Source organism: Mustela nigripes, chromosome 5, assembly GCF_022355385.1.
Source record: "Mustela nigripes isolate SB6536 chromosome 5, MUSNIG.SB6536, whole genome shotgun sequence".
NCBI classification, from domain to species: domain Eukaryota; kingdom Metazoa; phylum Chordata; class Mammalia; order Carnivora; family Mustelidae; genus Mustela; species Mustela nigripes.
Genome location: NC_081561.1, coordinates 16346883 through 16418971, shown reverse-complemented (window position 1 = coordinate 16418971; position 72089 = coordinate 16346883). Strand labels below are relative to the sequence as shown.

The window sequence follows — 72089 nt, the reverse complement described above, 5'->3', positions numbered from 1 at the left end:
AACGAGGGCACATTCTGAGGTTCTGGTTGGCCGTGGATGGGCTGTGGGACACTATTCAGCCGCTGCACAGGTGTTGCAAGAGTGGGGGTGGGGGCACCTCGGTGGTGCTGGAAAGGAGATGGAATGAGCAGCAAAGTTAAGTCTTTTTTCTAGAACTGACCCTTCCTCTCTTCTCTTGTCAGGTGAGACTCGGCCTCTCCTTGCAGAAAATCTGGCCCGAGGGGGCAGAAGGTGCCTCTGCAGATGCCACCCTACGGTGTGGCGCTCTCTCCCGCCCCTCCGACCTGCTGTCCAGCTGGAGACAGCCTGCCCCTTCTCCCCTGCCTGTTGGCTCCTCCCTACAGAGGGACCCAATTCTACCGGAGACAGCATCACAGGGATGGGGTTTACAGGGTCTCAAATGCAATAGACTGGTGTTTGAGAGTTTTGTCCAGAAAAGAAACGACTAGTGGCCTTCACTCCTGCCAATGTCAGTCTCCACTTGCCTAAGTGCTTTTGTTAGTTATTAACACGACTCGAACCTGATTAGATCCCCGCAACCTCTCCACTGAGCACTATTTAAAAACGCCATCTCTACAGACAAGGGCTCCGTCTCCCAGCTTCCTCGATGCAGCGTCTTTTTAGGCAGTGTGCAAGCCCAAGGGTGAAGTGTTGGATTCTTATTAGCATTTTCCAACAGCCAAGCGGGTGTTCCTATGCAGATGGGCCGAATGCTTTCCTTTTATGTAAATGTCTGATGCACTACAGAGCTGTCCTCTGATTCCTTGCATCCTGCTCAGATCTCACCGGGCCCTTTTAAGGTAGCAACCATTTGGCAGCTCTAATCAAAGAAGCTGGCCTCTTTCTATCAAGAAGTTAAAATTCTGACATAGCCCTAAAATTTCTCGAGACAAAAAGTTCATCTATTTTCAGTTTGATGGTACGTTAGTCGTGTGTTGTTTTTCTTTCTTTCTTTCTTTTTTTTTCCTTGCCTATGGTAAAAGATCCATTCAAACTAGCTGAAAGCACAAAAAGGGATTTAATAGGATCCTGGGGTTTCTTACATAATCAGAGGAAACCAATAGCCAGACGGGGAAAGGGGGTTCGACTCCAGGAAGGAGCAGGAGAGCCTTGAGCCACCACAAGGATTCGTGCTGGGTCTCTGCTTCTGTCTCCTGGTCGACCTCATAATCCCCACACGAGGGCCCACATCTGACATCCTGCTGAGGTCCCAGCCGGAGCAGGACTGACTCACCCTCGTGGTCTCACAGTTAAATAAAATGCCAAGGCAGGGCTGGGACTGGACCAGCCTGGGCAAGACCATCACTCCCGGATCCAAGGGCCACAGGTGTCTGGAAAGCCCCTTCCTCTGGACAGTTCATGAACCCATACTGAGGTCATCGAAGCTAAGTCACCTCTTCTTTTAGGTAATGCAATTCACGATGGCCTTGCTGTGCACGTGTCTCTTGTTGAAGAAATGATGCTTGGAATCCTATGTTGTTGATTTCCTTTGACGGAACCTTTCTGGAACAGGTGAAAACATCTATTCTGGCAAAAAATTCGGCTATGCCAAGTTTATTAAAATGGGTCAGATATTGTTTAAAACTCTGTGTTAAGTGCTATGGTGTGAAGAGTATTTAGTGCTGTGGATATTAGGTTTAACAAACACCGTGATCTTGTGTCTAGTGAGAAAAACTCTTCTCCATTTCATTTGTTGAGGAACTAAAGCTGAGACCTAAAAGGGGCAGTTGAGGGATGCCTGGGTGACTCAGTCGGTTAAGCGTCTGCCTTCGGCTCAGGTCATGATCCCAGGGTCCTGGGATCAAGTCCTGCATCAGGTTCACTGCTTAATGATAAGCCTGCTTCTCCCTCTCTCCCTCCCCCCACTCATGCTCTCTCTCTCTCTGTCTCTCTCTCTCAAATAAATACATAAAATCTTAAAAAAAAATTAAAAGGGCAGTTGATAAAAGCAGCTCTGGGCTATGTCCCCATATTTAAAAAAATAAGAGCATCAGCAGTAGGTGTCACCTTCCTTTAAAAAGACAGGTCTTGGCTGCAACAGAAAAACAGCCCAGATTCTTCCCCTAGGCTCAGCTTCGTTGCACTGAACCATCATGGAATGAAGCAAAATTCTTCCCTTATCCTGTGCATTGCACATTCCTGGTTTCTCGGAGTACCTAGCAAATTCCTCCGGGAATATTCCTTCACCCCCTTTGAAGGAAAAGGACGAAGGCCAGAAGACTAAGCAGAAAGCCCGTCTCTTGCTGGGATACAGCGCAGAGCGCGAGACTTGGGGCAACAGTCTTGGCCCCAGATCTAGACGAAGTGGAATAGAATACTAGACACTTCAAAATTTTGATTTTCTCAGCTCATCGCAGAGTTGAGGTAATTCTACGCAGTGCTGGTTTGAGTATTCAAGGCACGGGATTACTTGGCAAGACTTCTGTTTGGTCCCAAGGGTACCCTGATCTCACCCCCTTTTCTGGGCAGTCCCTGTCTCTCCCCCGGTCCCCTGCGTGCCCCCAGCACAAGGCGGGGAGACGGCCCTTGAGGAAGAGCCGCACTCGTGTCAGCCTTACTGCTAGTGGCATCACTTAAACTAAGTTTCTCTCTCCTGTTTTCCCATGAGCACAAGGTCATTTCCTGTTGGCTGGCCTGACACGGGGAGACACGGCCTCGCACACCACCTGATACGGAGTGTCCTCGGTCCTATGTGTCCCTAAGTGTCCAGACGCCCCATCGGTGGTTCCTCCACCCATACTTCCCTGTGCGCTCATTCCAAGGACCCCTTGTTCTTTGGAGGATGTGTCTTAGAAAGAGGCAGCAGTGTTTGTGTCAAAGCACCAGCGGCAGACTGAGGGACACTTTTTGAAACAAGGGTATTGGCTAATCCTCTCCCACGGCTGGCCCGGTCCCTGGAGGGTGGCGGAACAGAGAGTCAAGTGTCGATCAGAAATAGCGCCCTGTAAGCCCTCAGGCACCAAGATCCTCATCCAAGAAACTGCTCTGAGTGTCAAGTGCGTCACGTCTGCCAAGGCAGGACCGAGGACAGCCAGGCCTGCGGCCACAGCCAGCGGAAGACTGATATATTACCGTTGTCTTCTGGGCTCGGTAATATCCGGTTTTCCAGGGGTAACACTTCTCCCGGTGCTAGAAGGGAGCGACACATGCTTTTGGCCTTCTCTGGCTCGGGATAGGGAGCTTAGTTTTGCAGCAGAAGAGCCCAGACTCATTCCGATGGTCCATCTCTGTCAACACAAATGTCGGAAAGAGAAGCCCGTGAGGCAGCACCTGTGGAAAAATGAGGAAGAACGTGGGATACAGTTTGGCATTTGGGCCTCCTGGGCACTCCGGAATCCTGCCCTTTCCAGAAGAGCTGACAGGAATGGCCGTGGCCGGCTGCCCCCGGAAACTCTGATAACTTCCCGAGTTGTTGCACAACCGCTGAGTGGAGCTCCCGCCGGGCCTGTCTTCTGCTGGATACCGTGTCTTATTCTAGCTGCGGACTCAACCGCCGGCCCACGGCCAAGGACAGTCCTATTTCTATTTCGGGAACGCTTGCCATTTAATTCTGTCTCAGATAACATTCCGATGCTTTACCCCGTAAAAATAAATCCAATTCTTTGAAGTCTGGTGTGTGTTTGGGTCTTCATATAGAGACAATGGGGACCATACGTCATTATTGGCTTTAATAGAAAAACCGGGGACTAAATGTCTGTAAGTTGAAGCCTGTAACATCGTTTTAAAGCCTATAACTGTCTTGATCGTGGGGGGAGGCCGGTAGGGGGGCGGAATGCTCCAGAACTCAATAAAATAACAAGGTAGATTAAAAAAAACTCTAAACAACACTTGGACTGGTAATTATTTTTTTTTTAAAGACTTTATTTACTTATTTGACAGAGAGAGAGAGATCACAAGTAGGCAGAGAGACGGGCAGAGAGAGAGGAGGAAGCAGGCTCCCCGCCGAGCAGAGAGTCCGATGTGGAACTCCATCCCAGGACCGTGGGATCATGATCCGAGCCGAAGGCAGAGGCTTTAACCCACTGAGCCACCCAGGTGCCCCTGGACTGGTAATTATTAATACTGTTCAAGGGAGCCTAACTTTATTTCTCAATTAGCAAAATTAGGTTTTCTTATGAAAACTACTGCGGATTGCTTTATTTTTTTAAAATTAAATTAAATTTAATTTTTTTTTCAGTGTTCCGAAATTCATTATTTAAGCACCACACCCAGGGCTCCATGCACTCCGTGCCCTCCTCAATACCCACCACGAGGCTCCCCCAATCCCCCACCCCGCTCCCCTCCAAAACCCGCAGTTTGTTTCTCGGAGTCCACAGTCTCTCATGCTTTGTCTCCCCTCTGATTTCCCCCAGCTCCCTTCTCCTCTCCGTCTCCCCATGTCCTCCGTGTTACTCCGGATTGCTTTAGACCCAGACCCCAGGAGCTTCTGGGGAGCGCGCAGCTCATGCATTTGTCCAGAGCGCCACCTAGTGGAGATATGGGCGACGCTGCGGAACCCGCAGGGAGGGAGAGCGCAATGGGTTTAAATTTAAGAGCAAGGGAGCAGCCTTTGTTGCCTCATTTTAAAACGATTTTTCTAGTGTGTCCATATATATTTTTTGCCTCGATAAATACAGCCTCGTGAACACAACCAACCATTTATTGGGCAAATCGGAATGATAGCGCTTCGCGATCTTCCTTGGGAAAAATCAGTTCCCTATGTGGAGAATCAATATTTTAAGTTAGCGGCGCAGACAATGAGAGATCGCCACAAAGTGCAGGTCGTTGGACAACTTTAGCCAGAGGGAAGATTCCATGTGCAGAAAAGGCAAAACACAAAGAAAGATATAAGAACAGCAGCAGAAGAAAAACCCAAAGCAGGCTACTGCTCATGTTTGCTAAGTCAAAAGTAGGGCCTGGAAGAGATAATTTTTTAAAAAGCCACTCAGATAATTTTGGTCAGTGGTGAGATTTGAGAACTGGATACCTGGAGATAGCCTTATATCCTATAACCATGAGGTTTCAGAAGAGTCTTTCTAGGGCATTTGGTCCCACTTAAACTCACGCCCCTGGCTTTTGCTCTTTTCCAGGCTGAGCTATTTGGAACAATCTATGCAGCTTCTCCGCCCGCCCTCCACTGCCCCCCGCCCCTGGTTCAGCTTCCAAACTGTTCCTAGGACTCTGCATCTCAAATCTGAATGTGGATCAGAATCAGCCGGATGTCCTGATACAACACAAAGTCCCAAGCCCCCTGGCCAGAAATTCTGAATTCTGACTCAGAATCTGGATTTTTATCCCGTTCCCAGGTGAGGCCGTTGCTGCCTGTGCGGCCCACGCCTTGGGAAGCATTGTACCCCAGCAATAACCCTACAACAGATGGGTGTGCTCGGCCATCGCCGGAAACCTTTCGGCATTTACAGGATAAAACCCAACCGTCAAGCAGGGAACGCAGACACTTTAGATTTTCCGGGACGTCTCTCTCTCTCTACTCGGCTCTCGTTCAGGCACAGCCAACGTTTCCCTCTTCTACCACCACTGTGCCTGGGACTTTCACACTTCCAGATTTTGCATATCCCATCCTCTGCCTGGAGTCCTTCCTTCCTGCTTCTATATTGGGTCAGACTCCCACTCATCCGTCAAGATGCTGCTTAAATGTCACTTTCTCCATGAAGCCATAGCAGAGCCCTTCAGTAACACAATTTCTCTCTTCTCTCCTCTGTGCCCGGATTTGCAATGCATCACATTGCGTTCTGATGATCTGTTGGCACATTTCTCTACTGCCTTGTAAGCCCCTAGAAAAAACAAGCTCAATTTATTCTCTTTATCCTTGTCGTCTACATATCCCTGAGGCCTAGCTCAGTGGTCAGCACAAAATACACACTAAATGAACACTTGCTGCATGAAAGACTAGACAGTCAAGAACAAACGATGGAAGCAAAGAGTTGGTTGACTTTCCCCTTAAGTCCTAAAAACAGTTACAATGAAAAGACAGATTCGCTCATTAGATGGGGGTTGGGCAAATCAGCTAGAGGGGCCTAGAAAACATTTTCAAGCCTGGTCACTATGGAAAGTATGCAGATTTCCAGAAAGAATTCCCTTAGACCATTGTCTGCTCTCCATAGGAATTAATGCCACTTTCCCCAATCCTTCCCGTGCCCCTCCAGAAAGGCCTTAGCATTTTAAATCTGATTGGCGCTAAAGAGAGTTTGGGTGTCGTCTTACGCGGCTGAGCAATTTAACTGCTGTTTAAAATGCCAGAGAAATGACTTGGTAACACTCTTCCCATTTGAAATATAAGAAATGCTGTAATTTGGAAGATAGAGACCCAAGGTTCTCCCTTTTATTAATATTAATGCACATATTTTAGGGATTAAAGATACTGAAGTGGCCACAGAAGAAATTAGTGTCATTAAAAAAAAATTATACTCCTCTATTCTCAGATTTCTAAAACATAGGCTAGGCTGGGGAAACTCTACTTTTATAAATGGTTTTAAGGGTGAGAATTTTTTCTGTCACCGCCTGGTGTTTTATAAAACACGCCATCGTATTCGGCCTTGCAGAATTTATGCCATTAGGAGTTAGACCTTCAGATAGCAGCTAGCTGGAGGAAAGGGAATTGTTGGCAGAGCATAGGCTGGTAAATGATTTGCAAAGACATGTGAGCTGGTTTGCTCTGAGTTTTAATCTCTCCTTTCAGTAAAACCTTGACCAAGGACTTGGAGATCTGCCTGAGCTCGTACTTGGGAAGGGCAAAGTACTATCCATCACGAGTGGTGGCTGTTATTTGTGTGCCCAGAAATATTCTGGGATTCAATCCCTCATGCGAGGCAGAGTCATCTTTCGTTTATCGGTCATTGGACAAGTTGGTATTGTGGGCTGATTCTGGGCCAGGTGCTCGGGTTGGCCCTGGGGATACTCCCAACTCGAAAGTGTATCTGTATGTGTATGGGGTGTGTGTGTAAATCACCATGGAGAAGAAGAAAGGCGGGAACAGGTTAGAGGATCAGTAGAGCTGACAGCCTGTGGTTTTCCGTGAGGGGGTCAGGGAAGAGCTCTTTGGCCCGGAGGCGGTAGAGGCTTGGTCCTGCTGCACTCCTGGGAAGGAGCCTCCCAGGCCAGGATGCGGACACGGACACGCCTGGAGTGCTGGGGAATGGGGAGGTACTAGTGAGGCCGCAGCAGAGTGAGTGGGAAGAGTCCAGAAGATGAGGTCCAGAGAGCGTAGGATGGGGTGGAAGCCTTCTCCTATATGGCCTCGCAGGCCATTGTAATAATTTAGCCTTTTATTGGGTGTGCGATGGGAAGCCTAGAAAAAAGATGGGCTCTCTTTTGTGCTTTAACGGGGTCACTCTGGCTCCTGTCTTCTGTGTAGGCAGGAGGGAGACAGGGCAGAAGCACGAGGATGAATGAGAAGCCCGAGACCAGGATGCCAGGGAGAGGTAGGTGTAGCTTGGACAGGATCGTGGTGCACAGGTGCTGAGACAGGGTCATACTCACCGACAGGGTGTGCGGAAGGACAGGACAGAAGATGGAAGGGAAGGAGAGAAGTCAACCATGACGCCAGGGTTTGGGGTCCAAGCCTTGGAGGTGGAGCGGCCCTTCACTGAGATGGGAAGGGCGGTGAGAGGAGCCTAGAGAGAGCTCGGTTTGGAACATGTGAGTTTGAGATACTGATGGGATGACCTGGTCTTAGGGAAGCTGCTGAGTTGGATATAAAGTCATCAGTCACCCGCATGTAAATGGTGATTTGAAGCCACCAGACCGGAGATCACCACAGGTGATGTAGGTAGGGAAGCAAAGAATCCCAAAGGAAAACCTACATCCTGGGCTGTGTAGCGGGAAGAGATCAGGAATATGAGTAAGTCAAGGAACTGAGAAGTAGAGCTGTGAGGACAGCCACGCAGATATTTGAAATCGCCAACCGTGGAGACAAGAAGAGTGCTGGGAAGTGTAAGAGTGACCCACGAGCTAAGAGAATCGAGGGATAGACTACGCAAAATTTTGGTTATTATGTAACCAAGCAGAATGACTCAAAACGCTGTAAAACCCAGCAGGTGCTTAGTCTGAGATGCGAATTGACTTCGATTAATTATCCTTTAGCGCCACCTGCTGGACACAGGCCAAAACAAGTAACTCTAAGGATGACGCCTCCGGGGACAGTCCTCCGCGGGAGTTTTAATACATTTCATGGCAGGTGGAGAAAAATAGAAAAGTTCTCAGTGCACTGTGAATAAATAGATAATAACTTTGGCATTTCACCGGAGGTAATTAGTTCGCAAATATAGCTTTCTGAAGTAACTAGAGAAGAAGTAGAAGACATAAGAAGGAAGCCCAGTTTGGGGAAGACAAACCAACAGGCACCCAAAGGGTTAAAAGAAAAGGAAGCAGGAATAAGACAGAAGAATTGTCTCTTCTATAATTTGGCTTTTGGAGGAATATACTGTCCATTGCGTTTTTTCATGTCTACATGTATTTCCTTCCACTCCCCCACCCCAGCTCATTAAAATTTTCTGTAATTGGATAGTCCATTTAAGTATTACCAGTGACATGGCCACCCTACCACTGAGCCTAGTACAGGTCCAGGTGAAGAGCAAACATTTAATATTTGCCAAAGATCGGAGTAAGAAGTAGCACTCAACTGTAAAGCTTGTTGTATAACAATGGGCATATATTTAAAATACAAAGGTGTTCGCTCAAAAAATGTTAAGATGGTAAGGTTTAAGTTATGTGTGGGGTTTTTTTTTTTTTTGCCATAATTAAAAATTTTTAAAAAGTTTAAGGACAATATGAAGGATCCTTGGGCCAAATGTAATATCTTGGTTATGATAGTGTATGACAATTTTGCAAGATACCTTGATACATTTCTTTATTGCTTAATTGGTGCTAGTTTGGCTATTTATAACTCTTAGGGGAAAGCATGTTACCTGATAAAATGACTTGTCTAGCGGTTTGCTCCGAGAGTGGCAATGTTGTTTGGTATTGGCAAGGATGCTAGTAGAATTCATTCCATCAATAGGGCCAAGGAGAGAAACAACATATCCATGCTGACATACATTAAAGAAGCATTTGGGAAATTTCAAAATACATTTGTGGGTGAGAGATTCTCTTATCAAAGAATAAGAAAATGAATACAAAAATACGTATCAGCCCTCTCAGAGAATACAGAAGCATTTGGGGAACAGAGCCACCTAAATGTGGCCATTTCTTTCCCTTTATTCCAGCTCCCATCTCTATGGGTCTCCTAAATTAGATCCTGGAGTCTATAGAAAGCTGGAGGAAAGAAAGGTCTTAGGTTTAGTTGGACTCCAGCAGAGAGAATCAGCATACAGCTTTGTCTTACAGCGGGATGATTGCCTGGAGACCAGTTTTAGGGAGCTCAGGTTTGACAATGGTGGATATTAGGAAGAATGTAGCTTTTGGAGTCAAAGGGAGCCGCTGGTGAAAGTCACCATGTGACCTGAGGACGTGTGTCTGGCTACTGGGCTTCCATAAGGCTAAGTAGTTAACAAGGCTAGCTAAGCCCTTTATGCCAGTGAGATTGGTAAAGTCCATGGAGACCAACATCAGGGAACTATCCCCCATGTACATCATTGAGAGCTGGTGGCCTGACTTCTCCTCGTGAACTCCCTGGAATGGAGACTGGTTTGCTTCCCTCTTCCCATCACTACTGCCTCCCCAGGTATTTAAATAATCTTACCTGGATGCTCCAATCAGACATCCAACAACAGCAAATCCCACCTAAGGAAGGTCTGCAGTCGAAGACAGAATGACAAGTTGTAACAAATAGAATACATGCCCAAGGAAATGAAGCTGCTGGAGGAGATAGACAAGAATTTTGTAGAGAAGAAAATAACATTAAATTAAAGGAGTCATCGGCAACAGGGACAAGAATTGCTGACAGTAAGAAATATAATTTACCAATTAAGCAATTACAAAGATAAATGGGAGAAGTTTGCTGTTGAGACCCAAACTAGTAGACTTACAAGTCCAAGAAAATATCTCAGTGACCAAGGTGGAGGTAGGGGAGGAATTATATAAGACTTGGAAAACAGCCTTAAACACCTAATTCTGTAATGGAGCTCTAAATAGAGAGGTAATCCTTTAAAACATAATAAAAGAATATTTTTGAAAGTGAAATAGATATCAGTGCCTATAGATTGAAAGGGCATACTGATTTCCAGACTGCATATATGAGAAAAGACACAGATTTAGGAAAAATACCAATACAAGTCTTGAATTCAAAAATAATAGGGAAAAATCATAAAACCTTCGAGCAAAAAGACCAAATCACTTTCCAAAGAAAAATAATCAGACTGGCCTTGGACCAGTAAAGGGAGAAGATGAAGGACAATAGAGTCAGATCTACAGGCTTCTGAGAGAAAGGGACTATAAGCCATAATCCTATACCCAGCTAAAATATCCCATGTCCCATGTCAAAGAAACTTGAAGGTGGGCGTGAGTTCAAAGACAGTATCTCTTAAGTGTCCCTAAAGGAGGCATTTTCTCAAGGAAATGCCCTGAGAAGACCACAAACCCAAGCAGGCATGAAGATAAAGCAAGAAGATGACGGGAAGCCATCATGGACAATGAAACTTGAGATATTTACAATCTGCATAGAACCACAGCTGCGAACTCCTGAAACCAAAGAGCATTCTGTATGATAATTTAACAATATTAAATAAGTACTAAGTTATCTCAGAAAAAGTGGGAATCGGAGGGAGTAGTAACTAAAATCATTCTGAAACTTTCAGTTTAAGACCAGGGGAAGAAGGGGACCCCTGCATGGCTCAGTGGGTCGAGTGTCTGACTCTTGATTTTGGCTCAGGCTGTGATCTCAAGGTTGTGAGACTGAGCCCCATGTTGGCCTCCATGATGAGCAGGGAGTCTGCCTGCCTCCCTCTCCCTCTGCCCCTCCCCCAACGTGCATGCACACACACACTCGCTCTGTTTCTAAAAAAAAAAAAAAAAAAAAAAAAGACCAGGTGAGGAAAGAGAAAGAAAAAATATATTGAAAAGTATTCATTGATCTTATTGGAGTCACTGGGATGTACTGGAGAGATGGTTAAATGGCGGTCACCTGAGGGAGGGCTCCCCCTGGCTGCCTGTTCAGAGCTTCCGAGGGGCACAGTGAGGGTCCTGGTGTCCCCCACTGAGTTGGGAGCATTGCCTGTGCGGTCCCGCGATGCCCCTTGATCCTATGAAATTATAGGCCTTTATCAGACAGAGTGACACGAGATTGCCGATGACTGGACAGACCATATTGAACCTCCAAGTTGTATATTAGAAAGAGTGACATGTAATGTTTTTTTTTGTTTTTTAAAATTTTTTATAAACGTATAATATATTTTTATCCGCAGGGGTACAGGTCTGTGAATCGCCAGGTTTACACACTTCACCAAAGCACATACCCTCCCCAATGTCCATGACCCCACCAGCCTCTCCCTCCCCCCAGCAACCCTCAGTTTGTTTTGTGAGATTAAGAGTCACTAATGGTTTGTCTCCCTCCCAATCCCATCTTGTTTCATTGATTCTTCTCCTACCAACTTAAGCCCCCATGTTGCATCACCACTTCCTCATATCAGGGAGATCATATGATAGTTGTCTTTCTCTGCTTGACTTATTTCGCTAAGCATGGTACCCTCTAGTTCCATCCACGTCGTTGCAAATGGCAAGATTTCATGAAATGTAATGTTTTTGCCAAGGCAAAACTCCAGGGTGTCACTTCCTTCCTTCTTGCGATCCAGGATGTCTTCCGGGAGAGGTCAGTCTTTCTAGCAACTGATGTGCCGCCAGCGATTGCTCACCTTGGGTTGAGGACTGAAGCCCAGATGAGCTTCTCTACTTCCGCTGCTGGGGCTGATGAGGACTTGTATGTGTTTCCCAGTGTGGACGTGCAGCATTCGAGCAGCACGGATTTCAGCAAGTTTGGAAAGATGAAGGGAGAAGCAGTCCCTCCCTGGAAAATCGCACAAAAGGTCTTAAGCCGTCTGAGCTAATCAAGCAGTCAGTCATTGCCGGGGTATCTGTGGAAACAGCAATTTCCTGCATTGTCAGGTTCTCTGCAATGGTAGACAGAAGAGGCAAAACGAAAATTTCCATTGCATAGAACGAAGGGGATGAAATTGAAGACATCGAAGACTTAGTCTGATAAGCTAGCCCCGGAATGATTTACAATAATGTATGAAACTGACAGATTGAAACTAACCCAAACCTCCCAAAACAGGGATTAATTAAATAAATAACAGCAGTAACTTCCAACTTTTTTTTAGACATGCAAATCCCCTTACATGGTATAAAAAGTATTTTTAGCAATTTTGAGTGGCATGTGAGAGAGAACGGATTTTATGTATTTATTTGGTTTTAGAGATTTTATGTATTTATTTAAGAGAGGGAGCATGCATGTGATTGGGGGAGGGGCAGAAGGAGAGGGAGAGTCTCAAGCAGACTCTGCACTGAGATCAGAGCCGGACACGGGGCTCCCTCTCACAACCCTGAGGTCATGACCTGAGCTGAAACCAAGAGTCGGACACTTAACTGACTGCTGAGCCACTCAGGTGCCCCGAGAGAATTGATTTTAAAAAGAAAATATTTTTATAATTTTGATCTGTATATTAAGGGCTGTGTTATAAAATTCCTTTGAAATATAATGGACAGAATCAAGTCCGGGAGATTATGAGTTAATAAAAAATAGTTAACTGGACAGGAGTCTTAAGAAACAATGTCTATATACCCCAAGTAGTTTACTTAAACTTAAAACCTTTGCCTAAACTTTCATTTGAAGATACTTTGATGTAACACCAAGGCATGGACAGAATTCTTACACAAACCCCATCCATAATGCATTATCCACAACTGAAGTTTTAGTTGTTTCAACTGGAAGGTGAAATCTGTAAATTTTATCAAATGATGTGAGTGTAGAGCCTTCGAAGATTTTTTTTTTAACTGTCTTATCTATTCCCTTACAGCCCACATTCAAAATACAAAAACTATTAAAAATTAAATATAATAGCCAGGACAAATGGCATTCATAGGCTTTAGGAGAAACATAGCTGATTTGGTAGATACTGAATGCAAGCCCCGGGACGGGGGTTCTTGGGTCTCCTGGAAAGTGGCTTCCTTGACGCGAGGGGGCAGCTTCCGTGGAAAGGCTCCCTGTGCCTACAAGGGGAGGGAAACACCTCAGAACTACCTGGCAGATTTGAGCAGACCCAGAACACTGGGCGCCACCATCTGATCCAGAAGATCTGGGGGGGGGGGGGCAAGGACTTGCATTTATTACAAATTTCCAGGGGCGGCTGGTGCTACTGGTTGGGGGGGGTCACCCTTTGAGAATCACAGACACAGGCCAACTCGGGGAGTGGGTAAAAATCTTCCGTGCTGTCTTTCTCCCACTTAACAAGAGAGCATTGCTGTTCATTTTAAGCAAGGAAAAAGCATGAATTGTTGTCATGTGCATTTTAGATGAGAGATTGCATTTACTTGAGGGACTGCGTTGTATTGCACAGAGAGGAAATTTATGTATTAATTACCAGAAATTACTAGGAATTGAATTACTACTTTCCCATCCCTGATGTTCAGAATGATTGCGATCTGTGCTCAAAATAGCCAATCGCTTTATTTTTAGGACGGTAATTTCTTGTTTCTGAATGAGGAGAGAAAAGGTTTCAGACCCTTCCCTGCAAACGTTTTTCTGTCAATAATGCTTTGCAAATGCAGCTCCCGTTTATTCCAGATCCGTGAAAAGCCAGCTCAGAGATAAGATGTGATTGTCACTCTTGTTTTCTCTCTATCGCCTGGGCTTTTGAAGCATGCTTGAGGTCTCCGTGTGCTGAACGGGAACTGTGATAACATGAAGTCAGGAGCAGAGTCTAGAAGTGGGTCCACAAAACTGGCTGCTTCAGACCTCAGGTTCATTTGCATTGGCCATCCTGCACGGAAGGGCAGCGGAACAGAAAGGGCGTGCGGAGAAAGCCGGCACGGTGCTTCTGCCTTCCCAGGTGTGCAGATGGTGCTGGTTTCACCGGGAAGATGTTCAAGTCATTTGACTTACCAGCCTTTTAAAAACAGCAATGGAACCTGCATTCTCACCATCTTTGGCTAGGGGACCCTTTAGAAATGTAATAAGAAAATGAAACAGTGTTACATCATTAAGAAGGATACTGCTCAGGTAGATTTATATGCAGAGAATAGCATGTGGTCCAGTGAAAAAAGCAAGCTGCAAAAGGTTTAAATAGCATGAGTCCATTTTTGCAGGGAAACAGTGTTGAAATACAGCCAGCAAAATGTTCCCAGCAGTGAGCTAGAGGGAAACACATTGGATTCCTGGTGTCTTTTGCTTCTTATGTTTTTCAATGTTTGCTATTCCATCTTACCTACATAACTTAAAAAAAAAAGAGGCAGCTATTATTTTTAAAAAGCAAATACAAGTGATCTGCAGAGAACGTAACTGTCCTCTCCCACAGTTTATGTTAAAATAATTAATGTCGGTTTCCTGACAGGAGATGTTGTACGGGAAAGTGTGGCGTCTACAGGTTATGTGAGTGCAAAGTGATCTATCCACAGATCTTTTTAGTACGACACATCTTTAAAATGCAGTATTTAGCACATAATTACTACTTCAAATACTAGCTGTTTACTGGTAGGAATAACAAGGAAATAGGCACAGTCATAAATTACTGGTAATCACTATAGAAACACTCTAGGATAAATTCTATTTTTGTTCCTGTAATTGCAAAGTTACTTTCCATCTAACATAAGAATCTTACAATTCTGACTCTTTCATATATAGAATATTGCGCATATATTTCACATACATGTGAACTACTTTAAATATACCTTTAAAATATTATTTTAGATATGTTATCCATAAGTATTCCCCCCCCCCAAAATGGAGGATTTACTAAATATCAAAGTAACCTTCTTTTAGACCAGACTGGATCATCTTTCACAAGGAAATCTATATGACCATTTTTCCATTGCCTGTTAAAATGATTTGAGGGACATTTACCTAATCTTGTCTTCCTGACTCATGACTTCCTGAAGGTTGTGACTGGATTTGGGTTGAAATAACTTAGTGGTTGTTTAAAATGTAATTTTTAAAAAAATTTAATTTAATTTTTTCCATATTCCAAGATGCATTGTTTGTGCACTGCACCCAGCTAAAACTTTATGTTTTAAGAATGAGAAAGCGAATTATGTTATTTCAACAGGTAAAGTTAACGTGTCTCGTTCCTGCATTTTAGAAATCTCTTTCTTTCCTATTACTCTTCAGTCTAAAATCATCTTTAAAAAAAAAAACATGGAAAAAGTCCCATTTACATCTGAAGTTAAAAAACTGCATTGCAGGGAGGGGTTGAGGCTCTGGGGCAGCAGGCGTGGGTTCGAATGCCAGGGGGCACCTCAGTGGATGCTGGCGCTCTGGGAAGGGGGAGGAGCTTAGAGACGCTGAGCCATCCCTAAAGCCTTGTTTAGGGGAATAGTAACATCCTTAGAGCTTCAGAGCCGTTTCCTGGGTCCAGATGTCCATTTCCACTTTGCCTCTCTTTCCACCCTTTCATGTGTTTCTCACTAAGGAAATACCCAGGGGAGTGTGACTTGGGCATATCTGACCCTCTGTAAGTAGAGGGGTTTCCAAGCCAGGGTCTCAATGATGATGTCTGCATGTACTCTGCCTAGTTTTAACCCAGCAGACACGTCCCCTGAGTCACTATAAATAGCACAGGAAAGAGCATAAAAGTTCAAGAGAAACTATCACTGGAGTATTTATCAAATTGGGGGGTTTAATTCCTAATAGTTACTAGCCATTTGTATTTGAGGCATGCTTTGGTCATTTAAATTTGATTATTTACAGACATCTGAATGATACCCAAATCCTTTCCTAAGTGGCCTAGTGCGGTCATTTTAGCTACTCTGATATTTTCTAAGATCAGCACAATGTCACCACAAGATAATCTCCAGAGGAAAATCTCAAGACACTAGATTTGGAAAACATCGTGTTGCTGGCAAGGGATTTTATATAAATAATATTCTATAAAGTTATAGCATATTCCAGATGCCATTTTAATGATCTATACTCTTCTTATCTGTATGTTTGGTGTGTCTTTAAAAATTTTTGGGGGGGTCACAGAGGATTAAATGGAGTACTTTTAAACTCATTATTTCATTTGGTACAATTTCATAAAGGTGGTTATCCTGAATTAACATATAAGGTCGTGGAAACACAGAGAGTCCTGGACCAGGGCTCCTCATGACACTGCGTATGAAGGATGCTCTTAAAGGTTCTGATGGGATTTGTTCTGGAATGAGTTTTGAAAGAAACCCCACCCCCCATCATGCCTCACGGACTGCAAGAGTTCTCAGTCCTGTAGACTATAGGAACACAATATCCCAAAGGGAGAGCATAAGCAGGAGGTGACATGTGGTCCTCTGGTCATTGGCACTGCCCCCAGCAGGCGGTTCCCCTCTTCTGGAGCTATCCTGTTTCTGGAAGATGTCTGGATACATTGACTCGAACAGTTGCAAACCAGGGTGGCAAGTGCAGAGACAAGTCGCCCAGTGTGCCAAGAGGCAACTATGGGGGAAGGGCACCAACCCAGACCAGGAGCTTTGGAGGAAGCAGTCTGAGTGGAGACATGAACAACAAGAGGGCATCAATCAGCTCAAGTAGCAGGAGGGAGAGAGGGAAAGGGGGAATCTACACGTGCAGAGACCCCGAGGCTTAGGCAGGGTGCACCGAGTTTAGGAACTAGAAGTTCAGTGCAGGAGCGTGGGAGAGCGGAGATCCTTACCAGCCACGGGAAAGAGTCTGGTCTCTATCATGACAGTGAACGGAGGCCAAGAGAGGGTTTCAACCAGAGGACTGTGGTTGGAAGAGCAACAAAAGTTGTGATTCAGTTGAATGATAGTTGAGTGATAGGGAGGGGAGATCTTCAGAATGGAGACGCATCTGACCTGGTCAGTGATTGGATGTGGATGGTAAAGCAGAGGGAAGAACCAAGCCTAATTCCAGTAAGATAAGGGCCAGCCAACTCAGCTCAGAGAGCCCACAGGGCAGTAAGGCACTGACATGAGGGCGGCCTCCCAGCGCCCCTCCCCCCACACACCCCCTGCCACCTGGACATCCTCTTAGCCCCTAGACCCAAGAGAAGTTTTTTCTTTTTTCACACTTAATTCTCAAGAATTGGATATTGCTAGCTTAAGCTAATACGCATGAAACTATTAATCAACCAGCTTCAAGATACGGCTTTAATCCCTCACCACACAAAAAGAGTTAAAAAAAAAAAAATAACTAAACTCTACCGATAAGAAGCCTACAGATCATGAAAATACAGAATACACATCCGCACATTTGGTCTGAAGGGACCCTCAGAGGACAGGCATAGCCAAGGACCCGGAGCCAAAGAGAAGGGTTTCATCTGGCACAGGCAGGGGGATGTAGGCTGGAAAGTATTCATCAAGACGTCTTCACGATGCTCGAAGCCACACTGGAGGAGGATGCCAACTGCGTCATATGGAAGCTAGTCAGATCGTCTCGGTTTTTTCCCTTTTGCTAGCGTCGGCATTTCATTTCCTCGGCTCGGCTCAGCCCCTGCAGGTTACACAACCATTCCTCCACCCACGGCGTGTCCCAGCGGGGTGAGGTCAGGCCGCCAGAAAGCACACAGCCACCGAGGAGGATGGTCCCAGCTGGGGGGAGTTCTGCCTTTTCACGCACTTCACGGAAGATGGCTTCATTCAAAGGCATCATCTGCTTGGTTGTAGGACCGGTCTGACTCCACCACCCCGAGGCTTTCACAACTGAAGTTCCTTCCACCGGAGGCTGCATCGCTGTTCTTCCTCTTCAAGGGCTTGGCTCCCTGCAGGTGCGCTGGCTCCAAGAGGCCAGAAGTCGCCTCGTGGGGTCCTTTGGCAAAAGGAACCTCAGCCCCACCGGGTTCCGTGGCCCCTGGGTGACTGGCCGGGGACAGAAGTCGGTCACTCCTTAGCCTTTTTCTTATGTCTTCTTCTTTAGTCTGAAAAGCAGTATTAAAGAAGCAAAATGAGCCCAGATAACTTTCTCATGCCTATGCCTGACATGAACCCGCATGGCTGGGCTGTGCCATCATTCAGTCACTCCACAAACACCGGCCGAGGCACTGCTGAGGACAGACACACTCCCTCCCCTCCTGGAGCTTCTGGATGGCCCTTGCTTTCCCAGGTAGGGGATGGAGAGGTCGGCCAGGTAGGGAGATGGAGGCAGAGGTCGGCAGCCCACAGCTGTGAAAGCTGCTTCCAGCAGGATGGAGGACACAGGGTGATAGAGACCGCGTGTCCTCTGCATGGCCTCTCCTCATCTCCTGCCCTCTTCCCCTGCCCCCGACGCCTCCTCCCACCCCCACCCCAGCTGAGGTTTTCTTTTTCCCAATAAAGCAGACCCCATACTCAGAAGTGAACAGTGTTTCCTGAGGCTACCTGGATGGGGCCAGCATTCAGCCAGCTTCAGGATGCTTTACTCCTGCACCCCCCAAAGAGAATTAAAGGAAAATGACACAGACGGCCCAGAAAGCCTACAGATCACTCCAGTACTTGATCTGAACCCTAAAGCAGCACTTAGGAAACGCCTATGTGGGTGCATTGTCGGCAGGCAGCCCTGCTCAGGGGTGAGCTCGGGACCTTCCTGCGCCTCTCCACTGCCCGCATCTTCTCGTCCAGGTCATTCATTGTGAAAGCCTTTGCTTCCTGTTTGATCTTAAGCTTCTTCAGCCTGGCCGGTGGCTTTCTCAGCGGTGTCGTGTTCACCTGGAGGAAGACAGTTTTCAAAAGGGAGAAACAGACATTATTCAGGGCGTGGAGGGCAGATCCAGGAGAGGTGGCATGCACACGGTGTAAAAGGTTAGTTCTAAAAATCTAAACAGGTATTTTGGCAGAGTTAAAGACCACCATGTGAATGCTGGGAACAAGAGAACTAAGTCCTAAAAAAAAAGGTCTATTAGCTGTCTAGGAAAAAAAACCCAAACCAATGACAAAAACGGGCTCTTCCTGAAACCCATCAAAGAATGCGAGGACGTTCAGGAGCTGGAAGAGGTTTCAGGAGAAGAAAAGATTCTGGAGAAGAAACCTAAGGCAGAGAAAGGAGGCAGACGAGTGATGAATGTGTAGTTCAAGGTAAAAATAAAAAGTTAAATCTGATAATTTTGTAAATGCTGTGGGCTACAAACGCCTTTCATTTCGGATCGAGATAGGGTTTTAATACTCTGGGTCTCACCAAGGAGAGAATTAACCCTGGGCTGGCCTTTGCCGTCAGAAGACTTCGAGAATGTTTTCTTGACGTTAGGAAAAATCCCTAATTCTTTCATGTGACTGACTACCCTTTCTGGAGTTTAAAGTGATGGGATAATGACTTTCTGATTAATTTCTACTTATAAAAAAGATTGTAAAGGGTTGTTTGTTTGTTTTTTTAAAGATTTTATTTGTTTATTTGACCCACAGAGATCACAAGTAGGCAGAGAGATTGGGAAGCAGGCTCCCCACTGAGCAAAGAGCCCAACTCAGGGCTTGATCCCAGGACCCTGGGACCACGACCTGAGCCGAAGGCAGAGGCCCAACCCACTGAGCCACCCAGGTGCCCCTGTAAAGGGTTTTTAAAGAAAGTTTTAACATACATGTTTTCTCTTTTTAAAAATTAATTTTAAAATTTATTTATTTATTTATTTGAGGGAGTGAGAGAGAGCCCAGCAGGGGTAGGGGCAGAGGGAGAGGGAGAGACAGACTCCCCGCTCTGTAGACACCCATGCGGGGCTGAGTCCCAGGACCCTGAGATCATGACCTGAGTGAAAGCAGAAGCTTAATTGACTGAGCCATCCAGGTGCCCCTAAAAATTAATTTTTTATAACATACATTGGTCATGAAAAAGTAAAGCAATACAGAAATAGTTTCCCAGGCTTCTGTTTAAACCACCTGGTCCCCAGTTGTATTCGTCAGCATGAACTATTTTAAAAAGTTTGGTATGTGTCCTGCCAGAATTCTCTATGTGCATATATTTATATATACATATGTATGTGTAGTACATCTGTAACGTTAAACCAAACGTAAATAAGATTATGCCCTCACCAGGCTCTGCAATTTGCCTTCTTCTCTTAATTTACGATGGACATCTAGGTCAGAATATATAGATTTATGACAACTGGGTCAGAATATATAGATTTATGACAACTGGGGAAGGTCCCAGTGAACTCTGGGGTTTCATTATAAATAAACTGGTTTGTCCTAGGTAATTTCTCTAAAGACTTCTATTTTTTAATTTTTAAAGATTTTTAAAATTTATTTGACCAAGAAAGAGAGATCACAAGTAAGCAGAGAGAGAGAGAGAGAGAGAGGAAAGCAGGCTCTTTGCTGAGCAGAGAGCCTGATGTGGGGTTCGATCCCAGGACCCTGAGATCATGACCTGAGCCGAAGGCAGACGCTTAACCCACTGAGCCACCCAGGTGCCCCATCTCTAAAGACTTAAAGAAAAGGAACTAGTGATATCCATTGTAATATCTAAAAGACTGTCTCTTTATACTATAAGACTGTTCATGCTGAAAATACTTCCAACAGAGAAGAGGTCCAGCACAATAGAACAAGATACCAAACCAAGACTCAGACCTAGGTTTGAGCCCTGGCTTGGCCATGGTGTGTTTTTGCCTGAGTTCTTCAGCTCTGTAAACCTTGCTTTCATCTCTTTAAAAATGGGCTTAATAATACTTCTTTCACAGGATTTTCTTTTCCAAGGAGGTATCAGTAATTACACAGGAAAGGGTAATTACATTTCATTCAGTGAAAGGAGTGACTTTTTAAATGAAGTTTTTAAAAATGTTAATTCCAGTACAGTTAAAATACAGTGTAATATTAGTTTCGGGTGTACTATAGAGGGATTCAACACTTCCATACAACACCCAGTGCTCGTCACAATTAATCCCTCCTTAATCTTCTTGCCCTATTTCCCCATCCCCCACCCCCACGTACTTCCCCTCTAATAACTATCAGTCTATTCTCTATAGTTCAGAGTGTCTCTTGGATTATTTCTCTCTCCTTTTTTTTCCCTTTGCCCATTTGTTCTGTTTCTTACGTTCCACATATGAGTGAAATCATATGGTATCTGTCTTTCTCAGACTTATTTCGCTTAGTCCTATACTCTCTAGTTCCATCCATGCCGTCGCCAATGGCAACATTTCATTCTTTTTGATGGCTGAGGAATATTTCATTGTGTATTTACACCACGTCTTCTTTATCCATTCATCAGTCAATGGGCACTTGGGCCATTTCCATAGTTTGGCTACTGTAAATAATGCTGCTGTAAACATTGGGAAGCATGTATCCCTCTGAATTAGTATTTTTGTATTTTTTTGAGTAAATACCCAGTAGTACGATTACTGGATCCTAGGGAGGTTCTATTTTTAACTTTTTGAAGAACCTCCATACTATTTTCCACATTGGCTGTACTGGTTTGCATTCTCGCCAACAGCACCCGAAGGTTCCTTTTCATCCACATCTTCGCCAACACCTGTGGTTTCTTGTATTTTTGATTTTAGTCATTCTGACGGGTCTGAGGTGATACCTCATTGTGGTTTTGATTTGTATTTTCCTGATGATGAGTGATGTAGAGCATCTCTTCATGTGTCTGTTGGCCATCCGGATGTCTTTGGAGAGATGCTTCAAGCGGTGACTTTTTTCAGTGACAGCCCACAGAATCATCACCAAGTTACAGTATTTGTCTTGAAGGGTAGGAATGGGAACCTGAATCCCGGGGGCCAAGCTGGAGGCCTGGGCTTTAACCTGCCGACCACTAATACCCATGGTATCGCCAGAGACAAGTCACCTCCTTGGACTCTCTTTTCTCTCACGTAGAAAGAGTGAGGACGCTGAGGACCACTAGGGTTCCTTCCAGCTTTAAGAACCATGATTCTCGGAAAGCCTTTTAGGAGGAAACATTTGTTGAAGTTTTGGCTCAGTTACAGCCATCAGACAGTTTTATGTGGTGAGAAGTTTTTCACTACATGAAAACCGTGGGATGTTTGTCAAAGCAAGCTTCCCCTCCCCCATCACTGTATTATTTTTATGACAATTGGCTCTCGGGCTTCCTGCTGGCAAAAGCCATTTGCTGTGAAGAGCGACGTTCTTGCTGTAGTGGTTCAGCTAAAGATACTGTGAAATTAGTATGAAAACAGTTTTTTTGGGAAGTTCACTCACAGAGGGCTAAAAGAACATGCAATGGTAATCCCAGATTCAGTGAAGAAAGACTCTCTGAGGCGTCCCACGGGAGTCAGCATCTTGACTAAAGTCGTAGACAGTAGTTCTGAGACACTTGGGATTTCTGGTCTGGGTGGACTCTTCCTGTGGCTTTATCCCGGACCATACGTACGAAATCAAATACTTCCTCCTGCTTCCGGAAATGAACCTCCCTGCGCAGCCCTCATCTTTTCCTGAGTCTGACGATTGAAATAAAAGCCTTGAAAGACCTAAGGGAAAGTATCTGTATTCTTTCCCACTGGATTTCCTGAAGCCAGGGTTTATCAACTCTCGGCGCTTGAAAATAACAGTGATACACTCAGAGAGGAGTGAGTCATAGAAACTCAAAAAAAAAAAAAAAAAAAAAGAAAGAAAGAAAAAATCGACTTTAAAACCTATAGAAGTTGGGGCGCCTGGGTGGCTCAGTAGGTTAAGCCTCTGCCTTCAGCTCGGGTCATGATCTCAGGGTCCGGGATCGAGCCCTGCATCGGGCTCTCTGCTCAGCAGGGAGCCGGCTTCACCCCCACCCCCCGCCCCTGCATACTTGTAATCTCTCTGTCAAATAATTAAATAAAATCTTAAAAAACAAACAAACAAACTATAGAAGTTGCTAGGTCAATGATTTTCTTTAAGAATACCAGCAGAGGGGCACCTGGGTGGCTCAGTGGTTTAAGCCTCTGCCTTTGGCTCAGGTCATGATCTCAGGGTCCTGGGATCGAGCCCCACATCGGGCTCTCTGCTCAGCAGGGAGCCTGCTTCCCCCTCTCTCTCTGCCTGCCTTCAGCCTACTTGTGATCTCTGTCTGTCAAATAAGTAAGTAAATAAATAAATAAATAATCTTTAAAAATAAAAATAAAGAATACCAGCAGAGGGGGCGCCTGGGTGGCTCAGTGGGTTAAGCCTCTGTCTTTGGCTCAGGTCATGAACCCAGAGTGCTGGGATCAAGCCCCGCATGGGCGGGGTGGGGTGGGGTGGTGGGCTCTGCTCAGCAGGGAGCCTGCTTCCTCCTCTCTCTCTCTGCCTGCCTCTCTGCCTACTTGTGATCTCTGTCAAATAAATAAATAAAATCTTAAAAAAAAAAAAAAAAAGAAAGAAAGAAAGAACACCAGCAGAGGACTGCCCCACCCAAAGACCGTGTGAGAATGTTTGGATCTTTTCAGCCCTCCTTGCTTGTATATATATAATTCTTCCTGCAGCCACTGTGCGTTCCTCAGAGCCTCCCAAAGTAACTGCTGACCCCCAGATGAACTACCCTGGCTAAGTTTCGTCACCAGAGTCGTGTGCACAGAACGGGTCGGAGCTTCCCGGCAGTCCCGCTCCCTCCCTGTGAGACCCCCCCCTCCCCAGCCAGGCCACAGCGTTGGCTGACATTTACTTATCAGTCCACATCCTCCTCCTTAAAAAAAAAAAAAACTCCCCATGAGGTTCAACAAATAACATGAGAGACTCTGAGGCAAGATAACCAACTCCCTCACTCTACGGAAGGGTACCAAGGGCAGACGTGGCCCGGAGGAGGGAGTCAACTTTGGCCACAGAAGAAGGAGTCAATGGAGAAATCAGAGTCTTGTGTTTGGAGATCGTGGGTGGGCTAAGGGATGGGGGGAATGGAGTTTGGGAGAAAAAACATCTCAAGTGGATAATGCCTAGGTGGGATAATGCCTAGAGAGCCCATTACAACTCTTGTAGAGATCCATACCAACCAGACACAGGGTTTCGTGTGTATATAAAGTCCGTACATATTTATAATATAGCCACTTAAGTCTCTTTAGAATGTTTTAAAGTATGCTGAAAGATTCACTTAGTCTGGTATTTACCTTACATATATATCATTGCAATTCCTTCGGAGTGAGGGTAGATTCCATTTGTATGAGTTGGCTGGAAAGCATGTTATCTGGGAGAGGGGGTCACTACGAAACTGCTGTAGTATTTCCCAACAAGCAAATGAGAAAAATTAAGGAAAAAAAAAATGAATGGGGCCCTCTGGGGGACAGATACTGCTGTGGACCTCCAGAGAGAGACTGGCCCAAGGAGGAGGGGTCCCCAATTCAGCAGATGAGTGGAGGACCCTCACTTTACAAAACCTTTTCTTATATATCCCTCTACATGAGAACCGAATTGCAGAAGGGGACAGATCTAACATTCCCTTATATTTACACACTTGGTCTACATAAGAAGTCTTGTTTTTAAAGTATTCTCACATTTATTTATTTATTTTTAAGATTTTATTTCTATTTATTTGATAGAGATCACAAGTAGGCAGAGAGGCAGGCAGAGAGAGAGAGGAGGAAGCAGGCTCCCTGCTGAGCAGAGGACCCCCGCCCATGCGGGGCTTGATCCCTGCACCCTGGGATCATGACCTGAGCTGAAGGCAGACGCTTAACCCACTGAACCACCCAGGCGCCCCAGTATTTTCACATTTATTATTCCAATCCCCCCTAATATTTGATTTAAATGAATTTTGGGATCGATGAAGAAATTGTGTTACAATTTCTCATTGGCTTCATCACATCCTAGTAACTATTGATATCTACATCCCTTTTGGTTTGTTTTTTTTTAGCCAATTTTATCATCTGCTCTTTTCTTTCCCCCTCAACAAATATTAAATATTGGAGAGTTAAAAGTATGATTCAATTAACTATCTAATTAAGTATGATAGTCTAAATAAAAGTATGATCCAATGAACTATTATTAGATATTGGATAGTTAAAAATATGAACTGTCTAACAATATTTCCGTTCTTAGTATGTTCCCCCTTTCAGTATTCACTCATCTTTTTACACTGGCTCCTAACTTTTCCTAAAATATTAAGACCCCTGGTGTCTGATATGTTCTCAGATACGCCGGAATTGAGAGACTTTACCTGAGACACTGACCAATTGTATCTCTCCTTCATTTCCATATGTTCCTGAGTATACCCTTAGTTCTCTACCTGAAAATGTGTTATGGCATTATAATAATAATCATATAATTACATATAGCATATAATAATAATCATAGTCATAATATAATATAAAAATACCTTTATATATTATAGTTATAATAATATAATATTTATATAACATTGTAATTTATTATTATAATACAATATTGAATAATTATAATATTAATATATTATATATTTATTGTATTTTTATACTATTAATATATACATAACATTATAACATATTTTCAGGAATACTTTAGAATTCTTTTTCATAATGAATGGGGGAATTCAATTTCAAAAGCTTTAACCCTTTCCAGCTTTATGATGAATTTGAAGGCTTTGTGTCCACATTGGTAGAAAGCTCAGGGCAGTGGTTCTTTGCCTGGGCTGCCCACCAGAATCACCTAGGGACACTACAGCCAGGGCTCCCCCCATGCCACTAGTCTCAGGAGGGACCTAGGCACTGGGATTTTTTGAAAGCTTGCTAGGTGACTAGAATGTGCAGCCAGGTTTAGGACCACAGCCCCAGGCGATAAAACACAGAGCTGTGTTGTTGCAAGTGTGGATTATACTGGGACATCATACAAAGCAAAAAACAAAAGAAACAAAATGTGTGATTCTCGCCTACCTCTGTGGTTTCGTCAACTTTAGATCTTTTTTGAGAAAAGTCCAGCTAGGTTCCTGATAATCATTCAATTTCTCTATAATATAAACGCATTCTTCATCTGGGGCTCACCTAATGATGCTATTGAAGGTCAAGCCCATAGTTTTCATTCTTCAATAGATACATTTCTTTCACGATTTAGTTGATATTACTTAACCCTGCTGGTGCCCTTGTAAGGTCTCAGTCTGAATTCATTCATCTGTGACCAACCTTTTAATGCTGTTCCCACTGCCGTTAGCATCGGGGTTCTACAGCATTTCTCCAAAGAAGGCATCGCTTCGCTACTCCAAGTTTCCACAATCCATCCTTCTCCAGATCGCTCTCCTGTCTTTTTCCTTTTGACACATTCCTTTTTTCTGTCCTCCAGAGACTCACTTACAGCTGGAAAAGAATCTCTCCGCCTTCCTTTCCTTTTCCATGTTAAAGACCCATCTTCTCGTACTTTCATATCAGATACAGTATCCTAAAGTGCCGCGTATCACAATAGCGTGGCCCAGATGTAAACTGTCATTGCACTGACATTATCTTTTCCATTATATAATCTATTTTTACCTTCCCCTGCCCCCTGCACCCTCTTACTCCTGGCAACCTGATCATATCATTCATGAGGTTTAGCAATCTCCTCTCTTTTCCCCAGATACCTTCGTATTTTCCTTCTTCAAAAGAGAATGCCACTTTGGCTTTTATTCATGAGTTCTCAGCATTTCCTACACGCAGAGAAGGAAATTACCTTTATTCAAACCCTTAAGTGACTTGGTCGAGGTGGCAAACTTAATTTAAATAATGCATCTTTTTTATTCCCAGTTGGTTATTTTCCCTACAGGACCAAGATGGGCAGCCATCCAGAGCCTTTAATGTTCCTTCTGGTGGGGCGCCTGGGTGGCTCGGTCCTTAAGCGTCTGCCTTCCACTTGGGTCATGATCTGGGGGTCCTGGGATGAGGCTTCCTGCTCAGCAGGAAGCCTGCTCCTCTCTCTCCCACTCCCCTGCTTGTGTTCCCTCTCTGTCAAATAAATAAATAAAATCTTAAAAAAAAAAATGTTCCTTCTGGTCCCTATTTCCATCATTTTTGTGTCTTTCTTTTCTTTCTTACTCATTTCTCCTTAGGCTTCTTTTCTCTCTCAATTCTTCTTTTCATCTTTTCTAGGACGATGGGGGGCTGCCTGGGAGCTTTGGTTAAACAAACAAGAAAACAGACGAAAACCACCACAACAACATCTGCCATCCTCTTCAGGGGCTTAGCTAGAACTTATTAAAAAATGAAGGACTCAAGACTTGGCCCACAACCAGTTAAAATCTAAGTAAAAATACTGCCCACACTAAGGAAAAACGATGATCAGTTCGTCAAGATGAATGAACAAAGAAAAAAAAAAAGAGTATGAAGATTTTCATCATTGTATTTGTTTCCTCATGTTGGACCTTAGTGTGTATGGAAGACTATCTATTCTAGCTTTGACATTTAGGTGTATTTTCCTATTATAGAAATTGGGTTCTAGTTTATAGTCATAATACCTAGTACATAGGTAATGCTTAATAAAAATTATTCAAAGAATGAAGGCAGGATATTCAGCGGGGCTTACTGTCTCTCAGATTCAGTAAAATCCAAGATGTTTTATTGACTTCATTAATCATGGATGATTAGGGCATTCTTGGGGTACCACAATGGCTCAGTCAGTGGACCATGAAGGTCTTGGTCCTGGGGTCCTGTTTCAAGCCTCACAGTGGATGTAGAGATTGCTTAAATATATAAGCTTGAAAAAATGATTAAGGCACTTCCTGAGAGAAGGGTGATGTGTAGACAGGAGAGAGAAGTTACGGGAGAAAAAACTGGCTTAGCTAAATGCTACAATCTGTGTGGTGACTTGAAGAGTTTGGAGACTGTAATTCGCGATCGATCCTATTCTATAGATATTTTAAACTATAAGCTAATGTTAATTATGGAATTACTTGCCATGACATCATAGGATTCTCCATTTTTAAATACTTTGCTGTGGCTCTGTATTATTCCTTGGACAATTAATTCCTCCAGAATATCCGATGACTTCTGTCGCTCTTGGGTCTTTAGGGGTTGGGGTTTATGGATTAATCCATCCATCACTAGGTCTACAGGGAAAGAAAGAAGGAATAGAAATGTAAACATGAACATTTTATCAATCAGATGCTAAGTGGATGCCTTACAAATGACATTACTTAACTAAATCTTAGTCTCAACACTCTAACCTACGTATCTGTGTCAATTATATAAATCTTTGAATCGTTTGAAGTTCAAATTCTGAATGTCCTTACAGAGGATACACATCAGCAGAATATACAGTTTACTTAGCAAGCCCTGTATTAACATAACAAAAAGTCTTTCATGTGCTGCTATGTACTACTTTTTTGTTGTAACAACACTTACACACTTGAGTATGACTACGTGGGTTCTCTATGCTAATTACGAAGCACAGTTAGGAAGGAGATACCCTTTCAGTGACTCCTCTGAGTTGCAGTTTGGTTTCTATGCTTTGTATACAAAGGATAAACAGTGGGATGTTGCCAAGAGACTTCTAGTTCTGCAACCTTGAGTTTCCAGTGACGCCATCTGCTAAAGCTATGTAAGTAAGAGTATGCCTTTTTGAAAAGAGTCTTTGAACTAAATTACAATTGAAGTCAAGCGGTATCAGCTACATTTTTACGATTGATTCCGAAAATGGCACCAAAACAGTTTCTCGGGGAGCCTTTATAAATTGCACTGATGAGAGAGACCCCCCCATTCGAAATCACTCATTTCTACAAAGACACAAGCAAACATCTGTCCTCACGGATTCCCATTACTAAACAAAGGTTCAGGGAGGAGTCCTCAGGAATGGGCTCTCTTCTGTTTTGCAATCATCGGGAAGTCCTGAGGGTACCATGAATCATTCCATCTAGTGGTCAGAGTCTTTTTATGAAAATTTCTACCCTCACTGGTTAACAAAGACAGTTTTCATGGATTTGCAGCGGGAAGAGGTGAAAAAAACGCACAGGCACACACACCAGCCAGTGAGATGTTTCTCCCATCAGAATATTCACCTTGTTGCTATAAGACCGCTGCAAGTAACTTCAGCGAATTGTCAATAATCTCATTTCTCGTCCAGTGCTGTGCCTTCTAACCTTGCATGTGTTTGAAATAGACTCAGTTTTCACTTTAAAAAGCTGTATACCGGGCGCCTGGGTGGCTCAGTGGGTTAAGCCGCTGCCTTCGGCTCAGGTCATGATCCTGGGATCGAGTCCTGCATAGGGCTCTCTGCTCAGCAGGGAGCCTGCTTCCCTCTCTCTCTCTGCCTGCCTATCTGTCTACTGTGAACTCTCTCTGTCAAATGAATAAATAAAATCTTAAAAAAAAAAAAAAAAGAAAGAAAGGCCTCTTTCTTTAAAAAAAAAAAAAAAAAGCTGTATCCCTTTCGGTACAGAGCAGTAAAGCATGTCTTTCAAGTAGGTAAACTAGTAAAGGAAAGCTTGAAACGATAGAGAAAAATTTAATACAAAGTTAGAGGTAAAACCTCTTCAAAGAATTAAGGGGATTTTTTTTTCTTTTAGAAGGTGATCTTATTTAAAAGGGTCAATAGAGTAGTCACTATTTACTGAGCACTTAGGTACCTGGTACCATCTTATGTCCTTTTATATACTTTGTAGCATTGGGAATTTTAAAAAAAGATTTTATTTATTTATTTGTCAGAGAGAGAGGGAGAGAGTGAGCTGATGAGTGGTGGGGAGGGGCAGAGGGAGAGGGGGAAGCGGGCTCCCCACTGAGCAGGAACTCCGCAGGGAGTCTGACTCAGCACTTGATCCCAGGACCCTGGGATCATGACCTGAGCCAAAGGCAGATGCTTAACGGACCGAGCCACTCAGATGTCCCTTGTAATGTTGTGAATTCTGTGAGAGAGGTATTATCATCCCCATTGTATAAACTCTATGAGAGCGGCGAATTTACTTGCTGACGGTGACATGGCCAGGAAGAGAACCAACTAGGGTTTGAATCCAAGAATGTCTGACTTCAATCCCCAAGTTCTCCACCACCTCGGTGCCCTCCTTCCCCAAGGACCACTGTGTGGTCCATTTCCCTCTCAGGATGTGTCTAACGAGAACGTCATAGTTGACGACTGTCACTAACATGATACAATTATTCAATTATTAAAATGATTATGAAATAAAAATAATGAACTGTCTCAATCAATTATTTTTCTGGGTCCAAAATACTGGCTTGACATTGACAGTGACCAGCCTACAAAGAAACCCGTGCACTATGGAGGTCTTCCAACTAATCCTCGTTATTTCTTGGGATGCTGAAGACAATTGGGGGGATGTTGGAAAGTGACATGACTCCTCTTTCTGGTTAATACATGGTAATGTATTACCATATTAATTATTGTATAATAATAATATAAATAAATAATAATGTATTAAAGTTTATTAAAGAAATAAAAAATATTAAAATATTATTAAATAAATAAAAAATAAATAAAGTCATACATGGTTATCAGAGTAAACTTGGAAAGTATAGAAAAGAAGAAAAAAGAAAAGAAAAACGCCCATCCTCTTACCATTCAGAGATTACCGCTATTGATACATCAGATTTTACTTTTACAAATTTGACATCCTACTGAACATACGGGTCTGTTTCCTATGCAGTTAAGGTACAAATTAGCGTTTTCTCGCAAGGCTAGAAATTCTTCATAAGTGTCAAAAGTAAAGTTGTGCAAGAAAACATAGGTGAATTCGTGTTTAACTCTGGCATAGGGAAAGGTTTTCTAACTATGACTCAAATTTCGGATTCAGAGAAAAAATTTGATAAATTTTACATTAAAAAACGTTTGCAAGGCAAAGAAAAAGCAATAAAGGTCAAATACAGATATCGCATGACCCTTGATTTGATGTACTAAGCAAGGTATAATATCATTTTTGGTATTTTTGCTAAAAATGGATAACCCAAAGCTAATCATTAGGAAATATCAGCCAGACACAAACTGAGGAAGTTTCTATAAAGTAATGGCTTATGTCTCCAAACACATCAATCTGATAAAAGACAAAGAAAAGCTGAGGGACTGGTTCCAAATTAGAGAAAAACACCGCATGATGTCGACATTAACCATGTGATCCTGGATTAGATCTCGAACCTGAAATTTATTTATAAAGGACATTTGTGAGACAATGGATAACATTTGAATATGCAAATGAGATATGTACTGCATAAGGGGTAATTTGCTGATTGTGATCCTTGTCCTGTGATTATGCAGAGAATACCCTTGTTTTAGGAAACATACACTGGTGTACTTCAGAATAAAGTGTCATTATGTCTGCGATTTGCTCTCAGAAAAAACCTGTGCATGTGTGTGTGTGTGTGTGTGTGTGAGAGAGAGAGAGAAAGAGCGTGAGCGTGAGGGAAGGGGGAGAGAGAGGGACTGTGATTCCTGTAATTATATCACATTCAAATGTGGTATAATGTTAGCATTTGGGAAATCTGGGGGAAAGAATACAGGCATTCTTTGTTTTATGCAACTTTACTCAAATCTGAAATTATTCAAAACAGTAAGTTTTTTTTTCATTTTATTTTATTTCTTTTCAGTGTTCCAGAATTCGTTGTTTATGCACCACACCCAGGGCTCCATGCAATACGTGCCCTCCTGAATACCCACCACCAGGCTCCCCCAACCCCCCACCCCTCTTCCCTCCCAAACCCTCAGTTTGTTTCTCAGAGTCCGCAGTCTCTCATGGTTTGTCTCCCCCTCTGATTTCCCCCAACTCAAGGAAGTTTTCTTTTTTTTTTAAAGGAAAGACAAGAAATGTTAGTGTGAAGCTTGAAATTTTTAACAACTATACTCTAAAGATGGGCAGATCAGGGATCCAGAAAAGAGACCGAGGAGAAACTGGGCAGAGAACAGATATAAAGCGTAGGGCACTGGTTCTTACTCATTCAGTGGGAATGGCTTTCCTGGAAACTAATTTACACCACATCTTGGAACACCTGCTTTAATAATTCACTCCCTCCCCAGGCTGGTGTGCCTGTCAGCATTACCCCGCTGGACAGACGGACCGAGGGAATGCCTGTGTCCCCATGCCCCTGACAGTTTGCCGTCTATAGCGCCATAGACATTGAACATCCGTGTCGCGGTCTAGGAGGGATTCCCATCAACGGAATTATCATCGAGAAAAAAAATGTACGTGCTGGCCAGACCCAGAGAGAGAGGGGAGGCTTCTCAGCTGTATCCCCTGTCTCCTTCCTCACATCAGACCCACTAGGTGAAGGTTAATATGAAATCTATCATAAAGAGAGTGTGCCCCCAAAGTCCAAGGAGAAGAATCCCATTTACTAACCCATCTATCTGCCAGCTCTAACATGTGCCTGGGGAAGAAAAGACAAGAAAGAACAGCAGTCAGGGGGCGCCTGGGTGGCTCAGTGGGTTAAAGCCTCTGCCTTCGGCTCGGGTCATGACCCCAGGGTCCAGGGAGCCTGCTTCCTCCTGCTCTCTCTCTGCCTGCCTCTCAGCCTACTTGTAATCTCTGCCTATCAAATAAATAAATAAAATCTTTAAAAAAAAAAAAAAAAGATCAGCAGTCAGGAATAGCCCGAAAGCCTTCCCCTCCAGTAAAAAAAGGTACTTTTCCTTGAGTTCTATTGAATTCAGTTTGTTTCAGAGGCTGATAAAGTGTAACTAGGCATTCTTAAATCAACCCTGGGAGTTGGTGGGGGTGGGGGGTGGGGGGGTTGTAGGTAACTCAAGGAAAGCAAGACCAACCATGGGAAAAGTCAAAATAGTTTCTAAGGAGCACACCAGGTCATAATGACTTCTTCTGTATGTTGAAAGATGATTGTTTTGTATATTTGCTGATCCTTTGGATGGGAGACACCAGGGGAGCCGTGAGAGGGAGGCTGCATATATTTTTGTAAATGGAGAACTTTCTCTTGGAAAGGTGGGAACATGGCAGAAGTCTACAGGAATGTAACCAAAGCCTAAGGTCTGTTTCCCACCACCAGCAAGGGCTCCTTGCTTGAAAAAAAAAAAAAAAAAAGAAAGAAAGAAAGGAAAGTAGGAAAAAATCAAGATGGTTTTAATCACTTCATCTACAAGAAAATTAATGGTTAGCATTATTTATGTACAGAATGAAGGTCCGAGGCTCCATCCTCCTGTGTCAGAGATGAGGTCTTTGCCATCTGGAACACTGCCTAGTCCACAAAACTGATAAACGGGTTGCTAACATATGTTATACAACATATTTAGAGAGACAGTATTTTGTGGAGATTCATATAAACGAGGGCCGTTACCTGAATTTATTCTTCTGTTTCTTTCACTAAGAGCTGGGGAGGTTTCTGGTATGGTGCCAGGTAAGCTTCCCAACGGAGCCTGTTTTTCCAGGTTGTTGGGGCTGCTCCCAGTGTCCTCGGGTACCACAGCTTCCTTCTGGGGCCTGCCGTCCTCCCTGGAATGAATCCCTCCGACATCAGCCTGTGAAAAGGGAATGGCTCCATGTGAGAGTCAAGATTTCTTGGAAGATGGTTTCTTGGAAGATGGACACAACATCACAAGATCTGCTTTGCGAATATTCAGCCGACTGGTACCTGTAGTGGAGGCTGACCGGCCCCAGCTCCCTGGAGATATTAGCTTGCTTGCCGGTGTGATGCGTTTAAGGACCCTGAGTGGGCTCAGTGATCCTGGAGTACTCAGGGGTAACCACGAGGGTCCCTATGAGATGGAGGCAGAGGGAGACGCAGCTACAGAAGTAGAGAAGGGGATGCATGCACCCTGGAAGCTGAGAAGCATTGAAGATGCTATCAGCTGCAGACAGAGGAAAGGCCACCAGCCAAGGTATGGGAGGAATTCAGCTCTAGAAGCCGGGACACACAGGAAGAGGATTCTTTCCTGAAGCCCCCGAAAGGAACCCGCCCCGCCAACATGTTGACTTGAGCCCAGTGGAACTGATTTTGGACTTCAGACCTCCAGAATGGGAAGAGAGTGAAATTGTGCTGTAGCGAGCCACCAAGTGTATGATAATTTGTCACAGCAGCAGTAGAAATGGATACAGTATCTGCTAGCAATCTGTCAGGGACGTGCTACCACGCTGGGCACCCGCACGACGCCAAGATGAACACATCCATCAAGTGTGAAAAGTAAAGATACTGCAGTGTAAAAAAGTCTTTTTTAATTTTTTTATTTTTTTTATTTTTTAAAGATTTTATTTATTTATTTGACAGACAGAGATCACAAGTAGGCGTAGGCAGAGAGGCAGGCAGAGAGAGAGAGAGAAGGAAGCAGGCTTCCTGCGGAGCAGGGAACCTGATGCGGGGCTCGATCCCAGGACCCCGAGATCATGACCCGAGCCGAAGGCAGCAGCCCAAACCACTGAGCCACCCAGGCGCTCCGTGTCTTTTTTTTTTTTTTTTTTTAATGAAAGTATCATTATTGTTTTTGCTGATTAAAAATGTAATACAGACTTATTGTAAAAATAAATAATACAGAAGGAAATTGGTGATGATTGGTTTTATGAGTTAACTAAGCTAGTCTATAGCATGGTTATTCCATCAAACAGAGTCTAGGCGTTGTTGTGAAGGTGTGTGGTAAATGTAGTTAATGCCTCCAATCAGTTTAAGTGAAAGAGGGTATCCTTGATAATCTGGGTGGGCCTCATCCAGTCAGTTGAAGGCCTTCAGAGCAGAACTGAGGTTTTCCTGAGGAAGGAGGAGTTCATTCTGTGGACTGCACTTTCAACCCAAACCTGTTCTTTCTGACCACTTATGCCATTGTGTGGATTTTGGACTTACCTAGCCAGCCCCCAATTGCATAAGCTAATTCCTTGTTATCTATCTATCTATCTATCTATCTATCTCACCAGCCAGCCAGCCAGCCATAATCCTGGTTCTGTTCTTTTGGTAGAACCCGAATGATACAGAAACACAGTAGAAAGTAAGTACCATTCCGTAGACAAAAGCACTATTAACATCTCAGTATATAACTTCCCAGATGTGTTTGTTCAAAGAAACAGAATCTTTAAAAACAAATTGGAATTGGCTAATTAGCACATGAAAAGATGCTCAGTATCATTAGTCATTAAGGAGATGGAAATCCAGACCAGAAGGAGATACCATCGCCCATCCACCAGGATGACTATAAGGAAAAAAAAAAACACATGATAAGGGATGTGGCGAAATTTGGAGATTTTGTACAGAGCCCTGGAAATGTAAATGGTGCAGCCACTTTGGAAAACGGTTTGAGGGTTTCTCAAAAACTCAAACAGAGGGGCTTCTGGGGGGCTCAGGCGTTTCAGCGTCTCCCTTCAGCTGAGTTCATGATCCCACATGGTGCTCCCTGCTCAGCAGGGAGCCTGCTTCTCCCTCTCCCTCTGCCCCTTCCCCTGCTTATGCACGAGGTATCTCTCTCTCTCAAAAAAAAATAAAATCTTAAAAAAAAAAAAAAAGCCAAACAGAGAGTTAGCATTTGATCCAAAAATACCCCTTCTAGGTATATATTCCCAAGCAAAATGAAAACATATGTCCGCACAAAACCTTGCACACCAATGTTCAAAATTCATATTCGTAATATCTAAAAAAGTAAAAACAACCCAAATATCCATCAACAGATGAATGGATAAATAAAATGCGGTCCATCCAGACCAAAGAATATTATACAGCAATAAAAAGAAATAAAGCCCTCAAGTACGCTGCTATGTAGGTGACAATTGAAACGTTATGCTGACTGAAGGAAGCCAGATGCAAAGAGTGGTCCACTTACCGAACATTCAGAATAGGCAAATTAATAGAAATGGAGTAGAGATTTTGTGGTGGCTTAGGATGTGGAGACTGGCCACTAATGGATAGTGGTTTCTTTTGTGGAGAGTATAAAAATGCGCTAAAATTAGATTGTGGTGATGACTATGGATTGTGCCTTTTAAATGGGCGAGTTGTATGACATGTGGGTTGTATTTTAATAAAGCTACTTGTGAATAAAATAAATTAGGTTATACATTAAATGGTATTGTATTATATTTCTGTAACCTGTTTTTTTCATTAACAATGTATCAGAGACATTAGTGTACATCAGTGTATATACTATATATCAGTGTATGTAGGTCAATGTATACAGATTACAGATTTACCTCATTCTTTTTTTTTTCTTTTTTGATTTACCTTATTCTACTTAATGTTGGGGAGCAGTCGTTTAGTTGACGAACCGGAGTGTGGTCTATTATGTAATGTGTCACAACTTGTTTAATCAAATTTCTACCAATGCCATCTAGGTGTTTCTACATATGTTTATATATGTGATTCTATATATGTTTTCAATATAAGGAACAGTGCCGTCATATATCTGTGCATAGACATCAGTGTGAACTCACCCAATCACTCCAAGAGAACATGTCCCTAGATGTGGACGTGCTGGATCCAAAGATGTACACATTTTTTATGAATATTGGTTTCCAGAGGGCCCTCCATAAATCCTGCACTGGCTTACAACCTCACCTTTTCCTTTTAAGAATATCGATTTCTCCATACTACAATTCCATCACTTGCAAATAGGTCAAAACACTGTAAAAAAGGGCCCATATTTGATTTAATAAACCAGTGACTCCAAAATTCTGGTCCACATCCAATCTTTCCTAGTCCCCCAGCAAAAGAAGAAAAGTAAGAAAAAAAAATGTAGTGAGTTTTTCAAAAAGGTAAATTAATCCAATTTAAAGAACTGTCATTTATTTGGAGAGGCAACATGTTCTAATATCGGTCTGTTCAGGAAGACTTTTTCTCCAATCCCTTCTAAACTTCCCTGTCCCCTCCCTCTCACTCAGCACTGGCTCTTCTTTCCTTGCTTGGGTTGATTGACCAACCTCTTCTGCATCTAAGACACACATACCAGAGGAAGCCTCCTCAGTGTCCCCAGGAGACCTAAGAACATAAGCATCATCTATGAGTATTGTCCTCTGGGTCTTCTTCTCATGTCTATTGATTTCACATTGTTGGCCCACGGGTGCTCTTCTTCTCCCCTGAGTATTCAGAAGTCCTCAGGATCCTATCTCCAAACCCCACTATTTCCAGCAATGCCCTGCTACACTAGTACCATGTTGTATCTTGCTGGGGCAGCAGCAGATGTTGAAGAAGAGAAGATTCTTGAATTGGGTCTTGATGAATGAGCTTTCAGTGGGCAAGAAGAAAAGGTCACTCTAGATAGAGACAAAGCACACACGAAGAAGGGGTATGAAACAGCACTGTGAGCATTTGAACTTGAATTTTTTCAGTGGCGCAGAAACAGCTGGAGGTAGAGAGGGGTAGGGGTTGAGGTGGGAAAGGGAAATCAAGGAATTTGATTTTATTTTAAATGTCACCAGGAATCCTTCATAGGATTACTGTACATGGAAGTAAAATAAAATGATCATGCGTGTGTTTTTAGAAAAGTCACTGGGGTTAGTGCAGACTGGGGGAGTGGAAGGAAGCAAGGAAGGGACAGAGCAGGGCGGTCAGTGAACATGACTGCGGTTGCCCAAGTGAGACCTGATTGAACATGAACTAGGACAATGGCGATGAACCTGGGGGAAAGAGATGGGCCCAGAAACATTAGAAAGGAAGACAGCACACTTCTTAGAACTTCCATTTAAAAGAAGGAGGTCTCTCTGGTTCAAAGTTACAACTTCAGGGACTCGAGAGAAAGCATTTCCTTTGGGAAAATTTAATTTAGAAAAGCAGGACATCAGCATGAAACTCTTGGTACTCTCACAATAAAAATCATACAAATTAAAAAAAAAAAAACTTAAGCACATTTGTTCACTTTCTGGAAGCTCTCCAAAGTCCTCTGAAATCCCTCAGATGCTAAGTAGAAATCGCAGTCAGTAGGTCAGGGCAGCTCCAACCTGTCTCAGGTTCTTGTCATTCAATTAGGGATTCTCCTATGTTCATAGGGAGACTCACATAGCTTCTCATCCCCATCCTAACATGGTATGATCACTCCAGCTAAATCAACATCACTTCATCGTGCTGAGAGTTAATTGGTTCTGTTCTTCAAGACAACACCGGGAAGCATGAAAAAGCAACCAACGGAACAAACAAACAAACGAGTAAGCGAACAAAAAGCCGATCGATCTAAAATACAAACGGCAGACGGAGAAAGCACGAGAGCAGCTATGTGCTTATTCTTTCTCTCTCCATTTGTCTTTCTGCACAGACACAGTTACTGCTGTGCAGCCCCTGTCCAGTAAGCTGACCCAGGAAAAGTCTTTATAGATATGACATACTGTTATTTTATTATATAATAATAATTCTATGATATCAGACAGGGTGTCTCTCTCTCTCACATGCACACACACACACATTTATGCACCCATATTTCCCACATATATATAAACACATATTGTTACATATAACAAAAGAAAAGGGGAGTCTGATGCTTTTTCAGGGGCTCACGATTCATGCTGGAGGTAAAGCAAAGATCGTGTTAGGTATTCTTGTTCCTCTTTCCAAATAAACTATGAAAAACCAATTATCTGCAGTGATGGTAAGACAGGTGATTTTATAACTTTGTGTTGCTTTTTAGACCTTTAGTTTTCTGAAGCTAGGAAGGCACCAGGTGAAACACTGGGATGAATTCTGCCATTGAACATTTCCCATTAGAGACTCTGACAAATTTAACCACAACAAACAAAATGCCCATATTGGAGCCGAGAGCAAATTTGAATTTCTCAGTCTCGAAGGTGGCTTTTCACAAAGATATTTTGCCATTGACAAATCAGAGTATATTTAAGTATATTTAACCCCTCACGATCTCCCAAAGGCTTCATCAAAGCCACGAACCCAGACCTTAGCAAGGATCTTCATCCGTTTATGCTTACTTCCAGTCTGCCTTTAAGCTCTGTTAGTGACCAAAACTTAAATGGTAACAGAAAAAACACAATCTTTTGACATAAAATAACATCCACCAGCCTTGAGTTTCCAGGGCAGAAATGTACGGTTTTTCTCTTCGGAAAGCTGAGGCTGTCTTTCAAATATCTTATCTATATGCAACACATTCTGGAAATTCTAACCCAATTTCATAATCTAGACTTGAGAATAGACAGAGTTCAAAGACCAATGATATTTACAAATTAATTCTATCTATGCCCCTTGGGGATATGGCGAAACAGATTTCTTGTTCTTTTTAATGCATGCAAGGTTTATATTTTCACACCAATGAGAAGTCTATCTGCCGTGGTGCTGGGGAGGGGGTGGGGAGGTCGGAGGGAGGTTTTATCCTTTCTTTGAGATGAAGTTGTGGTAGAAGCTCGGAATCAATACGTTTCTATATTTTGTATCAGTTCTATTTTATACTGCATTGTCCTAGGGATAAAATCTTATCATTATAGACAGAATTGAAAAGCCGAGAATTCTAAGCTAACGGGATGCATGAGAATCATCAGCATTCCAAAAAGGATATCACTTTTAACTATAGACAGAGTTGGTTTTTGTGTTTTGTTTGTTTTGGGTTTGGAGGTACCCTAGGTTGTGTTCTAAAGCTTTTGAGAAACGCATTTGCCAAGCAGTTTGGAGGGAGTCACTTGTCAAGTCTCCCTTGAGCTGAAATCTTAAATCACGTGATTGGCAGATGCATTTTATAAATATATTTGTCTTCTAGACATATAGGGAAAATGCATCCTTCAAAATTTGATTTTTCTAGTTTACATCTAATGAATATAAAAACAAATAGCAACCCACCAAAAACCACTCAGAAATATCATCTTTTAAGATGCAGTGGTGGGGCACCTGGGTGGCTCAGTGGGTTAAAGCCTCTGCCTTCGGCTCAGGTCATGATCCCAGGGTCCTGGGATCGAGCCCCACTTCGGGCTCTCTGCTCAGCCAGGAGCCTGCCTCCCCCTCTCTCTCTGCCTGCCTCTCTACCTACTTGTGATCTCTGTCAAATAAATAAATAAATAATCTTTTTAAAAAAAAGAATCTGAAGTGGAAGAAGCCACTTTGTCCCTTTTATTTTGATGATAAACAAGACTTTCCTGGTCAAAGACTAGGGAAAAACTGTGAAGGGTCCGTAGAGATTGTCTATTCCAATCTAATCTGTTCCTTTTCATAATAAGCCAGAAACTCGGAGTTCATTATACAGAAGAACGTTTCTCCACCTGAGAAAAGTTTCGCATGCTTTTCTTATCAGGCATTATTTTATTATCGTGCCTTTTTACCCCTTTAAACTAAGGCAAAAGTGAGGAGAAAGCCAGTAGGCAGGTCTCGGGAGGTTCGATTCAGAATATTTTCAAGTTGTGCCATTAAGAAGCATAAAAATTTCATGCAAGCAAACACGTTCATCTCATTTTAATGACACCGCTGAACTACGGAACCCGTAGTTCAGCCCGTGCATTTAGGAAGTTAGCAAAAGCAGCACTGCTCCGATAGCTAGAGAGTGTTTAATTAATAATCACACCTTTGCTGGATCAGATTTCCAAAGTGAAGTACTTGGGGGAGGGGTGGGGAAGGAGATACAGGCGTGAGTCGACTCTGAGTCAATTTTCAGGCTCTTTTAATACTGAACTTCCTCCTTGCTGACTGTCGTTAGTCTAGTTACGCGACTAGGACACAAGAAGAAACCAAGGAGTTGGAGGAGCCCGGAGGGACATGGAAGTCACTCAAGAAAAGTTCGTTAGTGTTTGTCTGCATCGGACGTTGTACTGAGCACAGGAGATGCAAAGACAAAGAAGGTAGTGACTCAGGATGGAGGCAAACGTGAACACGAATAAATGCAATACGATGTTTTGAAACATGGTAGAAGAAGGTCTAAGGTCAACTCTGCCAGCATGGTGGCAGTAGCGGGGAGGGGCAGGGGCAGGAAGAGGGGTCTTACGTTGTCCTGAAAGATGGGTACATATTTGCTATGTGACCCGACAAGGAGGAGAGGGAAAGTGTGAAAAGAGGATAAACAGCAGGTGCAAAAGCATGGAGATAGAGACAGAAGGAGTTTGGAGAGCAACAAGGAGCGAGGTTTGACCATGACTGAGTGTAGGAGGAGATGAAGCTGGAGAATGTGAGCCGAGGACGGCTGGTAAGACGTGCTAAGGATTTGGGAAATTATCTCATGATAACGACAATTGTACTACTTCCTATTAAGCACTTAGTCCGTGCCAGGCGTTGGTAGGATCATTTCCCATGAATTTCACCTTCGTCGATAGCTCTATGAAATAACTAGTACCAGTAGTACCCTCATGTTACAGAGAAGGATACTCAAGCACAGAGATGCTCAATAACTTGACCAAGTTCACTTCACACCACTTCACACTTCATACACGGTGAACCCAGAAATCAACCCGAGGTGGTGACTTTCTTGACCACTGGCTTGTGTGCCTATCTGATGGGTTGGTCACTGCTTTGCCCACAGATGACGACATAATCAGGTTTTGCTTTAGAAGGATTGCCCTGGAGGTCATGAAGAGGAAGAACTGGAAGGCAGGTGGGGGTGGGGTGGACCCAGGGAAGCCAGTTGGGAAAACTGGACAAAAATCCAGTGGAGACACCATGACTTCCATACCCAGGGAATTCAGGGAGAAATACAGAAACCCTCCCAAGCCTGAGGAAGCTTGGCTTAGAAGAACCCCATGTATCTCACATGCAGAAAGGATTGTTTTTTTTATCACTTCCACAGGCTCTATCCTCCCCCTGCTCAACAAAATAATTTTCAGTAATAACCACAAAATGAAACAAAGGGTAGTGGCCAGATAAGAAACACAGAGAGTGGAAATTTCCTTCTATGGAAGTCTTATTCGTAATCATGCCAGTAGAGTTAAAAAATATATATTTTTCATACAAGAAAGATAAAAGCACAATGGGTTAATATTTTAAATCATGTTAATATCGTTTTTTAAAAAAAGATTGTATTTTTTTTTTTTTTTTCCAGAGAGGGTGTGAGCACGTCAGCGGTGGGGAGGGGTAAAGGGAGAGGGAGAAGCAGGATCCCCGCTGAGCAGGGAGTCTGATGTGGGATTCGATCCCAGGACTCCAGGATTATGACCTGATCCGAAGGCAGACACTTAACCGACTGAGCCATGTACCCCACATTAATACAGTTTTTGGAGAGAGGGGGGGAAATGTATTCCTGTATATTAACCCAAAGCAGTAATGAGTAATAAAGATGACCAAATTGTTTCCAAGAAGTTAATTAATCTATGAGGCAGAAGGAGCTTTAAATAAACCTTTACCATGTGAGAAGTGCCCCAGCAGTTGTGTTTGGGCCCAGTGCTGAAGGTAAGTAAGAATTCCTCAGGTGAGGGCGCCTGGGTGGCTCAGTGGGTTGGGCCGCTGCCTTCGGCTCGGGTCATGATCTCAGGGTCCTGGGATCGAGTCCCGAATCGGGCTCTCTGCTCAGCAGGGAGCCTGCTTCTCTCTCTCTCTCTCTCTCTCTCTGCCTACTTGTGGTCTCTGTCAAATAAACAAATAAAATCTTAAAAAAAAAAAAAAAAGAATTCCTCAGGTGAACTGGAAATGGGAGCCTGGGAAGGGCATTCCAGGAAGGGGGAATGGCATGGGGAACAGCACAGACCGTGTTGATGAGTGGTGGAAGGGAGCACTGCAGGCTCCTGCGGCAGACCCGGGAGTCCACAAGTGTGTGGGACTGGACAAGATGAGGCTCGGAAGACCGGTGGGACCATGTGTAGGGCATTTTTGCACACTCCAGGGAATTCTTCCTTAGAAACAGAGGTGGCAGCGTGGGTGGGAGGCAAATAGGCTAGGGAGGACGCCAGTGGGAGAGGCAGGAAGAGCCTGTAAGAGGTAAGAGGGCCCTAAACTCAGACAGAGGCAGCTGAGATAGAAAGGAGCAGTGTCAAGGAATAGAAACCGTGTCAGGATGGGTGCGCACCAGGTCCTAGCTTGGTTTGTCTCTGGTTTGTCTACTGATGTGCCCCAAGAGCCCAGCCTGTGTACCACACACAGTACTGCTGCGAGTGGCACCAAATGGTATCTCGCACATTGTCTGCGAAAAAACAGGTGTGCACTTTAGACCGCTGCTCCAAAAATGCCCTTTTGCAGGGGTCACCCTAAGTCCTGGTTTCCGGCAGACTGTATGGGCTCCAATCGGACATGGCAAATTTGTTAATAGTGTTCCTTTGCACTGTCCTGCTTTTGATGATAGAGTATATGGTAATATTATCTTTGGGTGACCCCCCCCCCCCAAGGTATAGCTCTGCGGGTTCCCAGTTTCACTGGTGCAATATGGACGGCGGTGAGAATGGGAGGAAACCCTACATCCCTCCGTGCCGCACCCGGGAAAAAATCCCCTTCATGTCTCCAGAAGAATTACGGGGTTTGCAACCTTGAGAAGGAGAGAGCGCGCGCAGAGTACTGGAATGGGACTCTTGAAAATCAGAGTCTATCTCCAGCTCTGCCCCCAACCAAGCTGTGCAGCCTCAAGCGAGACGCCCGCCTCTCTGGGCCTTAGGGTCCTCAGGGTTAGGTAAGCGGCAGGGCTCAGCCAGAGAGAAGGCCTCCAGGATCTCTTTGAGCTCTAAGTAATTCTCAAAGGCCCACTTTCCGGAAGCCAATAAAGTAGGACAGCTCCCCCCCCCCCCCCCACGCCAACCCTCCCCAGAGAGTCCCCAGCAACCCCAGCTCTGGGCAGAACGCACAGCTCTACCTTCTACTCCAGCCTCTGCCCTGGGGGGTGATCACCATCTCAAGTTCTTGAACCACAAAAGGCTCTCAAAGCTAGTCCTGAGGCAGGATGAGTCCTGGATAAGACAGCGGGTGAACACGGCGAACACAGCGGCTCCCACCCGGGAGGGCTGCGAGTCCCGGGCGGAGCCAGCCCCAGCCTACTCCAGTCGCCCCGCCCCCCGCGCCCCCAGTCGTGGCAAAGGGCTTTGTGCCCGCTAGTTGTTGGGTTTGCTTGTTTTACCTTAAATCCCTCTTCCCAGCCCTTCCTGGGCGCGGGCACGCGTCTCTGGTCCTCAGCAGTCTGGGAAGGTCCGCAGCCCATGCCGCGCGCCGCGCGCTTTCCCTCCGCCCGGACCGGCAGTGCGCCCCGAGGGGTGCTCCCTGCTGCCCTGCGTGCCACCCCAGCGCCCCACACCCAACCCCTGTGCCCTTCGCCCTGCACCCCCGCCCCTGCACACCGAGAGCTAGGGCTGGAGGCGCTCGGCAGTTGCCGGGAACTGTTGCCACAATAAACCGCATCACGCGGACCTGGGACCTGGGCGGCCGTGGGATGTTTGTAACTGGAAACAAGATCCGAGGCGTCTCAACCACAGAGACGGGGCAAATCGCAGCCCTCTGCAGAGGGACGGGAGGGGTGGGAGGAGCCTGCTGCCTGGATGAGTTCGTTTTTCAAATACCCTAGATGAAGGCATCCTGCGGGGACCTCCGATTTGTTCCTTTCTGAGGCCCCGTGGGAGCCTCTCCCAGCCGGGACGCTGGGGACCGCGCGCAAGGCCGCGGCGGAGTCCGGCCGCGGGAGCAGCTCCCGAGCCGCTGGGGCGGGCGGTGCAGACAGCCCGACAGCCCCCGACGGCGGGGTCCCAGGCAGAGCTGGGGAGGACGGTCACGCAGGCAGAAACCCACACCATGAAGAAAACCAGGCATTAGGATCAGAACAGCTCAGCAGCTGAGAAATGGGTCATGCAAATCATTTTTATGGAGACTGCGTTTTATGAGCTGTTACGTGGTAAGGAGAGTGCCCGGCGAGGCCTGGTGCTTTCAGAGAATTAAGTAAAAATGGTGTTGTCCACTAAAAAAGGGAGACCGGGAAGATCGCCCAGCTAAGCAACAAGTTTTTTGCTAGATTTTTTTTCTTTACTTTTTTTGGGTGTGTGTGTGTGCTAGTTTGAATTAATTTTTACTTTCAAGAATTAAAAACAAAAAGCTGAAAGGGATCATAGTACATTGTCTACCAACCCCTTATTTTACAGGCTGTAAATCTGGGATGGGAGAGGTTGACTGATGGTCACTGTGGCGGGGAGGCTAGTTATTGGGGGGTCTGGGATGAAGAACGGGGTGTCCCGACTCAGTGGGTCCCTGAATCCACGCCACCAGGAAGATTCTCCTAAGGATTTTTGGAAATGTGAAAATTCTGAATCCTTGCGGGGAAATTACCGGTCAGCTCTGTTAGAAGAAGAAGCTGATTATTGGGACGCCTGGGGGGCTCAGTTGGTTAAGCAGCTGCCTTCGGCTCAGGTCATGATCCCAGCGTCCTGGGATCGAGTCCCACATCGGGCTCCTTGCTCGGCGGGGAGCCTGCTTCTCCCTCTGACTCTGCCTGCCTCTCTGCCTGCCTGTGCTCGCTCTCGCTCCCTCTCTCTCTCTGGCAAATAAATAAAATCTTAAAAAAAAAAAAAAAAAAAGAAGAAGCTGATTATTTACATTGTAGCGTTTAAGTCCATTCCACTGCCTCTCCTTACTGCTTGGTTGGTGTTGCCTGTCAGTTTTCATTTCACTAAAATTGAGGAGAGAGGAAAAAGGGGATAAAACTCAAGTCCAGGCATTATCGTTATTGAGCAAGGAGCTTGGAGGATTTGTGAATGAAGTTGGAACAACGCTCCGACGGTGTTTGGGGAACATATCTGAAAGTATTAACTCGTGGTTGGGATAAGTCCCATGAAATAGTCCAACTGGGAACTGAAAAACTCTTGACTAAAATAATCTGACACAACAGACACCAATGAAATGTTCTTGAGAAAGGTTCATGGAAGTGTGCAGGATGAACTGTGAGAGGGGTTTCCTGCCAGTCCGTTCCCTTCCCTCCCCGCCCCTTCTCTTTTTCCCCTCCCCTCCCCCACTCCCCTCCCCGCCCCTCCCCTTCTCCTCCCTTCCTTTTCCTTGCAATCTGTGAACAGAGATCTGCTAGGACACGAGTATGAATCAAGGGGGTGGAAGGCAGATGTGTTGTTCGGGCATGTCGGGAAGCATCCTGTAACTTCCAAAGTTGTGAAAATGTCCTTTTTCTAATTTTCCAAAATGCTCTTTTACTAGAGCTTGCTTGTATTGCCTCAGGAGGGCTGATCGTCAGGAATATTTGGACCTAACTGCGAAACACAGTCATCATTAAAAATTAAGTCATATAAATTACGATTACATTAGTTATATTAAAATCAAGGTCATAAATACAACTCATCAGTTCCTAATTATTTTACTATGATTTACTGTTGTTAGCTTTCCAGCTTGCACGTGTTTTCTGTGTCTGCACGGTGTGCTGCTGTGGATCTCTAACTCCGCCTCCAGTGACATCACAGCCAAAGGGGGAGTATGGACGCCATGAAAATCGATAACAGGTAACAATCAGGGCTTTCTCTCCCGACCCCCAGCCCTGGAGCTGGTTATTTAACATTTACCAGCATATCGCTGCCATTTCTCGTATTCTGGAACACACAGGAATTGCTCTACCCTGCTTACCTTTCTCTGATTTCTGCAGGCACCCCTATGCCCAGACATTCCATGGAATGTGTGTGTGTGTATCATTTCTCCTTCTCCCTTCATCCTGGAATGTTGTATTAAGTCTCTGTACTATCAACCCCCAATGATCATGCTGTGGTCTTAGATAATTTGTTTCCACTTTGAAGACTGCCACTGTGAAAACGCCTTTGATTTCACCAAAATAGGGCCATCACTCATGCCCCTTCCCTTTTCTTTTCTTTTTTTAGGTAAACTCTGTGTACAAGATGGGACTCGAACTCACCACTTTGAGATCAAGAGCCACAGGGTCCATGAACTGAAACAGCCAGGCGCCCCATCACTTGCCCATTTTAAGGTTTGACTACTATCCTTGGTTTTTCTTATCAGTTTTGGATAATCTCGATAAAGTCAACTCTCTACTCCCTACTGGATTTAAGCCTGGGCTTTGATCTGAGCTCTTTTTTCTCCGGGATGATGAGGATATTATAAGGACTCCCAGAGACCTCATTATTTATTTGACAGAGAGAGAGAGAGATCACAAGCAGGCAGACAGGCAGGCAGAGAGAGAGAGAGAGGGAAGCAGGCTCCCCGCCGAGCAGAGAGCCTGATGTGGGACTCGATCCCAGGACCCTGAGATCATGACCTGAGGCTTTAACCCACTGAGCCACCCAGGCACCCTGAGACCTCATTAAATTGCAGATTCCCACTGGTAGGTTTGCAGCACGGCCAAAGACCACATTCCTAACCAGCTTCCAGTGGTACTGTCGGTAGAGCACCACACTTGGGGTAGGAAGAGTCTAGAACCCATCTGAATAGTAAATCATAACTTCAAAAGACAGAAAGGAAAGATGTGAGGAAGGAGGAAAAAAAAGATTGAGGAGGTAAACGAGAGGCAAGAATGTACATGAAGTCCATACTTCATTTTACTTCTGTCTAAGAAGTACCTTTAGGCATAAAATTACAAGGAGCCCCAGAGCCACAGCAGTTACTTATCCCTCCTCTCTGGGTCTTTGTGAGTACCTGGGTCACAGCGAGGGAGAAAAGATAAGGGGGTTGCACTGACTAGAACAATTCTTTTTTTTTTTTACTAGAACAATTCTATGCTGATCTTCATTCCTAAACGTGTCCCAAATGACTAATTGCCACAGGGATGGCTGACATCTTGCGTGCTTGTGAAAAATTAACCGGGAGAGGGGAGCTGATGTCTATGTTGGTATTTCTATTTTATTAGTCAATTATTGGCTTGAAGTGCGGATTGGAAATCTCGGCCCCCCTGGGGCAAAATTGGGGCCCACTGCCTGTCTTCATCTGACACATGAGCTAAGAAAGGCTTTTACATTTTTAAACGATTGGAAAAAAAAATATTGAAAAAAACCTGAAAAACAAAGACCATTAATTAGTCATTTGGGACAATTAGACGAAGCTCCAATTTCAGTGTCCATAAATAAAGTTTTATTGGAACACAATCCGTCTCATTTTGTTTACATATTATCTAGGGTGGCTTTTGAGCTGTGGGGGCAGAGTTCAGTAGCTCTGACAGAGACCATATGGCCTGCAGAGCTGAGAACGCTTATTATCTTGCCTTTTACGGAAAGTGTTTGCTGATCTATGATTTAAAATGATAAAGCAGTTCCCACAAGCGTATTAAATAACTGTGTGGAACCTTAATGGCTGGGAAGACTTTGTCCCCCTTCCAGAAGGACGAAAACCTCCTGGGTACTAGATGCCACACAGGGGGGATTTATCGCATCAAACTAAACGAACTCCCGGGCCTGTTAAGTGGCTTCACTCAGCGGCTAACCAACCTCCCCCACCCCCCACGCCCCACCCCTGGGCTTTGCTGAGAAACCCAGTTCAACAGGAAGGTGCCGGAGTGGGGACCACTCCTATGGGGACCACCACTTCGCTATGTGGAAAGGCTGTTCTGCAGCCTGGGAGGTAGTGCAGGCAACACCGTAGCTTCTGGAAAAGGAAAAGAGAGCACCAGATTGTAAGAAACGAGTGGCATTTTGAGTGTCTTCTCGGATTTAAAGACCTAATTAAAAAAAAACCCATCTCGTTCCGGTTCTTCATGTTCCTTTGTCAGACACGTCAGCCCAAACCCTGTGTATCTGGAGAACAGTCCTCTCCTTTGTTCGCACGCTTCGCGGCGCTCGGATGCGAGGGTCCCTCACATTTGCCTCTGCGCCAGGCCTAGCATGTTTAGAAACCTCCCGAATCTGTCTATGAACTACCACTAATAAAGGAGGAACAATGGTACCGGAAGAGTGTCGCAAAAAAGACACAATGACTCCGTTGCCTCATGAAGGTCTTTGCCATCCGTGTCCGAATGTTTGCACGAACACGAGCCTTGAATTATTGAACTCAAAATGCAAAGGAGAGGCAATCCCAGGCCCCGCTCTCAAGGACCAGATAGGACAGATTCTTGCAGAGAACATCCAGAAATAAAGAAGTCAGCCTGCAAACAGGGCAAGAGTCGTTCGCTGAACTTTGGCATCAAGCCAACCATCTTGAGCTCTGCTCATTTAACACAGACTGGGTCCAGACCGAGAGAAAACCCACATGTCAGGGTCAGGGCTCAGGGAACAGGCGGCTTGACTGTAAATTTAGCAATAATCATCTCAGAGAATGAAAAAGAGTTCCCTTTACACGCACCTTCTGAACCAGTTCTGGAGCACGTTTAGGGATTATGTGGGTCTAACTCCGGGCTGCCAGCGGATGGTGGATGTGTAAAGGGAGAGACAATGCTCGCCGAGCGAGCGGCAGTTGGAAAGGCGAGCTCGCTTTTGAGAAAGCACATGGCAATTTTCACACACCGATATTCTCACAATTAGAGAAAAGTAATATTTAAATGATTTTCACTGCTTCCAATTTTGGCAGTACGTGGGCCCACAGCACTGAGACTTCTCGAATTGCTGGTGTGATTTTTATCGAGCCGGCCTTGAACTGAATGATACGGGGAGAATAAAGCTCCTTCAGAGACTTGGATGATTTTTTTTTTTTTCCCCCTCTTTACTGGAATGTGGTGGAAAGAATGCTGGGCCAGCTGGCTCCATTCTGACCCAGGTCTCACTCGGGGCCAGTGGACCACCCTCCAGGAAGTCATTTGATTTCTGGGGGTCGGTCCCTCCCTCTTCTGGTGGAAGGGCTGGGCTAGAAGATGCTGAATGGTGCCCTGGACGGCCTGCCTGGTTCGCAAAGCCAACTGGTAGCCTGGGTTTCGGACCGCCCGCCGGGCTCGCCATCACCACAGACTCCCACCTCCTGGGTCCGACTCTCCGAGGAGGGTGTACTTTCAGCTCTCTTCTGGGGTGGTTCGTGAGCACAGACAGGCTTCTCCCCCTGCAAGGAGAGCAGGAAGAACTGGGGCTTTGGAGAGAGACCAACTTGAGTCTCAGTTTACGCCTCTTATTTTTTAAATATTTTATTTATTTATTTGAGAAAAAGAAAGAGAGAGAGAGACAGAGAGCACAAGTGGGAGGAGGGAGAGAGGGGGAAGCAGGCTTCCCGCAGAGCAGGGAGCTCCATGTGGGACTCAGTCCCAGGACCCTGGGATCATGACCTGAGCTGACGGCCAATGCTTAACCGACTGAGCCGTCAGGCGTCCTCAGTTTACTAATCTTTAAAATAGGAAAAATAGGAAATAGCAGACGTCCCTGGGTGGCTCAGTGGGTTAAATCCTCTGCCTTTGGCTCAGGTCATGATCTCAGGGTCCTGGGATCAAGCCCCGCATCGGGCTTTCTCCTTAGCATGGAGCCCGCTTCTCCCTCTCTCTCTGCCTGCCTCTCTGCCTACTTGTGTTCTCTGTTCACCAAATAAATAAATAAAATATATATTTTTAAAAAGCCTCAAAATAAGAGATAGCAATAGTACCTACCTCCCAAGGTTATGGGGAAAAATAATTTTGGAAAAAAATAAGGCATAGAAAGGACATCGTTGACTCTGAGGGACTATGCAGTATAGGTCAGCTAAGATGACCGAGGCTACAGTTTGACAGTTAAGGTCGGCCTATTTTTTATGGTAAAGGAGATAAAATTCTAAATCCCCTCCTTTTTTTTTTTTTTTTTTAAAACAGGAGAAAATAAATTTAATAGGTGTATGGATGGGGAATCCTCATAGGGGATAGGCATGAAGTTCTTGATAAAATTCTAAATTCTGACCAGAAGTCCACAACTTTGCCAAATTAACCTCACTGCAAAGGAAGAAAACGATTTTTTGTTGTTGTTGAATAATCAGGTTTTTAAACAGGGTTGAATGTTTTTATTTATTTATTTTTCTAACCACGAGTTTGATCGCATCTCATTTCCACAGCAGTGAAGACAGTTCAACTGTCACGTCAGGCATGTATGCTCTAGAAAAATTAAGAAAAGACTGCAAGTATCATGTGTCACCTACCACCAGCCTGACTCGAGCATGGATGGGACCCACGCCCTTTCTCGTGGAGAAGCCCCTTCCAAGCACAGACAGACAGGGCTCACGTGAACCCCATGATTCTGGGCTTTGCCTTCCTGTCCTCTGTCTTCCTTTGATCGGGTTCTGTAATTACAGCTGCCTGCTCTGTTCTCTTTAGAACGACCTCCATGTGAGGGCCTCAGCGTCAGAATTAGTTGGAGTGAAATTATAGCTCTGCTCCCCAAGAAGTCTGTTGAGTCTCGCTGGGAAAACCATCACAGGGAGGCTGCTCTGGATTTCTCTGTCTCTGTGTGAAGACTTGAAACTCAGACACAAGCCCACGCTGTTGGGGGGTTGGGGATGGGGGAGGGAGGGAGGGAGACAGAGACAGAGAGAGAAACGGAGAGAGAGACACCGGGATGGTTGATAAAGGGACAACTTTCTCAGACAGGTGAGGGGCTGAGTATGGGCCACCCTCCACTGGGAAAGAGAAACTCGGTTCCTCAACTTCCCTGTGCCTGACTGGGTTTCGTCCACACTCCAGACGGTCAGGGGTGGGGCACCTGTGTCATCGCTTGCAGAAATGGCTTGATTCCATTGAATTCCGCAAACATGGATTGGGGACCCTCCTACTAAGGGTCAGGTGCTCCCTGGGGCCTGTCGTTGGCCCACGGTAATGTCTGCATGAGGCCCCCCTATTGGCTGCGTGTTGCGGGTGGAATTCTCACGGTGACACCCGTGAGGACAAGAGTTGGGCAGATGCTGTGGACTTAAAATGAGAAAATGTGCATTCTTTAAAAAGTCTGTGTTAGAAAGGCCAGGGCAGAAGGGGAAATGCACTAATCCCAAACTCTAGCTCAGTTCTGTAAACCGTCCTGAGTGGCTGCCCGCAGCTTTCAGTTACACTTAGGTCACCGGGCCCCGTGCTTTCCAGTACTACTACTGACTAACTGCATGGGGCGCAGAAAGCCTGTGCTGATCCCCTCACCATACAGCCTCCATTAGCCCATGGCTGGATGCTGCACTGGCTCTGGGGTTGGGGCTCTGTCCTTCCAGTGCCTCTTGTTTCTAGGTTTTCAGGCCATTGACCCCACTCTTACGCATCCTTCCTCCCCGCCACAGTAGACTGCTCCCCAGCTGGACCCGCTTATACCGACAGACTCCTATAATATCTCCAGTGACCTGATGGATTCCATTTAAGAAAACATACGTTATTTGCTTATTTGAGAGAGAGCTTGAGTGGGAGGGGTGGGGGTGAAGGAGAATCTAAGCAGACTCCTCACTGAGCGTGGAGCCCAATGCGGGGCTCGATCCCACGACCCCGAGATCATGACCTGAGCTGAAACCAAGAGCCAGACGTTTAACTGACTGCGTCACCCAGGTGCCCCAGACGTGTTTCATTCTCACTGGTGAGAAAACATCATCTGTGACTTTGGTCTAGTCGAGCCAATTTTCTTATGATCCAATCACACCAGTCAGCCTGCTGTTTGTTCCACGTGCTTGCTGACTTATTCACTCAACAAATATTTAGTGGGCATCTGGCACTGTCCCACGTGGTAGGGATATGGGAGAGAGCGAGACACAGCCCCTGCCTTTACGGAACATACGGAGGGGCAACAGAGCAAAGAGATAAGTAGACATGGGCCATAGGCGGTGTTGGAGAGTGCTAGGCCGGGAGAAAACAAACAGACTTGGGAAGAGACAGAAAGTGATGGGAAGGGTAGAGCAGACGAGACGCTTAGGGCTGGAGGTGGGTGGAGAGGAAAGAGTAAACAAAAATGCTCTGGGTAGGGGCGCCTGGATGGCTCCGTGGGTTAAAGCCTCTGCCTGCGGCTCGGGTCATGATCTCAGGGTCCTGGGATCGAGTCCCGCATCGGGCTCTCTGCTCAGCGAGGAGCCTGCTTTCTCCTCTCTCTCTCTGTCTGCCTCTCTGTCTACTTGTGATCTTTGTCAAATGAATAAATAAAATCTTTAAAAAAAAGTGCTTTGGGTAGGAACATGCCTGGGACATGTGAAGGAGAACATGGGGGCTGGTGTGGCCTCAGAGGGGACAGGAGGAGGGAGGGACGAGCTCGGAGAGGTACCTGATGCCAGCACCACTGCTCTTAGGACTGGATGGGACCCTCCCCCAGAGTCCCCTCCCCCGAGGCCCCCAGGTCTTGTTCTCAAGGTGGTCATGTCGTATTTATTCCACGCATCATATGAGGCTTGATGACAATGGGGAGTAATTTATCAAGTGACAGACCCAGGATGGGCGTCCCCCAGTTCTTCTAAGTCTACTTCACCTGCCTGATCTTGCTGTCTCCCTCTTCCCTCAGTAGAGTTTCTCTGGCACTCAGCGGAGAATAATAGTGTACTTCAGGGCAACGTGCCTCCATATCTGCTCCCCCCCCCATTCCCCCGCCAAATGTGTTTGACCTTGCAAACAGGTGGTGTTCCCGGCCAGGGGGCACCCAGGATGTCCCTCAGACCGTGATGTGCTCCAGCAGCCACTGGAGCAGGGAATGTTCTTCTCCCCCTGACAGGCCCTATGGCTAAGTCAGTCCCTTTCAGGACAGAGTCTGAAGACTCAAAAGGAGATTGAACAACTCTCCAGAGTGGGCAGGCCTAAAAACTTCCTGATGAGCTTAGTCTTGTTCCCCTCAAGAGTTAATCCCAAATGACTCTGAATTAGACCGAGTATTTACCAGCTAAGGGCTGAACAGGCAGCCATGAGATGGGTATTTGCCTTGATAGTGGCAGTGAGACTCCCTGAGCGGGGGGGGGGGGGGGGGGGGGAATCTTACTTTTAAGGGACACTAAGCAATGTAGCTAAATTGTACTCTCGATGGTTCAGAGGAGATGTGTTACGGCTGAAGACTGCTAGAAGGAGATACTCAGCTTCCTCTTCTCTTATCCTTTTGGCTTCGGTTGAATTAAATTCAGCAACAACTTGAGAATTCCTTGATTTTTTGTTCTGTGAGGGGGAAAAAAAGCAAAGGATGTTTCAAAGTTCCCACAAAAGAAAAAAAAAAAAAAAGGAGGCATCTCACCTGTCCTCTTTCCTCAGTCTGTTCTATAAAAAGAAACAAAGTGAGAAGCAAGAAAGCTATGATTATTTTATACCTAGACAGCTTCACGAAATTCTGGAGAATGATACCTCCCACCATCTTCCCTTTTCCCTCGTGTAGCATGGACCTGGTAGACTTCTGCTTCTGGTCAAAATGAATATTTATGGGAACACAAAACCACCGGGGGCCCAACAAGGCAACATGGATAATGTCAGACATCTAATCACAATAATAAAAAACTTAGCAGGCATGCAAAGAAAAAAATGAAAGTATGATCCATAATTAGGAAAAAAGTTAGTCAGCCCACACTGACCTGAAATGAACACAGATGTTAGAGTTAACAAAGACATCAAAACTTATTTTGATAGAGCAACTTATTATTGCTCTATTCTGTGTGTTCAGAGACCCAGAGGGAAGACTAAGCATGGGAAAAGGGAGACACAAAAGTTATTAAAAAGACCCAAATTGAACTTATGGAAATGAGAGTATGATGTCTGTGCTCTTAAAAAAAAAAAAAATGCCCTGAATGGGATCACTGCCAAGCCTAGTCTGTTCAGGCTGCTATAACAAAGCACCACAGGCTGGATGAGTTAAGAATAGAAGCTTGTTTCTCATGGCTCTGGAGGCTGGAAGTTCAAGTTCAGGGTCCACCATAGTTGGGTTCTGGTGAGAGCTCTTTTGCAGGTTGTAGCCTTCTCCCTGTATCTCCTTATGGTGGAAAGAGGGACAGAGGGCTCTCTGGGTCCTTTTTATAAGGGCCTTAATCCCATTCACGAGGGCTCCACCCTCATGACCTACACCTCCCAAGCCCCACCTCCTCAGACTATGTTATTAGGGTTTTAAGACTTCAATGTATGAAACTGAGGGTGGGGGATGGGACACAACCACCCAGTCTTGCAATGAGTAAGTAGACATTCTGGAAGAAAAGACTAGTGAACTTGGAAACATAGCAGTAGAAACTGTCCCAAATGAAGCATACAGAGAGAAGAAAGACTGGAAAGTGAACAGAGCATCAGGGACAACTCCCCATAATCTAAAATACCTGTAATTGCAGTTTCCAAAGGAGACAGGAAGGGAGTAGGGAGGCTAGAAAAGGTATTTGATAAATAATGACAGAAAAAACTCCAAATTAGATTGAAACTGTAAACTCACAGATCCAGATACTCCTGGAATATCTTGGATCTGGATCTGGCATGAGAAGCATGAAACTATGCTAAAGTACGTCATCATCCATTGATCCAAACCAGTGATCAAGAGGGGGCGCCTAGCTGGCTCAGTGGGTGGAGAATTTGCCTCTTGATCTCAGTGTTGTGGGTTTGAACCCCATGTTGGGTGTGGAGATCACTTAAAAAATAAAATCTTTAAAAAACAAACTAGTGATCAAGAGAAAATCTTAATAGCAAATGGAGAAAGAAAACCTCCTAGGTGCAGAGGAATTTTTAAAGCACATTTAAGGTACTGTTAAAGCATCTGAAAATACTGCAGGCAAAAGTGGTGACCTATCATTTTATACCCTGCAAAAATATCTATAAAAACAAAGAAAAAAAGCAAAGACTTTTCAGATATACAAAAGATGACAGAATTCATCACCAGCAGACCCTTATATAGAAATGTTACAGAAAGTCCTACAGGAAGAAGGAAAATGATAATCAGTGGAAATACGGGTCTACACAAAACAATGAAGAGAACTGAAAGTGGTAACTATATGCATGAGTAGATGATATTTTATTACTATTTAAATTCTCTTTAAGAGAGCATTGATTTTTAAACAAAAATAATAACAATGCAATGTGGGGTTTATAATGTATATGAAAGTTAAATGTATGACAGCCATTAGCACAAAGGCCAGGAGGGAGAAATGGAAATATACTGGGAACATATAGGAAAAACCAATAACATGCTCTCTGGATAAACCCCCAGATATTTGGAAGCCAAATGACCTTCTAAATAATCTCTGAGTCAAAGAAGCAACCAACAGAGAGAAAGAAAGAGTCTTGACATGATTCCTTTTCCTGGTTCTTTGGGAAATTAAAATACCAGAGAGTATCATGATAATATTTTGGGTTAGTAATTAGTAATAGTAATTACTAGGGATAGTAATTCAGAAGTGTATTAGCTCTGTAACAAATCTCTACAAATTTAGCAGTTTTAAATAACACACATTTATTATCTCACAGGCTCCATGGATCAGGAGTCCATGGATGGCTTATCTAGGTCTTCTGTTAAGGATCCCACAAGTGCAAGCAAGGCATTAGCTGGGTCTCACCCGGGACTCAGGATCCTCTTCCAACCTCATGTAGTTATTGCAGGATTCATTTCTTGGCAGCTATGGAACCCATTTCAGGAGAGACTGCTGCTGCTTCTGTCTCTGACCTGCAGACCTTCCTTTAAAGCACTCACCTGATTTGGTCAGGCCCACCCAGGATAATCTCCCTTCACAAAGTCAGCTGCTGTAGAACCTTCATTATATCTGTAAATGCCCTCACCTTTGCCATATTATGTAACCTGGTCATGATTGTGACACCCTATGATAATCATAGGGCCCACTACAATCAAGGAGAAGGGATTTATGAGGATTATCTGTCAGGGTCCTGGGATTTTAGGGGCCATCTTAGACTTCTGCTGCACCACCAAAAGAGAAAGGAATAAATATAAAAAAGGATATAATCTGTTACTCATAATCTCGTGTAAGTGACTGAATATTGCTCCTGGAGGCAAACAATTAGCTTTGATTGGCTTTATATTATTTTTCTTCCTTGAGACCATTCAGAAGGTTTTGAATAACCTTAAGAATAATTGTAGTAACAATGAAAGCTACCATTTCATGGATACTTAAGCCTGATATTTGGCACAGTATCTTACATATAATAACACATCAGATCTTCACAACAAGCATATGAGGTAGGTATTATTTTACCCATCCCATAGCTAAAGAGGAGATCCTAAAGTTTAGAAATCAAGTAACTTGCCAAAAGTAACACGACGAGTAAGGGAGGAGTCGAGATTTGGAGTCGAGATTCAGACCCAGAACTGTCTGATTCTAAATCCAGTGCTGTGGAGAAAAAAATGGGAAGGCAGATATCAGGAAAATCTGTGTTTCCACTGCTAGTTCTGCTTTTTGAACAGCTTGTCATTTCTTATTGAATTGTTTCCATTAAAGATAAATGCAGCCATCTTCAGCTTTTGGGAAACGCTCTCTCTGTTGGAAAGAACATATAACAAAGACCAGTTTGTAAACACGCGTGCGCACACACACACACACACACACACACATTTCAACTCTGCCAAAGCATTTTCTAGGTAGCAACATTGTTCCCCATAGGTACCTCTCCCCTACTTTAGAACAAGGTTGTATGGTTGTGAGCCGTTGAATTGTGTTTCATGAATAAGTTTCTAATTTGAAGAGTGAAAATGAACTCTACAGGTGACACTGCCTTAGCATGTAATTATTAAATGCAATTAATACATGTAACTTCATATCTGATGATTGGCAGAGCTAATATTTTATACATTCGAAAGATTTTTGTTCCTGAGACTCTAAGTCCCATAGAAATGCTAGCTCCTATCAGACTGAATATTGCACAGATGTTCTCTAAAATGGGGGTCCCCAGCCAGTTGTTCTTGGAGACCAAATGGCTTCATGGCTCTGGCGGTTATCTCCCTAAGAGGGGACAAAATGTCTTCTAGGCAAAGGGGAGCCAAACGAGTAGATTGGTAACCCGTAAGGAAGAAATGCAGATGGAGTCGTCACAGAATTTTTTATCAAGAACATACTCTCATGCTTTTGGAGAGAAGTCAATGCCGCAATCTTGAGGAGAATCTGTGGACCCCTCTTAGACAATAGCGTCTTCAAACATACAGGGCGGTGTAATTAACTTCACCACCAGGGGGCAATAACAGCATAGCCTTGCTCGGATAGTAATAAGCTTGCCTTTACTGTCTTCAGATCAACTATAAGAATCATCTTAGGTGAATGGATTATGTGTTACTCATGGTCTTTGATACAATTAAGTACCGATATACTAATCACATTTTTGTTTTATTTATTTATTTATTTATTTATTTATTTATTTATTTTTAAGATTTTATTTATTTATTTGACAGACAGAGATCCCAGGTAGGCAGAGAGGCAGGCAGAGAGAGAGGAGGAAGCAGGGTCCCCGCTGAGCAGAGAACCCAATATGGGGCTTGATCTCAGGACCCCGGAATCATGACCCGAGCCAAAGACAGAGGCTTTAACCCACTGAGCTACCCAGGTGCCTCTACATTTTTGCTTTAAAGTAAGAATAACAATAATCAACCTTTACAGTCTGTATAGTTGGGCAGGCTTTGTGGGGAAAACTTTTATTCCCCTCTGTTACCTTTCCCCTTAGAAGGAAATTATAGCCTTAAAAGGGATTCTGATGGGAGTCATGGGGTGCGGAGGGGTGTTGTAATGGACAAGAGCAGGGAAGCTTCCAGAAAATTAAAATGAGTCCCAGAGTCATGAGGCATGAATCCCCCAACATCATCCTCCTAGAAACAGGATCAGAGCCCAGAGGTCCTGAGCCACATCTACAGGGAACCCCACAAGACTATGCAGCCTTCTCAGTGAGGTTCCCTGTAGATGTGACTCAGGATCTCTGGGTTCTGATCCTATTTCTAGGAGGATGATGATCTCCTCCATGTTCCTCAGCATTTAACATGGACTTATTTGGTTCCTAATATGCGCAAAGCATTGGCTTGGCCTGGGCTGTCCTGGGGAGAAAAACTAACACCAACAACAATAATACAGACATGGTCCCTGCTCCATGTCGGGATCTGATGGGGACATAGATAATGGGTTGATACTCAAATAAATCTCTAATCACAAACTGTATTAGGATGATATAAAGGAAAGTGTAAGTTAGTGGGAGAGCATACAATGGGAAGAGATGTCCAAAATTGACATTTAACTTGAGGCTCAAGGGAAGAAGCAAACAAAAAGCTTGGAAAAGAATATTCCAGGCTGACTCTAAGGTATACTGGATTGTAGAAAGAGGCTGGGACCATTTCATGCCAAGTACCCTGTAGGTCATGTCCAGGGTTGGGGATTTCATCCTAAAGGCAGTAAGTGTTGAAGAGTTTTGTACAGAGGATTGACATGGATCCAATTACATTTTGTAAGACCAGTGTGCCTTCCATTTGGAAAAAAAACTAAACGAATGAGACAGTAGATAGAATTATTAGGGAGCCATTATAGTCATGAGGTGACAAACAATGGATGCTTAATAGTGATGATGGAGAGAATGAAATAGATTCCAGATGTATTCTGAGTGAGATTTGGTGGCAAAAGCTATTGTTGTCTTGGCTGTCAGGGTTAAAGGAGAAGGAGGGATTGAGAATGACCCCCCCCAGAGCGTGGGCATATCACAGAGTATATGACAGGTGACATTTATTGAATTGGGGAAGGCAGTAGAAGGAACAGAAGACCAAATGTTCAGTTTTAGACATGATAATTTTGAAACATCAGGGAGGTATTCAAATGGGGATATAAGGCTGGAGTTCAGGAGGAAGATGTAGACTAGAGATTCAATTTTAGGGATCATTAGCATAAAGCCCTGGGAGTAGATGAGACCGCATAGAAAAACAGGATAGAAAGAGACAAAGGCAAGGGAAACAAAGACAAAGATGAACTACTGGGATTTCATCAAGATAAAAAATTTTGCACAGCAAAGGAAACAGTCAACAAGACCAAAAGAAAACAGACAGAATGGAAGAAGATATTTGCAAATGTCTTATCAGATAAAGGGCTAGTAGCCGAAATCTATAAAGAATTATCAAGCTCAACACACAAAGAACAAATAATCCAGTCAAGAAATGGGCAGAAGACATGAACAAATATTTCTCCAAAGAAGACAACAAAATGGCCAACAGATGCATGAAAAAGTGCTCAACATCACTCGGCATCAGGGAAATACTAATCAAAACCACAATGAGATACCACCTCACACCAGTCAGAATGGTTGAAATCAACAAGTCAGGAAATGACAGATGTTAGGAAGGATGCAGAGAAAGGGGAGCCCTCCTACACTGTTGGTGGGAATGCAAGCTGGTACAACCACTCTGGGAAACTATGAAGGTTCCTCAAAAAGTTAAAAATAGAGCTACCCTACAACCTAGCAACTGCACTACTGGGTATTTACCCCAAGGATACAAATGTAGTGATCCAAGGGGGCACACGCACCCTGATGTTTATAGCAGCAATGTCCATAATAGCCAAACCATGGAAAGAACCTAGATGTCCATCAGCAGATGAATGGATAAAAAAGATGGGGTATATGTATACAATGGGTTATTATGCAGACATCAAAAATGAAATCTTACCATTTGCAATGACACAGATATAACTAGAGGGTATTATGCTAAGTGAAATAAATCAATCAGAGAAAGACAATTATCCTATGATCTCACTGATATGTGGAATTTAAGAAACAAGACAGAGGATCATAGGGGAAGAGAGGAAAAAATAAAACAAGACGAAATCGGAGAGGGAGGCAAACCCTAGGCGATTCTTAATCCTAAGAAACAAACTGAGAGTTGCTAGAGGGGAAGGGATGGGGAATGGGGTAACTGGGTGATGGACATTAAGGAGGGCATGTGATGTAATGAGTGCTGGGTGTTATATAAGACTGATGAATCACTGGCCTATGAAACTAATAATACATTAAATGTTAATTAATTGAATTTAAATTTAAAAAACTCTCCCCTTTATGAAACTGTTCAAATCAAAGAGAACTCTGAATCATAAATGCCTAGATTTATAGTTTGACATTTGCAAGAAGGAAGAAAAAAGTCATAGAGCGAAATCTAGAGTGAAGAAAACGAAACTCCACCATATTCTCTATAATTTGTCATATGTTTACTTTTAACCTAGTCAAAAGCCCTATCACTTAAGGACAAACAGAGAAAAACTGTCTTCTTTCCAGAAACCAAATTGGTGAACTGTCCTGATCAATCCCGGGAGCCATGTCCTTCGACCCTGTCAGCCTGATGGGAATGGGAAACAGATCTTTCAAAATATTCCTTGAATCTAAGAAGCTTGTAGTTCATTGATGCCTCTTAGTAAATATTAATGACTAATCATGGAGATTTTTTGCCTCCTGGTCAGTTTGAACAATTGTCTTCCTTTTTCAGCATTAAGCAGGAAGGTCTCTCCAGAACTATCATGAGTCCCACATCTCAGGTCCACAGTTGTGTGTGGCATGTGTTTTTTGCCCAACTTTTATCAAAGAACAAAGTTCAAAGGAGATCAGAATCTACCATTCATACAGTCTTGGAGGGAGACAAAACAGGACTGTTTCAATGAGAGAGAACAATGGAGAAAATTCCAATGAATAACACTCCATCTTTTTCCTAGGACTCCTTGAGAAATACTGTGAGCATTCTTAGAAGTCGTTTTTCTTTCTCTTCTCTTGGGCTATCAAATGACAAGACCTTGTCATCTGTGTTGCTGCAGGATCTAAAGACCCCTTCTGCTTTCCCATCTTACTGTTACTTCTTCCGTTAAGAATAGTTCACATTTTTGTCCTAGAGTCTTACAGAAATATAAATGGATTTTGTTTCCAAAAAAATAAATAAATAAATAAAATAAAATAAAAGGAAAGAAAGAAAGAGAGAGGAAGAGAGAAGAGCCAGAGACTGGTCCCGGGAGGATGCCAACATTTAGAGGTCAGGAAGGAAATAAATGCATGCCAAAGTGACTATGAGGGAGCTGATATGTTCCAGAAAAATGAGAAGAATGTGGTATCATGGGAGCCAAGACAGGATCTTTCAAGGAGGGAGAAATCCACTGGGTCAAATGTTATTGAGTGATTACTAAGTAAGGTAAGACCCATGGAGGAGAATTGGATTAAGTAATATGGAAGACATTGGTTGCCTTCCCTAGAGCCGTTGTCAGTTAAGTGAGGGAAATGGAAGCCAGATCGGAGTATTGGACAAGAAAATGGGCACACAGTACTCCAAGATAAATCACAGATGGTTTAGGGACTTCAGTGTGAAAAAGGTAACTAAAAACTTTGAGAAGAGAATGTGGGAGAACATTTTCATGATTTTAGAATAAGAAACAATTTCTCAAATGATACACACACAAAAAGCACAAATCGTAAAAGGTACAACTTACACATTTGACTACTTTAATGTTCATTGAATATTAAGAACTCTGCTTCATAAAGAATGTAAAAAAACAACTTGCAAATCCCATGATCTTCCTGTTCCATATTTAGGAATGTGAAGAAAATCTTGCCCACACACCCAGAGATGTGTGTAAAATGTGCATGGTAACATTGTCCGTAAGAGTACAAACCCAGAAACAGTTCAGATGACTGTTTATACCATAAACAGATGACTGTTTATATACCATTTCTCAAAAGAAATGATGTATAAACTTGTAGTATATTTATTGAACAGGATGTCACACATCACAGCTAGAATGAAAGTGGTTGAACTACATGGGTCTCTCTCACACATGTAACATTGAGCCAAACATTCAGTGTGCAGAAGACTCTGTGTTGGGTCCAGTTAGGCAAAGTTTAAGAATATTGTTTAGAAATACGAATCTCAGTATCCAAAGAAAAAGCAAAAAGAATGGAAAGTATTTGTCTTTTCTCAGCATACTTGAGTATAGAGAATAGCGCAGAAGATTATGCTTTCAATATACTTGCTTATATTTGCATTTTTAGAACTAGGTACATGTATTATTTTAATTAAGAATGTAAAAGTATTCTTTTTTTAAAGTATTTATTTAGCTGAGAGAGAGAGAGAGGGAGAAAGCACGGGTTAGGGGTGGGGTAGAGGAAGAGGGACAAGCAGACTCCCCGCAGGGCAGCGACACCCCCCTCCCCCTCCCAAGTAGGGGGAATTGATCCCAGGACCTTGAGATCATGACCTGAGCCAAAGTCAGATGTTTAACCTACTGAGCCACTCAGGTGCACCAAACGTAATCTTAAAAGTAAAGGAGAGGTGAGGACATGGGGTCTCTATGAGGGGCAGCTCTGAACAACTTTGGATCTGAAGGGAGATATAGAAAGAATAGTTGGCTGACACAGGAGATGGGATCAGGGAGGGGTTGTTTATTCTGACTGCTTTTTAAAGGTGAAATATATTTGATATTGTGGGGACCAAGGGCAGGCCACCCCCAAATGTGTCACTTTGACATATTTATTATTTCAAATATACGTTACTTAAGACGTAGCAAAGAAAAATGGACACTCAGACCCTTCTCTGTCCCCTTGAAAACAGGCAATGAATCTCCCATATGATACCCTCCCTGTACCAAGAAGTAAAAAGATATCCTTACCACCAGAGTTGGGAACTTTAAAGCAGAGAAAGCTGTAGAAAGAAGCCTCGTTCCTTTTTTCCTAATCTACTACCTCAACTCAAATTCTGCTTAGAATCCCGTACTAAATAAAGCTCCTAAACGTTTGTTTTCTTTATCCTGTCAATTCCTCACAAATGTATCTTCTTTGTCTAAAATGTATAACAACAACTGCTTGCCTTTGCCCTTTCTTTAGGTCTCAGTTTCAATACTGGGTCTCCATATATATGTAGTAAAAATTTGATTTTTTAAAAAATATTTTTATTTTATTTATTTGACAGGCAGAGATCACAAGTAGGCAGAGAGAGAGAGGGAAGCAGGCTCCCCACTGAGCAGAGAGCCTGATGTGGGGCTCGATCCCAGGACCCTGAGATCATGACCTGAGCCGAAGGCAGAGGCTTAACCCACTGAACCACCCAGGCGTCCCCCCACTCCGGCCCAAATTTGATTTTTATACTGTTAACTTGTCTCAGGTAAATCGAATTCTTAGTTCAACTGGAAGACTGAAGGGTAGAGGAAGAATTTTTCCTTCCCTGCAGTACTAGTGGGAAGAATGTGTTCAAGATGGGGAGGTCAAAGTTGCAGAAGATTAGGGAGATAATAACCCAGAGTATGGTCCCTGAGAAGGCAAGAGGAAGTAAGGTCCACACCATTTTAATAAGAGGACAGACACTTTGTAAGTGATAACAAGGAGGAGGAAGAAGAGACTACGATAGATACAGGGAGCTGGGTGAGCTGTATGGAGGGAACATGAGAAAGTTCCTGTCTGATGGACTCACTTCCCTTTTTTTGAGTGAGAAAGGATCATTTGCTCAGAAGGATGGTTATAGAGGGAGGGTCAGACCTTGACAACGGGGCCAGGATAGATCTGTCATTGTCCAGTGGGGCTGTGTCGGATGTCCTCATGAAGATGAGAATCATGAGTTTGTAGTGAAATCAATTCTCTCACTTATATAATCACTTTGGCCAGAACTAAAGTCAGGGAATCTGTTCCTCCTCGCCCCATGCTGAGATAAATGGCCATGTGCCAATGGTCACTCAAGGCCAAAGGATAAGCATGGCACAATTTCTGGAAGGTAAATTTTACATGATAATAATTACTTTAGAACATTTTATATAAAATCCAAGAACACATTAAAAAATGATTAGAACATGAAGTTCAAATAGATTGTTACAGTGAATCAGAATATTTTAAATGAGATGTTATGATTACAAGAGGTGGCTCTTCCTCAAATTCCTGGGTAAGTGACTTGTTTGCTCCCTTTTGCAGGCAGGGGTACCTGGGCGAGAAGTTTGGCTACTAATGACTTAGGCTTTAGTGGGTTTGGGAGTCACACAGAAGCCAAGTGGAGATTAGGAACCATATTTTTGGACTCAAAAGCATGGGATTTTTCTACCTTCCCACATAGCATCTAAAGATTATTCTTCAAGATTGTTCATTTCTGTGTTAGAATGTTCTGTTGAATTGCATTCTAAATGATGCATACAATAATCTTGTATCTTTTTTACCTAACAGACAATTGTAAATGTGTCTCCAGAATTCCGGCTGTCAATGGAATTTTAGTAAAACCCATGGCAATCTCTGCCTGTCACTTGGCTGGTGGACTCCTTGGCTATTTTGGGCCTTTCTTTTGGTAGAATTCAGAGCTGTACAAATTGGGCTCAACATTGTACTAATTTGGGCCTCTGTTTAGGGAAATACATTTGCATCTCTATCATCCTTGCTGTTTGACAGATGAGGAAAAGGAGTCACAGAGGTGTTGCTTGCTCGAGATCCTGAAACTCACAAGCAGAAGCTGCTCGTTTCCTATTCTGTCAGAGTAAATGGTGCAACTATTTTTGGTTCGGTGTTCTTTTCCATTTCTGGTTATCGTGATCAGAGAGAGAGAGAGAGAGAGAGAGAGAGAGACAAATTCTACTTTGTTCCTAAGATACCCTTCGATCTCTTTCAGGCAACTCACAGGCCATGCTTTGTCACTGCAGCTCTCACGCAGTAAGGTCCTTGGGTGGTGGTGGCTGGTGGGGGATTCTATGATAAAGCCCTTGTTGCAAAATAAATATATCACCTCAAATTCTGTGCCGGGAATTACAATGGAATCTGTAGCCTTAACCCTTCTTTAATAACTTGTCAAAACCTGTTATCTCCTTAACGCTATGCCCTTTGAAAAGAGCCAGAGGTGAATAAATCTCACCAATATTGAGTAACAGGCATTGAAAAAGCATTTAAATAGCATTTAAAGGGGTAACATTATTTTAAGTATTTAGGGAAACTAAAAATTCTATCTATATGTTAAAAAGGATAATATGATAATGGAGTCTAATCATATAGGCGTAATCAGATTAGGGAGAGATTCTCCATGGACAGGAAAGAAGAGACAGGGGTCTGGTTCCCTTGTTGTCCCAGGAAGGGGCTCAGTTTCATGGATACCAGAAGGGTGCCCCCATTCCGTGCAGTGACTGAGAAGATGCAGGGAGAAAAGCAAATTAGGAGAATGTTGTAGATATGACCAGAATTTTCCGTGGTGGTTTTTCAAGTGAGAGCGTATTTTACAAGGCAAGGCATTGGCCCCAAATTACCCATCTCCTGCTTTCCCCACCACTTACAACTGACCTACTCCTGACCATCCCCAAGGGGGGAATATAAGGAATATAGGGGTAAGGAATAAGGTCAGCCAAATGTCATCTCAGACCCTACACGGAGCTGTCTTTCCGTGGCAGGTAGACTCTAAGAATTCGCACCCCCAAATCCCCACCTTCTGGTGTAAATGCCTTGGTGTAATCTCTCCTTGAGTGTGGGCGGGTTTAGTAATCTATCTCCAACCCGTGCAATCCAGCAAGATGATGCAAGCTCCTTCCACATTTAACCTATGAGCCTAGAAGTGGAGCCTTCTCCATCTCAAGCCCTAAATTAGACCCACCTTGGCTGCAGTCCTGTCAGAGACCCCCCAACTCAGAGAACCCAGTTAAATGATGCCCAGGCTCATGGCAGAGAAAGCCAAAACCACGAGATTACAGATGTGGGTTTAAGCTGGAAACAACAAAGACAACAGCCGGGAGAGGGAGAATATCCTCTTATAAGAGCACGAATTCATTACGCTCTCAGCCTTCCACACTTCGGCCCAGCTCTGCCTTCTGCCCAGGGCTGACCTTCTTTGTCCCCTTCCATCGGGCAGACTCCCAGGCCTTCTTGCAATATTTTTTACAATACTTTTTAAAAAAAGATTTCATTGATTCCAACCCACTTAAGCCCCCATGTTGCAAGATGGGATCGGGAGGGAGACAAACCATAAGTGACTCTTAATCTCACAAAACAAACTGGGGGTTGCTGGGGGGAGGGGGGTTGGGACAAGGGGGGTGGGGTTATGGACATGGGGGAGGGTATGTGCTATGGTGAGTGCTGTGAAGTGTGTAAATCTGGCGATTCACAGACCTGTACCCTTGGGGATAAAAATATATGTTTATAAAAAAAAAAGAAAAAAAAAGAAATGAGCTTAGAATGCAGCAAGATAATTAAAAAAAAAAAAAGATTTCATTGATTTATTTGAATGAGAGAAAGGGTGAGGAAGGGGAGAGACAGAGGGGGAGGTCCCGGCTGGGGGAAGACTGCATTGAGCCTGGTTCAGGGCGGGATGTGGGGCTGGATCCCCGAACCCCGAGGTCACCACCCCAGCCGAAACCAAGAGTCAGCCGCTCAACCAACTGAGCCACTCAGGTGCCCCCAAAGTATTTCCAGTATTAGTATCTATCACGTGGATAAAGAGTGTCTAGAAGAAAGATACCCGGGCCATCCATACCTTTGTAAAGGTGCCAGGGATCACAGACTCACTCTGGGCAAATCTTGTCATCCTTGACATTTAGATAAACCAACGTTTCCCAGTTCGTGCTGCTGTGGCCCCGCCATTTTTAAAAAATCACACTCATTGCACGAACATTTCAGCCCAGACAAAAGAGATACTGAGATAATTTGTTGCCAGGAAATTTTATTGCAGTGAAACACAATGAGCATTCCAACCCTTTCCAGGCTCTTAGCTCACTTTGCATCCATTCCCGAGGTCCCACGGCCACATTCCTCCTCCCACAATTGTCCTCTGTTTCTCTTTTGCCGGGCCCTCTCCAGCCGGGGCCTCCAAGCTGGCTGTGTTTTGAGTCACTGATAGGCGTAGGTGGTTGGTGAAGGTGGCCTCTTTACCCACCCTGCATCACCAGGGACATGGCGATCTGTGAACTCCCTCTGTCCGTTTTCTCTCGCAGCCCTTCTGTCTAGGAGAATTTTCTATTGGCTCTTCAGTTGGCCACACTGACCAATTTCAAAGCCTCATAAGGGTGTGTTGGGGGGGTTGCCTTAAAACTTAGACATTAAGGGCATGGGATCTTGACTCAAATGCACAGCTTTCATTCACTGGCTGTGTTATTTCTCTGTGGGCAAGCTTTTTCTCTGTGCTTCCGGTTCTTTATCAGTAACACAGGGTGGTAACAATAGCACTTACCACATGGAACTGTTTGCAGAGCATTAAGTGTATGGATGTCTCTGAGGTTCTTGAAATAGTCCCTGGCACTTTAAGACTCGCTCTTGTTGGAGACTCCAAAGTTTGCCAAATAATAAAAAATGTGTGAAAAGAGATACACATGCTAAATTCCGGCCAAGACAATGCTAGAGAAACATTACACAGGAAACATTCGATATGGTGCCATTGGTTACAGGTTACGTTCAAGGATGCAGTTGTGTGGGTTTTGTTGCCTATCCCTGACTTTCTTGCCTTTTCTATTTGGTTAAGATGATGACATCCTGGGGGTACTGGCGGGGGGGCGGGTGCAGTCGGTTAAGCGTCAGACTCTTGGTTTCCACTCCAGTCCTGATCTCAGGGTCGAGGGATCAAGTCCCATATCAGGCTCTGCTCTCAGCCCAGTCTGCTTGGGATTCATTCTCCCCATCTTCACTGCTCCTCTCTCCCCATCTCTCTCAAATAAATACACAAATAAAATCTTTTTTACAAAATGATGATAACAACATTCCTTCAGGTATCTCTGCATCCTGACACCTTCATTTCGAAGACCTTGGCAATTATCCCTTTCACTGTAAGACAGGACAAGTGTTGCCTGTTGCTATTATTATGATTATTTTTTTTAACAGAAACTAAGGCACCAAGAGAAGCAACAGGAGCCGATGGATACCTTTAGCCCACCTGTATCTGAAATCCTTTTAGATGCAAGCTTTCCTGTCAAACCTACACGGAATCATGGTAGTCCACATTAATTTCTCCTTTTTCGAAAGCTTATAATGTGCTCATTGTTCAATTACGCACCTTGCTGTTGTTTCCTGTTTCTTGTGTATTAGTCATGTTTCAGCTGAAGCCTAACTGAAAACTTATCAAGGCTGGGGACTATATCTTGCACATTTATTTGCACTCTTCATATAAAACACCTGATGTTGGGGCAGTAGGGTGGCTCAGTAGGTTAGGCTTCTGCCTTCTGCTCAGGTCATGATCCCAGGGTCCTGGGATCGAGCCCAGAATCAGGCTTTCTGCTCAGTGGGGAGCCTGCTTCCCCACTCCCCCTGCCTGCCTCTCTGCCTACTTGTGATCTCTGTCTGTCAAATACATAAATAAAATCTTAAAAACAAATACATAAATAAATACATAAATAAAATCTTAAAAACAAAACAAAACCAAAACACCCAATGTCACAGTTGCTTGGGACCTGGAAGGTAGTGGGTGGAAGAAAACCTAGCAGTGCATGCCCATCTCCAGGATAATGGCAGTGCCTGTGTGTCTGGAGGGAGGTGGCTTTTCCTTGGTTGTGTTATCAACTGAACGTACTTGACTTCAACCTATCTGGGTGCTGTTAAGTTTCAGCATGGAAGTTAATAGTGATCCCACCAAGACATACACAACTCCCCGCAGATCAGGCAGGTTTGTCCTTTACTCCTTGTCCTCATAATGCCAGCCTGTGGCCAATGGAAATCTGCTTTTTCCTTCTTTTTCTTTTTTCTTTTTTAGAGAGAGAGAGAGAGAATGAGAGGGGAGAAGGTCAGAGGGAGAACCAGACTCCCTGCAGAGCTGGAAGCCAGATGCAGGATTCGATCCCATGACTCCGGGATCATGACCTGAGCCAAAGGCAGTGGCTTAACCAACTGAGACACTCAGGCACCCCTGCTTTTCCCGTCTAAGAAATTTTTAGTGATCCATGCTTAAAAAAAAGGATGCCTTATGGCTCTAGATCACCTTGGCTCAAGAGAAGTGAAAAAATTATTAGGTCAACCCAATGAGTATTCAGTGCAGGGGGAATTGGGTATGCCTTCTCATGGAATGTTCACTTGGCTCGTTACAGCGATTCTTTGCCTTTCCTACATCCCATGGCGGCTTCTGCTTGTTTTGCGAGGTAAGTCAAATTTCTTGGTAAATTTCCTTTTTCACCTAGGTCACCGTGAACTTAAGCCTATTATATATTCATGTTCAACTTCCCTTTTTCGTAACTCATTTTGCCTTGTTGACTCTCACTTCAACTTTCCCTTCCCATATGAGTGTCACATTTTTAGAACAGATATTTCTATAGTTAACAACTTCTGGTCTTCACTTTGCCCTGAGGTCATGGAATGGAGTGGGTAAGAATGAAATTTCAGGTGTTTGACCCTGGATTCAGATCACGGCTCTACTCCTATATGCTTTTGAACAAATGCTTCATCCCCCCTCCTTAAACTTCATTTGCCTCCTCTGTGAAAAGGTAATAATATTTCCCCTACAGGGTCACGGCGAGGATGAAAAGGATTAACATATTTCTTTTTTTTTAAGATTTTATTTATTTATTTGTCAGAGAGACAGCGAGCGAGAGAGCGCACAGGCAGACAGAGAGGCAGGCAGAGTCAGAGGGAGAAGCAGGCCCCCTGCGGAGCAAGGAGCCCGATGTGGGACTCGATCCCAGGACGCTGGGATCATGACCTGAGCCGAAGGCAGCTGCTTAACCAACTGAGCCACCCAGGCATCCCAGGATTAACATATTTCTAACCCTCAGCACCGTACCTGAGACAGAACAAGAGATCACATTTGTGTCAAGGGGAGGAATTGTAATCGCCTCAACATGCCCTGTGTCCACTTCCTCAGGATGCGCTGAACGTGTTAATGCAGTTACACCGTTCCTGACCTTGACTTAGTATCAGCTCCCTTTGTAACCAACGTATGCCTTCTGCAATCTCAAGCGATTCTAGACTTTCTCCTTCTGGATGATAGACATGTGGAAGGCTTCCTGGGGTTGTTTAGTCATCCACATCCTGCCCCTGCCTCATTCAGGAAGTCCTGCCTCTTTGCTGCTGCAGAGACCACTGTCCCCACCCTACTCCTCCAGGGAGCCCCCCAGACTTTATCAGAGGAAGCAGAGTTCCTCAGCATAGTTTAGGAACTCCTGAACTCGATCCTCAAATATTTAATGAGTGAATGAAAAACCACATTTAAGCTTCCAACAGTCAAGTAGCAATTTAGGGAATGTAGAGGCTGGATTACTAATGTGCTGAGTATGGAGTAGAGATTCCATCCCACGGCAAATCTGAAGGCGAAGCAGGCAAAAACCCTGTATCAAGCATTATCCTGCTGGCTCCAGAATTGGACTATTTCTTCTGTAGTTATAAACCACGTCCCATGCCTTTTTTGTTTTTGTTTTCTTTTTTGATCACTATCCGATCCATATTCATGTCAAGCCTCTTAAAAGATCTAGTCAGACTTACTTTTCTGCTCTAATCCTTTCCTATTAATAACTGCTTATCAAGATGTCATTCTCATGCCATAAAGTCCTCCCTTCTAAAGTGTGCAATTCAATGGTTTTTAGCATGTGAACCACTACCTGGTTCTGGGACATTTACATCATCCTGAAGGACACCCTGTTTGCATAGTCAGTGACTTCCCATTTCCTCTTGCTCCAGACCCTGGGAGCTGCTGGTCTACTTTTTGTCTCCGTGGATTTGCCTCTTCTCTGGAGTCTGGCCTCTTTCACTTGGCATAACATTGTCAAGAGCCATCCATGTGGGTGATATTTATTAAAATTCCATTTCTCTTTCTGGTTGAATACTGTTCCATTACATGACTCTGCCACATTTTATTTTCCTGTTCCATCAGTTAATGGATGCTTGGATTGTCTCCATTTTTGGGGAATTGTGAACATTTGTGTGCAGGTTTTTGTGTACGCCTTGAGACTTCCTAAATATATATATCTTAAACTTCTTATTATGAGAAATTTCAAACATAAATGAAAGTGGAGGAAGTCATGGTCTTATCATTTAGCTTCAGGAACAATTATTAGTTTATGTCTAACCTTATCTCACCTTTACCCACTCCTTCTTCTGCTTCTGAATTATCTTGTGACAGATTCCTGGTAGCATATTATTTATTCATAAATATTTCAGGAATTATTTATACTTTAGAAATAGTTTCATTGAAATAAAATTAGTATACTATAAAATTCACCTGTTTAGAGTCTATTCTGGTATTTCCTAATTCTTTTTAAATTTAACGAATTAAATTTATTATTCTTTTTAAAGAGTCCATTTATTTATTTGACAGAAAGAGAGAGAGAGAGAGAGAGAGCGCACAGGCAGGAGGAGTGGGAGGGAGAAGCAGGCTCCCTACCGAACAGGGAGCCCAGTGTGGGCCTTGATCCCAGGACTCTGAGATCATGACCCAAGCAGAAGGCAGACACTTAACTAAGTCACCCAGGCACCTCCTCCTAATTCTTTCTTAAGAAGATTTATTTTATTTATTTTATATTATTTATTTATGAGACAGAAAGAGAGAACTAGGAGGGGAGGGACAGAGGGAAAGAGAGAATCCTAAGCAGACTCAACACCCAGTTCGGAGCCCGACATTCGGCTTGATCTCACAACCCTAAGATCAGGACCTGAGCAGAAATTGAAAGTCAGATGCTTAACTGACTGAGCCAACCAGGCACCCCGAGTATTTTCCTAATTCTGCCTAAGAGAGCTCTCTGGCCCCCTCCCACCATATGAGAACACAGTTAGAAGTCCCCTGTTATGGACCAGGAAGAAGAGTTTCACCCAAATGCTGGTGGTTGGGTCTTAGACTCCCAGTCCCCAGAAGTATGAGAATGAAATTTCTGTTGTTCATGGCATTTTGTTATAGCGGTCCAAACAGACTAAGAGGGATTATTGATATG

The 72089-nt window shown here is 44.0% G+C and overlaps 1 protein-coding gene across 1 annotated transcript; it reads right to left on the bottom strand.

Moving 5' to 3' along the window:
- Window positions 1-17200: 17200 nt before the first annotated feature.
- STMND1 (stathmin domain containing 1) lies at window positions 17201-43851 on the bottom strand. The gene is made up of 5 exons (XM_059398936.1): window positions 43669-43851; window positions 33093-33273; window positions 27762-27913; window positions 18631-18756; window positions 17201-17990 (listed from the first exon to the last, which is right to left on the bottom strand). The coding sequence occupies exons 1-5, from the start codon at window positions 43747-43749 to the stop codon at window positions 17709-17711; spliced, it is 822 nt and encodes a 273-aa protein (XP_059254919.1). The 5' UTR covers window positions 43750-43851; the 3' UTR covers window positions 17201-17708.
- Window positions 43852-72089: the final 28238 nt, after the last annotated feature.

Bases quoted from the DNA above. Each gene is read 5' to 3' on its own strand.
- STMND1 (XM_059398936.1), bottom strand. From the start codon at position 43,749: ATGGGCTGCGGACCTTCCCAGACTGCTGAGGACCAGAGACGCGTGCCC. The intron at 27,914-33,092 runs GTAACGGCCCTC...CTTTCCCTGTAG, and splicing joins AAACAGAAGAATAAATTCAG to ACCTAGTGATGGATGGATTA. The intron at 17,991-18,630 runs GTCCCGAGCTCA...ACTGCTTTTCAG, and splicing joins CAGTGGAGAGGCGCAGGAAG to ACTAAAGAAGAAGACATAAG.